General features: G+C 39.1%; 1 long non-coding RNA gene across 1 annotated transcript; it reads right to left on the bottom strand.

Annotated features, from left to right (window-relative positions):
• Window positions 1-25133: 25133 nt before the first annotated feature.
• On the bottom strand, window positions 25134-52086 carry LOC309666995. Its single transcript, XR_014267458.1, has 3 exons — window positions 33969-52086; window positions 30342-33609; window positions 25134-30100 (listed from the first exon to the last, which is right to left on the bottom strand). It is a non-coding gene; the product is annotated as an uncharacterized lncRNA (long non-coding RNA).
• Between the last annotated feature and the right edge of the window lie 20003 nt (window positions 52087-72089).

Genomic DNA, 72089 nt, shown 5'->3' with positions numbered 1-72089 from the left:
GGAGATGATAGAGAAATTGGGAAACTGTGATTTTAGACGAGTTGCACATGTGGATGTTGAATTTACCCTGGACAATCCAAGTCCTTGATGAATATGTGAAAACAGCCAGGACACCAGGGGTCCGACCAGATGAGAGAATCAGTGAAAGAGAATTTTTGCATAAAAATGACGATGTGGAAGGAACAGAGCTCACATTCGAATGCTGGCTCCTGAGTTGGACGGAGTTTCAGAGCAGAAGTACAGTCAGGCCGCATGAGCAGGCATAGTGCTATGGGGTGAGTTTCGTCCCCCCAAATTCATATGCTGAAGCCCTAGTCCTCAGTACCTAAGAATGTGAATCTTTTTGGAGATGTAGTCTCCAAATATAAAGAGGTAATTAAGTTAAAATGGGTTCCTTAGGGTAGGCCCTAATCCACCATGACTTATCCCTTATAAGAAGAGATAAGTAGGACACCAACAGCACAGACAGAAGGACAACCATGTGAGGACACAGCGAGAAGGGAGTCACTGGAAAGCCAAGGAGAGAAGCCTCAGAAGAAAACAAACCTGCCGACACCTTGATCTTGGACTTCCAGCACCCAGAATTGTGAGAAGATACATTTCTCTTATGTAAACCACCAGTCTGTGATATTTTGCTCTGGCAGCCCTAGCAAACTAATACACATGGGTAGAGTTAACCAGGACAGGGAGTTTGACCAAGGCAGGAGGAATCAAGGATGGTGATAATCATCTCCTAGGGCAGTAGGCCCACACACAAAAAAACATTCAGGTAGACTATTGGTCCCATGCGAGTCTTCTGTATGTGCCCGTGTAAAGGGAATATTCTATATGGGAAGAAGAGGCAAGTAGGAAGGAGCTTCCCCTCTTTAGGTGCTGGTGGGGACAACAGAAGCCTGGGTCCTTGAGTGGCACTTCTGAGTAATTAGAGAAATACCTTCATTCCCAGGAGACACAGAATTGCATAATTAGCAAAGCCTCTTAAGCCTCAGAGTAAGACATTGGATCCAAGTGGGGAAGGCTAAACTAGCGAGGATAAAAGCCACATTGAGTCAGGAGACCCACGAGCTCTTGCTGGAGCTCTGTTGGTTCCCATGGTTCCTGCCACTCCTGACATCTTGCTGACACAGCATCATTGCCTGATGTATACTTTGAGCTCTAAACTATGACCTGAAATTCCAGATACCCTGTAGTCAAGAGCACCCATGCCTTCCTGAACCTTAAGGGGCCTAGCCAGGTGCAGCACCCTAATTCTTGCCAACCATATCCCAGTAAGGGTGGATAGCACTTACTCCAGGAAACTTCCATAAGGACCTAACTCAGATGACCTGTGTTGGAACATCACCATCACTTGGTGTCCCTTTCTCAGCACTCCTAGAAAGACACACTATGTAAAACAGAAGCTCCTTGGATTTTCCCTCTTACAATCACTCTGATGTAAGAGGGTGGAACAGAGCTTGATGAACAGAGGAAATATAATTACCAATGATCACAAGGTCTTAGAAGTCTCCATGGTCCTCATGGTATCTGCACCATTATAAACCCATAATCGCAGGGGAGGAAATGGAGGGACATGAGAGATCTCTGATGCCAGGAAGCTGTAGGCCTCTGTGTCATTCTCTGTTGATCTGTGACTTGTTCCAAGCCGGGGTTTTAAGTATTTTTCTTCTCACGATTGCCAACTCACTCGTTCCCATGCACTCTTGGTTCCTGCTTGGAAAACCTTTAATTTTTTTCCCACTGCCCACTTTCCCCATTCTTAATTTGAGTAAATTGTTTTAAACTTTCTCCATCAGTATATAACATCTTAGAGCTTATGTACTGATTCACGTGTTTGCAATCTTTCAAATATTTCTAGTCTATCAACTCAATAAATGATCCAAAAGAGAGTAGATTTTTTTAAAAGTATGTCCTTTTCAATAAGATCAAAGTCAAACCACAATTCAACTTAAAAAATGTTTAGAGTAAAATAGAGCAATTCTTCCTGGTACTTCGCTTCTCTTCTTCATTGTTGCTGATATTCACTTATTTGACAGAGTTCTGCAGAAAGAATTAGGAGAAAATGTGAACCAGAGCCCCTGCTTGTGGTCTCACTGCCTTGTTCATCTCCTCAGCTTGCTGAGACAGAAGGAGAAATCAGGGCAGGGGTGGGATGAAGAAGACAGAGGGCATGAGGAGAGACAAAGAGAGGAGCAGAGATAGAGAAGCAGAGAGAGACAGAGAGAAGGTAAACGGAGAGGGAATAAATATATTAGGTAGGAACATATGGGAACCCAAAGAGGCAGAAACCAGGCATTAAAATTTTATTTTATCTCATATTTACTTGCTAAAATATAAGCATAGAGATAAGATGCTTTTAATGGGGGTGTGTGCATGCCATTTTCAGCCAGGATAGATAAGTCTTCCGAGCACTTAGCAGCAGGCTAAACAAATTGTCTTAACTGCCTTGAATGCACTGAGCAAACTTGCCATTTTTATTCATGGGCCTCTGAGCCATGGCTCCCAATGGATCCATGAAGATTAAATAAATTATGTCTCCAATCATTAGTGAGCCCCACTCTCTTTTTCATGGCGAAAGTGGAGCCTGCCTGCTGTGGACAGAATCTCGGCTTTCTAATGGGCAAGAAAAGAGTTTGTCTTTGCCTTGCGAGGGGCCCAGGCAGAAGATTGAAGATGGTGCCTGGGTCCAACGCAGCCTATCCAGCTGATGGAGCATGGCCAGGGCATGGGAACGGGGATGAGGGCCATCTTGCCCACTGGGGTCCTTTAGCTGAAAGGGTGACTTCAAGCAGTAATGCTCATTCTCCTCTGGCAGCCAAGGCTCTGCTTCAACTGCAAAAGGAGAGAGAAATGGAGGGGACCTCTTCCGTGTGTCTCACGGGACATGTTTTCCTAGAGAGGAGAAGAATAAAAGCTTGCCTAATGTCTCCAGGAAAGATGTCCATCCCCTACAAGAACCCCAAGTGCCTTTCCTTACAGTGATCCGCAGCTTCGTTGTCACTCCAGACCAAGGCCCTCCAGGCATCTGCCCCATCCCTTCGTTCTGGTGATGACCTCAAGCCTGGACCAACCATCGAGGTCAGCAGGGAAATGGGACATCTATCCTGAAAACTGTCACTTTCCTCTGCTCTCTCCCCCCACCTCCGTATTCCTCCCCAAGGTTTGTTCTTCTGTTAGATGTCAAGTTGATGATTCTAAATCCCAGATGTGTCATGCTCAGTTAGTGAATAACAGACTGTCAAATAGAGCAATAAATCTTCTTGCTCGGTGACTGCTGCAGGGCCGCCATGCCCAAGCACTCACTAATTCTGTGTGATGGGTGAGGCTGGCGGCAGCCGCATGTTTCCCAGGGACTGGTATCGAGGTGCAGACGTATTGAGATGGGATGATTCCTGGATCAAGCCTGCTTTTCTGGCCCCTCACTTCATGACGGGAAATCCAAAGGCAACCTGCCCTGTGAGCACTGCTAATTACGTTGGCTTACTGCCTCTTTGGAATCTCTCTCCTTCCTGAGATTCTAACAACGTTTTCAGAGAACAGCATGGTCCTGGCAAACTGGTGGTTTGGATTATCGTGTGAGGGTGTCTTTTAATGTTGGGATCCCTGCATTTTTCTTTATCAGATGGTAAGAGGTGGGGTTTTTCTGTAATCATCCAGAACATTGGGGAATCTCTCTTTTCCCCTTTTAGGTTTGCTCCCTTAGCCATTCCTCTGGACAGAAAGCATTGAGTTGGTCTCATAAGGACCAGGCAACAGAATAGAATGGATTCCTCGGATCCAGCCAACAGTATTGCTAGCCTCATAGCTGTTCTAGATAGTTGTTATTTTTCCTTATTCTAGGTGAGATTGTCTTCAGGGAAGGGACACAAAAGTCACCTATTTCCACTAAGTGAACATGACCCAAAGTGGTGACAGGATGGGAACTTTGTGCGTATCCATGCTGTAAGAAATATGTAGAGCTCTTCTGTCCCTAAGGGTATGATATCTTTGACTCAATGGCTAAAAGCAGACAGTCTAAACAGACTGCTGGGATTTGCATCCTGCCTCTGCTGTATGACCCTGAGCATGTTATTTAAATACTTTGTGCCTCAATTTCCATAGCATAATATTAGTACTCACTACATAAAGCCAGTGGCGAACCAGATGATGTTATGCCTGTAAAGTGCTTAACGCTGTGTCGGGGATGTAGTCAGTGTTCAGAACGTGATAGGAATTATTAGTACAATAACACTGATGACCAGGGTTTCAGTATTTAAGGTTCATTGTTGCTCCTGGCTTATTATTTTACCTTTGACAATCATTTACTACTCCTCTGTGTGTGTTCTGTTTATAAAATCAGCATTTCTATCGGAATTGTGAGATATAAAACTGGGATTTGACTGCGTGTGCTCACTTTTGGAGAAATTCAGCGACTTATCATGTCTAGGCATTGTTTAGCTGAAGGCAAGTATGAAGAAATCCCTTTATGTCCTCTTAGTCTGTTTGTCATTTTGGTTTTTTTCCAACTCCTAGAATAAGAGAATCACATCATGGGAGGGATGTTGAGGTTGAAATATTTAGAAATAGCATTGATATTTATCTCATCCAGTAAGGTAAAAGTTTTGGTGTAGACAGGGAAATTAACACCCAAGTATAGGTTTTTCTAATCATTGACTTCATAATTTACTTGGGTCCCACAGAAGCTACTACACATGAACCAAAATATATTTGTACCTTCTCAGTTTGACTTCCTGGCAAATCCCTGGTGATTTACTTTGTAATTGGGGCCAGAATTTGTCCTATTTAGGTAAAAATCCTCAGTTTTCACATAGGAACTATTAGATTGCCAAATTATCCCCATCTCCAGCTCAAGTATTAAGTGTGTTGCTTCTAAAACCATAGGCTATTTCTTCCATGGAAAATGTTATTTGCCCCCATAAACTCCTTCATAGTTAACAATCCAGAATATACCTTCTGTAGATTCCATGATGAACTGACTACTGAAAGGAATTGGTTAAATGCAAAATCCCAAAGATGTCATCTACTTTGTGTTTTTCTTGAAGTCTAGATTGTCTCCTAGTTTTTGATTTTCTATCATGACAGTCTATGGAAAAGCAATTATTTTAAAAAGATGCATTAGCGCAGGCTAATCTCTATCTGCCAAGTGGAATTCAATGCTGGTGCTTGTACGTGGGTGGTTTGTGATCACAGAATTAAATAATTCTTACATTAAAAGAGCTCTCAGTGTGACTTCTTTTAGAGGAGGCCTGAACAGTGACAGAAAAGAGTTCTGACTCTTTCACTTATAACTGTGTGACCCTGGAAAGTCACTTAACTTCTCTGAATCTCAACTTTTTCCTTTGTGAAATGAGGTGATAAAATGTGGCAATAAGCCAAGCTAATGTGCATAACTTCCAGGCACAAAGTAGTAACTCAAAAAATAATAGCTATTATGAGGCTTATTATTCAGCAAACAAGCAACTTTAGAGACATAGAAGAAGTTATGTCAAGACAATGACCCAGTAATAAACAAAGCAATTTACTGATTCAGTTGTTCAGTGTTCAAGTAACCACACGTGGATTGCTTATTTAATGGGTTTACAAGGTTTATGTTGAATAAGGACCCTGGTTTCAACATATTTGATCAGGGCAAAAAGACATTAAAAAATTTAGCAACATACCTCTTCCAACATTAGGTTCCCCAAATCTTTAGAAGCTACGTTATCAAAGAGAGAGACTTCTCCTTACATGATGCGTAAACTATTCCTCGTGTCGGTCTTTTGGTACTCACAGTAAGATGAGCTCCTTGCTTTTCTCAAAACCCTGATCCTTTTTTTTTTGGTGAGGATGAAGTTTATTTATCTTTCTCCTTGTTACATTCTTCTTATTTTAATACTTCAGGTGTACCATTGCCATATTGTAGTACAGAGCTATTAGAGAGGTTTCATAGGTGGAGCATAGAAATGACAAAGAGAAGAGCTGACATTGGATCAGGCTGACAATCAAAGGCAAGAGAAAAGTCCATTTCAAAGCCATTTAGTGCCAAGAGAACTAGAGCTCTGAGACCAAAGATGAGTCCTTAATATAACATGAAAGTTTTACAGTGAATTATTATATATTATACTCAAAAATGGAATTGTTTTAAAAAAATCAAGAGAAAATTATACCTAGGAATTTCTACACGCTATAAATTTTATTCTAAATTGTGTGTCTTTTAGAAAACATTAATTGGTCATTAATACATCTTTATGCACAGATGCTTAAATAAAAATTTCTGTTGGCTGGAACAAATTGTCCAGCTCTATGTCTGATGATTAATTGATAAATTAATGAATAATTTAGCTGTTCAAGTCCGTAAGGACATAATCAAGGTACAATGCCTGCTCAGTAGAAATGTGCCGCGGTTGTATCTCAGCTTCATCAGCAGTGTTACTCTTATAAATTAAAACCAACAGAGAAATCATCAGAAACCTCCAACAGCTCTTTAGAACTGAGGCTGAGGAGCAAATGCCAACCACTGGGAGTCACTAAACCACCTTGATCGTTACTGCCATCCTGAGCTACCACCTGGTCTAGCCAGTCTTCATTGTCTATCTTGACTAAGAGACTGCTTGCTTCGCTGTGCTACCGCCAGAAGACACAGCTAATGCTCAGTCCATATATATTTTAGAAATCAATTAAGCAACCTATTTTTAGCTTGATATCATCAGTTTTGGGCTCTGGCTTGACCTTTTCTCTTTTCAAGACACATCATCTGTGAAGTCTTAACTGCACTCCCCCATTCTGCACTCACACCCTCACTAGAGTCTCCCCAGCTGGTGCTTGTGATTCTTTACAGCTCTCTTTTTCATTCTACTTTTTAAAAAGTTAATTGTTTATGTGTCAATATCCTTCTCTACCCTGGAATCCAGGACAAGCTGAGAATTCAGGGGGCGATGGAGGAACCCAGACCCCGGTGAGCCTGAGCTATGGTCATCATCTCAATACCTTTATTTAATTTAAAAAGCAACACCTAGTCAAATGGTATCAGTACCTCCACTCTTCATGGAGGTGAAATTCCTTGTTGTTTTTTTTCTTCCTCATCCCACCACAGGACTCAGCCACTTCGTGATGTGGGATGCCAAGCTGTCCCAACACCGGCAAGGTTAATTCCCATGAATTAGTGATATATGTTTGTACAAGGGTCAGTGGGAATTGTTCAAAAAAAAGGATCAGCTTTTCAGTTGGTAGATAGATTTTTAGATTTAGATTTAATTCAGGTTTCAGCAAATTTGTAGAGAATCCTGTCAGTCTGTAATTCCATGTAAAAATCTCATGGGCAGTTTTATAATATTAAATATTTGGGGAGCCTAGAAGTCCACAAAGAACAATGCAGATCTCTGTGATTTAAATTTTTTAAATATGTTAAAATTAGAATAATTTTATCTTCTGCATGCTTGTTTATTAAGAATGTGGAAATAAGGGGTGGAAATCTCTGTATGATCAATGTCGTTCCCTTGGAAACTTAACTTGGAACTATGTAACAACATACAGATCACTCAATTTCTCAATTCTGGCTCCATTTCAGCCTTGATGACTTGCCCAGATTTACACAATTTCTACCTTACAAACTCTTGTCGATGCAACATTGTGGCTTCTTTTTGCCTTTGGAGAAAATCAGAAGTAAAAGGAAGATGTGCTCTCAAGAAGGAGTAATTTTAAATGAAGAAAGCCAAAACAATTATCTTTCCAAATTCTGACTGCAACCAGTGTTTATAACCTTCTCTCCCTCAAAGTCTATTGCTAAATGTAAATATTGTAAAACCCGGCTTGCTTAAGTTTAATATTCTCTTAGTTCCCTTGACCTTATAAGACAATAGGAATAAGAGAATTCATTCAATTATTCATTGTGAACGTAAATAATTGGAGGGGAAAAAAACCTTCCATTAAGAGAAAACTCATCAAATGTCCCTATTATTCAGTGCCGTTAAAAAATAGGACCTAGGTTTCAGCACAGGAGGTGACTGTAATATATTTTCTACCTCTGACCTCATCTTCCACCACACTCTCCATTGCTCTCGGTGCTTAGGTCACACTAGTCTTCTTTCTGTCCCTTAAACATGCTACACTTGTTGCTACCTCAGGGCCTTTGCATCTGCTCTTGCCTCTGTTTGGGATACTCTTCCCTAAGATTGCCTTTTCCTCATCATCCTCATTAGCTTTCTACCCTTTCTTCACAGTATTTCCTCTTCAGAAATTGCTTTAATATGTATGCTCACTTATAAACTGTATTGACTGTTTTCTGCCTTCAAAAAATGTTATCTGGGGTCAGGGCCTTGGTCAACTTTGTCCACCACTGTATCCCCCCAGTGCTTGGAAAAACCATCTGGCAGGGAATAGCTACTTGATTGATACTTGTGGATACATTAATAAAGGAATCAATGAATATGACCTTCGGTCAGTTGCTTTAGCTTCCTTGGTTTCCTCATTAGTAAACAAGGATAAATAGCACCTATACATGATAATGTTATAAAAATTAAATAAGAAAATAGCTATGAAATCTAGTACAGTGCCTAGCACATAGCAGCTGTTTGATAAATGTTAGTTCCCTTCCCATTTCCTCTCCTGATTTCTCAGTTGAGCCCCATAGCTTCGCGTGGAATAGAAGAGTTCCTCCCTCCCTCCATCCTAAAGCTACTCTTGTAGTAAACATAAACCTCATTCCACAAATTTAGGGATGCAAGGATATGAGGTATTTTTAATATTTAATTTAATTCAATTTTAAAATTCAGTTTAATTTTTATTCTGAGCCTACATTTCTGCTGGTGGCATAGATTTATCTCAGTTAATGGAAGTTTTACTTAATTAATTTATTTATTAATAAATCCTCCTTACTGGGGACTTCCCTGGTGGTCCGGTGTCTAAGACTCCATGCTCCCAATGCAGGGGGCCTGGGTTCAATCCCTGGTCAGGGAACTAGATCCCACATGCTGCAACTAAAAATCCCGCACGCAGCAATGAAGATCCCGCGAGCTGCAACTAAGACCCTACGCAGCCAAATAAATATTTAAAAAAAATACTACTAATTAATACTACTACACAGTCCATCTTTTTCCTGTTTATTTGTAGTTCCCTTATATTCACAGGTTACTCTCTGAGCTCTCGTTTTGGTTCTGTTGGCCTATTAGTCTGTTCTTGAGCCAATACCATATATCTTAGAATGAGTTCATTCGATCCCAATTGAAGTTTTAAACTCTCCTTTTTTCCCTGGACTGTGTATAAATTCCAAGGAACTTACAGAGCGCTAAAACTGTTGGCGGGCAATTAATCCCTGGCATTATCACTCTCCATCAACACATCCTCTTGTCCGTCTACTGCAAACTGGAAAGACTCCAGGGGCATTTGCAAAGGGGAACAGACAAGGCTCGCTAATAGATTTATATGAAGGATTATGGAAGGGGAAGAATACAGAATGATGCCTTTATTTAGCTTTAGTAACCGAATATACAATGTTGTCATTTGCTGTAATGGGGAAGAAAGAAGAAAGAAAAATGAGGAACTTAATTCTAGATATATTACATTAGAAACGCTTCTGTGACAGCCAAGTCGAGCTATCCAGTAGGTGATTTTTGCTACATAACTAGAGTCTGGAGCTCATGGAAGAGATGCAGCCCGGATGAGTACCACCAAAAGGAAACGTGCATATGAGAGAATAAACAACAAGTCCATAGTGACAAGTACAATATTGAGATGAATTTTAAAACTAAATATTTATATGGTTTTTCAAATCATCCAAAGCAAGAGACCCTATCAATGACCCACTCTTATTAGTCTTATGGGACGAACTGGTGGCTCCCTGCCCAGCCTCTGACTCAGGACTGTCTTTGCTTCCCCTGATGATAAGTAGGGGCGATCCCTGAGCCCTGCAGCACCCCATCTCCACTCATCCGGTGTGTGCTTCTCAACCCGCACTGAATCCTCACATCGGTGATTTACATAGTCAATGTGTGTTCTCACACCAAAATGAAATAAAAGTACTGAAGGTTAAAACTTCTAAGTGCCGGGTTACGAAACTCTGTCTTGCCAGGTCCACCTCGAAGTGACAAGCCAGGAAACATCCTTCATGCACAGTGTCTGAAGGTCAAGGCAAGAGGGAAATGGAGGAAACTCTAACCCCAGGACTAGGACGACCTCAAGAGTTAAACTCAGAGAAACCCTTCGCAAAGCCCCAAGGGGGAAGGTAGAGAATTTTCTCACCCCTGACTTCTGTAGATCAGATAAATGGGCTCGTTGTGCATAAGCTAAGGAATGTGGCCATATTATGGGTTGCCTAAGATTCTCTGGATTATAACAAACTGAGTGATTGATGTCTTTTGCCCTTTCCCAGGCCATGTGCTCCTCCACCTCTTTCTAGAAGAAGGACTTTCCTGGGCTAACTCGAGACAGAAGAGTGACCATGGTTTGTGCTCTGGAAAGAGTTCTTCTTCCAAATGGAATCCTGGTGCCAAGAGTACACGGGTGGGCATTTGTCTTCTATTTTTCTCCCCCTGGATCAGCCTAGGATGAGAATTATAATAGATGGAAGACAAAATACATTGGTTTACAGTCAATTCAGATGCAATCTGTTAGCATAAATAATGGCAAAATGTGATGGAAAAGCCATCTGTCACTTTAAGGCAAACATACAGTTCCTTTGAAGAAAAGAGACTCAAGAAGAATAAATTTATCCCAAGACTCTAAAGCTTGAAAAGCATTTGAGGAAAAGCAGCTGAGTTTTTCACACCCAGAGGATAAATGACGATGTCATGATTCCAGGTCTTTGTTTTGTTTAGTTTTTCTATCACAGAGGATCATTTGGTTTAGAGCTTGTACCCTTGTGATTCTTCTGGTTTCACCAGGATATTTGAGCAAGTATCATTTTTAGTGAGGCAGCATATGGCCAGGTACTTTGTTTGCCATTGTGTGCCTATGCATATGTGTGTTCGCTGTATGTAATACACACACACACACATACACATCTTTTCAGTTCTGACTCCAAACCTTCTCTGTAAATTAAGGGGGCCTAGAGAGTTGGAAACATAAAAGCAGCAAAAGGCTGGAGCTTGCAGCAACTGTTTCAAGCTGCATATGACATAAAACTGGATTAGAATGTCATTCCCTAACTGACAGATCATTTAGCGTCTTGGAAGAGACTCTTTTCACACCGCGGAAACTCTCACAGGGGAATTCCGTGTGGGCTCCTTATTGTCAGAGCTATTTTTCACCCAATTTGTTTCCAAATGATGTCTAACCTGAGGTCTTCCCACTGAGAGAGGTTTAAGTCATGATTAATGAGGAGTGTTTGGCCAGGCCCACCTGGGAAATGGCCCATCTGCAAACTCAGGTAAGAAGGGGAGGCATACAAGGCATCGGCCTGTGAGCAGCAGGCAGCTTTTCTCAGGCTTGGGGCTGCCTTGCAGCTGGCAAGGTGTTGCGTATTAGCCACAGAATGTTTCAGGAGGCGCTGAAGAGTGTCACCCTTGCTGTTTTTTTCCTGAGATATTCAGGGTGGAAGTGCTCTCAGTCTTGGTATTAGAAGAAACGTTTCCTGTTCCTCAAGTTCTTTTATTCTCCTCCAAGCTTTCACACATACGGCCAACAAACCAAATCGACATGTACACAGAGATAGGGCTTTGTCTCAAAGGATGAGATTATCGAGCAAGCAGGACTTAGATTTGCAGTACCCTGGCCTATTTGGACCCGGTCCATGAATATAGGATCATTTTAAAATTCCATGTACCTAAAATAAACTACTCTTTGTTATCTTCAAATGTACCTGGTATTTATTTTCAAATGAATGTTTTTCCTTGTGAAATAATTACTGGAATGTATTTGTTTTTCACCAGCTCAGTGAGTAGTATCAGTTCTCTAATAACTTGAATAATTTAGAATCTTTGGAAAGGGAGATCCTTTCAGTAAAGGAATAGAATAATAAAAATATGCAGAATAGAAAGCCACGTTGGTTCTGAGACAAAAATCATATAACTGGTTAAGGAATTCCAAAATTTTAACAAATAGCGAGCTGACCAAATGAGTAAGTGGGTAGAACATAGTCCTTCTTTATAACCAAGCTCATTCCTCCTCTCAGTGAACATGCACATTCTAGGCTCTCTCTAGATTGTCGTTAAATAGGACATCCCACAATTCTGTCTGTCACGACTAAAATCTAACCGATCCAACAGTCTCCAAATAAAACAGATTGTTTGCTAGGAACATTTATGACCCATAAAGAGTGAGAGTTTATCCTGGCAAAACATTCCTTCTTGTAAACAACCAACATCCCCTGAATCTCCCCAGCTGACTTTGCATCCATCTCTTTTTCGCTTGGCATTTGCCTTCATCCAAAGCTTCTTTGATGGCATTTTGTAACCAACTGTTGTGCAAAAGACGCTTTGCATTGAGTTGGTTCTACATTCAGACACCAAAACAATCCTCCACTTTCTTGAACTACTTCTGTTGCCAGCAACATGTTTACCATGATTTAGATGTCTATTATACGCATGAATGACTTGTCTACTTAATTTCATCACAAAAATGAACCCTCATAAGTGGCACAGATGCTGGTATGATGGTAATCAAATTAGGTTTTGGACAGGTTTATGGCCACTTGCTGTCAGTTAAGCTCTCTTTGGCTATCTTCACTCCTGATACAGTTTTGATGGTGATTAATGGCTCCATTAATACACAGTTTGTGTTATGATAGACCCAACATTATGGTCTCATTTGCTGACCACAGATGACAATACATTTGCGAAGATTCAGGTCCACAGCATACTAGTTATACATCGAGTGTCCAAGTCTTACTTTCTTGGGCCTAGTGTATATGTATATATATACCCTGTCCAACATGATATATATATATATATAGAGAGAGAGAGAGAGACCCGATCACTTAATTTTATTTTATTTTTTTAAAATTAATTAATTAATTAATTTTTGGCTGTGTTGGGTCTTCGTTTCTGTGCGAGGGCTTTCTCTAGTTGTGGCAAGTGGGGGCCACTCTTCATCGCGGTGCGCGGGCCTCTCACTATCGCGGCCTCTCTTGTTGCGGAGCACAGGCTCCAGACGCGCAGGCTCAGCAGTTGTGGCTCACGGGCCCAGCTGCTCCGTGGCATGTGGGATCTTCCCAGACCAGGGCTCGAACCCGTGTCCCCTGCATTAGCAGGCAGATTCTCAACCACTGCGCCACCAGGGAAGCCCCCCGATCACTTTAGATAGCACCCTATTTATGCCAAAACTCTTTTATTTTAAAGTTAATACTCCTCTCTATGATCTTTCTCTTTCCTTTTCTTTGTTACAGGGATGTTGTCCCCCTAAGTTATTCTCGCTAACCCCATTTCCCATCTGTATCCTTTTCACGCCTACTCTTACTTGCTTCAACTTCTAAATTCTTAAAATTTTGCTGTATATAAACTTTTAAATATTTTTGTTTAATTTTTTAATGTTTTGACTGCTTGAATAATTTTCCAAAAATCTCTAATTATATCTTTTGATAATCATTGTCTTTAACTTTTTTCTTCCAGAGAGCACACATCATTCTATTCATGGCTTTTCCATCCTATTTCTTATATTTTTCTAAGAGTACATTTTAAATTGATGTCTCTTGTGAGCAGCACAAGTTTACTTGCATTGTTCAACTGGGCTGCTGAAAGGATGGGAACAAAATGGGAGCCTTGTAGGCTAAACTATAGTAAACACATTTGGATTGTTTACACAGCTTTTTTATGTTTAAACAAACATGGTTTTTTATAATGAAATTGAGTTTCCTCCTGCCCGTATTTGATTTTTATGTTCATCTGTGCACTTGTCTAAACTCCACCCACTTGCTGCTATGCAAATACAGATTATGCAAATTTTTGTTTTGAATTGGGTGAGCTGAGCAGATGCCCATTTCAGCAAAAACAGTCTTCAGAAAAACGGCTTGAATAGACAAGTGTCATTGTAAAAATATGTAAATGGACATAAAGATTAATGTTTCTTTTCACACAGACAAAAATATTTAAGGGTGTTTCATTCTTAAGAGGAAAATCTAAGGTCATTTGATAATAAGGCTAAATGATGAAATTCAATTCCTCATTTAACAGCAAGACTCCAGACTAGACCCCATCTACTGTGGTGGATCTTTGAACCTATTAATTTATTGTAATCCCCCCTTCACTTAAGTAAATATGATCCCAGCTGTCTAGTAAATTGCCTTTATCACTGGCATCTCTGCTGGCTGGTTTTTGGTTTTTTGGATTTAGTTGTTGTTGTTACTGCATAGATTTACCAATATAAAAATGGTTTCATATGTATTTATTGATCTATTTATTTTTAAAAATTTTAAACCACTTTATTAAGGTCTGATTGACATACAAAAAGCCATATGTGTTTAATGTATACAATTTGATGAATCGGAGATAATTATACATCCGTGAAACTATCACCACAATCAATGCCATACCCTGGCCATCACCTCCAAGAGTTTCCTCCTGCCCTCTTACTTATTATTATTATTTAAGTGATAAGAACACTTACCATAAGTCGATGATTTCCACAACCTGATAGCAATGCAGGGTAATGGACCAGCGAAATGCTTGTCTTACTGGTTCACTGTCTTACTAAGAACCAGGTAACAACGTAAGGGCAGGAATTGTAGCTTATATGTCTTATTTACCCTACAGATCCCTTTACAATGCCTTAATAGGGACTGTTATTTGACCTAAAGTTTCTGGTGCTCCAAGGTTGTAATAACCTATTCTTTCTGGCCATCTAAAAATAATACATTTGATCTGAAGTCTTACTAGTGTTTATGAATTTGTATTCCACCAAGGCAACAAAAGGGTGTTTGGCCATGTTATTAATTATTTGCCATTTGATCAATTGGTGGCTAAATCTCAGCCTATTTACACTTATTATGTTGTTTCTGCCTTTTATTGCCCTCTGGGAGAATGATTTATATGTAGGTAGTTTGGGATTTAGCTTGTATATGACATTGAATTCTTCTCGTTAAAATCTACAGTTCAGTCTGTCAAGATGTAACAAAATGGACTTTACTCTTAGGGAAGCTGAGTGAGGGTCATTACGAAGCAAGAATGAGGAAACATTGCTATCCTATGATAGATACATTCACAGATTCCAGAAACTCTATTCAGATAGCTACACTAGGAAGTGTTGAGGGACCGCCACTCTTGGAGAGCAACCCGATGTCTTGCTTTAGCTAAGACAATGGTAAATAATGTACTAGATTATTAGAGGCACAATGCACAATATTCTTGTGTTTCTGGCTAGCTGTGTCTGTAGGTGCTGTGTGAATGTTATGAAACTGATCTAATAGAGACTTGAAAAATAAACCAACTTAGCAAGACTTCCAGGACTTCCTGGAAGGATAATCAGCAACCATCTAAAGTCGGGTGTCTAGCCTACAGAAAGACAAAATGACAAAGGAGTCCCCTAAAAGAAACAAATAGCATCTAGTTATCCCTCAAGCCCACATGAGAGTCTCTGTGATGACGGAGCATGTGTGACACCATCATGACCTGAGGACACTGATGAGAAAATTTCCCTCAACAAGAAAGAAGACATGGAGAGTGAATGAGAAAATGAAACCTGTAAGAGGGGCAGAAGTTCCCTTTAGCCCTTCATACCTGTGGTGGTTCACCCACACCTGCAGCCGTCCAATAAGGAAATCTAAGTCAAGGTAACTAGAGTTAGTTAAATGTTTAACTCATTACACTCCTTTGGACTTATGTCAGTGTTCCTTCCTTGACTATGGAATAGTTCTGTCATGCTTATTACCCCTCCATTTTAAAGACACAAAGGTATTATCTTTCCTAGAAGAATAATAGAGGACCGGACATCGCCACCTCAAGACGGTCCTATCTCTGTACTGTGGGTGGCAGCTCAACCCAGCTGAGAGTCTGCTCCTAAATCGCAAGACAAGGAACATGGTGCAAGCACAGGATTTATTATCCAGAGACACCCAGGACATTGCAGAGAAATGACACTCATATCTTGACGATTGGGAAGGATATAGAATAAACAGCAGCAAGAACTTTTTAACTGAAAGATTCATTGAGTCTAATTCATGCAGAGCATAGAAACTAGGGTGTTTCTGCCACGTGGTACCCCTCGTAGGCTGGTAGCAGTGGATCTTCTTTAGAGTTGGCAAATGCTATGGCTTACTCCTTAGTCCTTGCCCTTCTGTTTACATCATCTCACCATCTTCCTAACAGTCCTCTTCCATCATTCTTTCTAGCAGAGCCCTCCACATTCCTCTGACAAATCCATCACTCCATTCAAAACCAAGGCAAAGTCTCATCTATTCTGTAAGGCCATCCTTGGACTCTCTCATCTGATCTCTCCTTTTTCAGAACTCCAGGTGCATGTTTTCTTTATCTGTGCCTCATTTGGCATTTATCGTACATTCCTTGACCATATTTATGATTTCTAGAGTTGTATAAGTTTTATACTTACTCTCCCCAATGATATGGTGACTACGTTGAGGTCAAGACTAGATCTTCATTGGTACACTTCCTCCCCTGAGCAATGATTACCTACCACCCAGACCCCCCACAGAACTTCCACCCCTGGCAAAGTCCAAACTACATGTTGATTGGCATAGACTGTGGCCACATGTGTATAGTTCAACTTCCAAAAGCATTTAATAACATTAGTAGGTTGGTCTTTGGCAGCTTTTAAGGAAATGTGGCCACCCAGAGAGATTGACTCAGATCCTAAACCTGTTCCTCCTTGATGTGCCAATTGTGTCAGAATTTCTATTCTATTTAATTCATTCTCTGTCACCAAAAAATTACTTCTGGGCTATGGATTAGGTTCAGTTTTATTAAATCTACTGTATGAAGCCAGGTTCTAGGATGCATCAAGGGATCTACAAGCTAGTACTGAACTCCTTCAGGACACTGAAGTGTCCAATGTGACACTCTATGAATGTTATTCAAGTACCTAAAATAGACTGATTCCTGGACTCTCTAAAGATACAGTCAATATATCATGTTAGAGATTAAAGGTAAGTTTCAGACTCATCACAGTTATGAGCTGGTGAGTAACCTAAGGGAATCAGTCTGCAATCAGAGAAGCCTTAATTCAATAAAAGTTTTCCCCTTGGAATACAAAACTAAAACCTATTATTTCGGCTGTACCCTACCAAACAATTCCAAAGGTAACCGAGAAGTAAGAGACAAAATTCATAGATCGGCCATTCTGTTTGGGCAAGTGTCATAGCAAACTAAACCAAAGACATATAAAATAAAGGTGGTGGCTTCCTTACTTTTGGAGACCAGGTCTGAATTTTGCAATATAAACGTCCTAGACTATAATTAACCTACAAACATTCAAATGATGGCTGCTGCCATTCTCTGCTCACCTGAATGTGTCTAAGAAACATCAGGAAACCCAAAGAAGTATTTTATGGAGCACTTGGGTGAGAAGGGGGCAGATAGGGAGGGCCTCTTCACTGTTTCACCAACCTTACCACAAATGACAAAATTTATAAGATTTTGATAATTACAAAAGATATGAGTTCTCCTTGTGGGCAAGCTGGCTCCAGCTGGGTTTGAGTGTGAAGACACTGCTGACTCTGGGGTTGAACAGCAGAATCAAGGGATGTTGGAGAGACCAAACTGAAAAATGAAGCCAAGGTCAAACACCCAAGAGTCAAGGCAAAGCAGCTTTCTGAAAGAGTCCTATACAGAAAGATTAGGAATGAGGCCATAAAATAGCAACCAGAGATATCAAGGAAAGCAAGCAGGCACTAATGAGTGTGTAGCAGTGGGCTTGGGCAGTTCCCTGAGTCTCTAGAATGTAGACTCAGAGCACTCTTTATGGGAATCCAGTGACTCACTCATGGATGAGAAGGAAATTATTAAAGGTGCCAAGTCAATGAGAACAAAAGTATTGATTTTGCTTTCTGACATATTTCCAATTCTCTGCTCATATCCCTTCTTTTTCTTCTTCAGAAAACTGAAGTTCAGAGACTTATTTGGAGACCAATTCTTTCTATCACCTTCTTAAGGGTAAATATTCCTTTATCTTCTTCTAGATGTTGTCAAGAAAATTCACTCATAATTTAACTTTGGAGAAAAGACATTTTTTCATCAAATGTATCACATTTTATTTATCTTCTTAATAAATAAAAAGCAACCATTCATCCACTCTTTTCAAAGCACTTATTAAGTATCCTCTAGTTCCTGCATTGCAGAGTAGAGCATTTTGGCGAGATCTGAAATGGCCCTTTGACCAATAATAGTGTAGGAGTCTATGTGTGTAGTATTTTGTAGGACATTTTGTTAGTCTTAATCCTGAAATGTCCTCCTCTTGCATCAAAATTATACAATATATCACATGGAAAGTTATCCATTAACTTACTCTATTCTACAGTAGTTTTCTTTACTGTTACTAAAATCTGTATTCTTAATCATACAATTTGAACATGCAGCCCAATTGTTATTGCATACAAATAATTCTTTAAAAACTTAAAAAAAACCAACTCTGGTCCTTTCAGAACATGAATTATATAAGTTTTCATAATCTAATCCATTATTCATTCTAATTTTTTACAATTATATTTTACTTTTAAATTCTTCTTTTCATTCTTTTTTCAACTTAGAAATAATGTTTAATTCTGTGATCTGTCTATAATGATTTGCTTCAAAAGCATTTCTAATAATGTATATATACAGGATTATATTTAAAACAAGTAACATTTTAAAAGTGCTCCTACTGTAAATTTTCTTTTAATTAAAATATTAAACGCTTTGCTGACATTATGTTTACTGAGGTTTAGATTAAGGACTTACCCATTTTTATATATATTCATTAGTTAGAAAAATATTGATTTTATTTTAAACACTACTTGCTTAAAAAAATAATGAAGCTACCTAAGTTGTTTCTTGGGTTACTCGCTTTAATTTGAAGAGACCTAAAGTTTGGCAGTCTTTTCTAAATTTCTTCCAAAGATATCATTAGAACATTGATTGTCCTCAAAGAGCCCATGGAAGTATCTGCTAGCCTTTACATTTTTGTTTTGTTTTGTTTTCATGGAGTATTCTAATCATTATCTGATTTTTTAAAACTTTTTATTTTATATTGGAGTATAGTTGATTAACAATGCTGTGTTAATTTCGGGTGTACAGCAAAGTGATTCAGTTATACATATACCTGTATCTGTTCTTTTTCAAATTCTTTTCCCATTTAGGTTGTTATACATAATATTGAGCAGAGTTCCCTGTGCTATACAATAGGTCCTTGTTGGTTATCCATTTTAAATATAGCACTGTGTACATATCATTATCTGATTAATACTTGGGAATCTGAGTTCTTTCCAGGGCTAAAAAAAAGTCAGTATGCATTATTTTGAAATTCTGTGAGTATATGCTCGTTCCATCAAAGTTAATCTATTAGTAGGATAAATTATCCTTAGATCCTGGTCTTGGTTCAGGAGTGGGAGCTGCTGAAGGTGAATTCCTGAGCCAGGTATGATGGAAAGGGGGGCAGCCTCCGTTGCTCAGACTCTCCCTGCTGAACCAGACATAGACCCCTGAAGCCAGGCTGCCAGGATATGAGAAGCATGGCAAGAGAGGAGAAGTCTTCAAGATTTTTGATGCCTCTTTGTTGGCCTGCTGGGGAGATCTGTAAAGGACATTTTCATTCATCTTTAGCAATGTTTGAGGCGTCCCATAATCTCCATATTTGGATAGCAAGTTTTAAGTTTTGCCTTTTATAAAAGCATTCCTTTCTACCATATTTGTTTACCTTCTCTACATGTCTTAAATGTACTTGCATAATTATGATGCTAAAATTAAAAAAAAAACTTATCTGCATCCTCTACCTATTTTCTTCTTATTTTTTAATATGAAAAGTAAAGAAAGCTATTCAAACAGCTAATAGAGCTCATGTTCGTTACTATCCTTTATTTTTTTCTCGAACCTGTAATTTAACATTATATAAGTCATGAGTAGCAATTGATATTATTCATTCACTAGGAAATGACTGTTGAGAGAAATTTGTATGTTTAGGCTTGGGTCTGTACTGGCTCCTAGAGCTGTCCCTTTGTCCCAAAGACGATGACTGCTGAGGAACCAGATTTTAAAGAGTATTCTGGTAGACCAGGAATATCCAGATCTGTTTATAACCATATGAAACAATTAAAACATTTACTAAAGTCCAGAAAAACCCCTCTCAAGTTGCATTTGACAGCAAAAGCTTTAACTTTTGGCGTCCTAAAGATTAGTTTTTGCCTCTTCCATTGTTGGCCCTAGTGGTTTCATCTGTAATATCTATAGTGATTGTTCGCAGCCTGGCAACAGCTCGAAGGAGTGAGGGGGGCTGGAAAACTATAGCCCCTTGTTAGCTGCAGTCCAAACTTCAAAGGCTTTGAGAACATTGAACAGACAGGTTTCAGCAGCCGATAAAGCAGCCGTGCAAACAAAAGGCAGCTTCTCTCTCACCGAGGTGTCTCCAGATCCAGGGTGATTTTCAACCCACTTTTTTCTTTTATTTGTGGTGAAACTCCTGGCAATGAGAAAGACTCATTCTGCCCACAGTTGTGTGCCCCCTTGATTCGGCATCAGAGGGAGAGATGGGCATTTATGGCACCATAAATCAAGGGATAAACCATACATGAGCAGCTGGCACATGTGCTAATAACTATAATTATTAATCATGTCAATTTCACACCCTTCAAATTTATGCTATGTGCTTTCTGTAGGAAAGCCATCCCTGGCGCCTTGAGCTGTTTATGGTATGAAAATATGATGTGCTGATGGTCTTTGATAATTGTCTTATGACAGTATTGATCTGCCTACAATTGGATTTGTGGGGCATCGAAGCCCTGCGAAGTGGTTGTCCTTGTCTCCTGGTATATATCATTGTCACACATCCCCCATTGTTAGTGAGTGGCGTGAATTACTTTCAGCATTTGGCCAAGTCTCTAGCTGCTAGGTCACCATTATTCTATCCTTATGTCACTGTGAGGACATTTACTTTGATGTTTCCTTTGTATCTCTTCGAAGGCAAAATCCTTTAACTTCAGAATGGTAGCCTGCAGCAGGGTTTCAAAGAGAAAAAAAACACTACAGGTTTGGGGTGGGCAGAGGCCAAAAATTATGGAAAAATGTGCTGCCCTAAAGAAAGGCGATGTTTTACTTTCCCCTCCTTGCCCCTGTCAAGGCCGGTCTGCAGCAGAGGAGGTGTGGCAAACGGGGAACTGGAGACTCCAGTCCATTGCCAAGTCTGGTGCTCATTAAATAGCCCCCTTTCAGGACACCCCAAAGTCGCTGCCACACACCAAATTATGAATCTCTGCTTGTGGCACAGATGGTCAAGTTCAGAAATCAGACTGGTCCTGAGCAAAAAGTTACCTGGGGCCAAAGTGGCCAGTTTATCCTAAGTGATTCATCCTTTATGAAACCATAATGTATCTTAAAAACAAACCCCTCCAAGACCCAGAGCAAAGCAGCACCTTGCTGGTGGATCGGCATATTAATTTGACTTTGTAGCCAATCATCTGTGAGCGGCCGAGTGCATGGGACTCTGCCCACTTGTTTGGAACTTTGCACAACCCTCACCGGGTAGTGTCAAAATCACTCCTGCTGTCTCTACAGCTGCTCTGTTCCAATGACCCCCGGAAGGTTCTGGGGATTGTTAGAAGAGATTTCTATTAATCAACTACAAACCGACTGTTACAATTTCACACTTTTTTTCCCATCATTTCACACATTTAATGAATTTGGGTGTCTTTTAAATTCAAAACATTTACAATCAGGCCAAAAAAAAAAAAAAAACCCAAACCCCCTCCCCCGCCCCCCAAAAAAACTCTCTTTAACACAATAGGCTGCAGCAAGACAGCAAATGCCCCTTTAAGACTAAGTTCCTGAAACCGGCCATTCAACTGAGCTGCCTAGGGTCCACCGAAGGCTGCCTGGAATTGTTACCGGGCAGCTGCGGCCTCCGCAGCACTTTATGAAATCATCAGGGAGAAAACCCAGAGCTGGTCTGAAGTTTCCATTTGTTCGTTGTTACCGGGATTCTTTCAGAGAGTTATTCTCTAGGCCAGACTAGAGCTCAAAATTAAATCTTGCTGTCCTTCAAAACAGGCTCAAAGAAAACACAACATTCACCCCCTTACAAGCAGTCTGAGACCCAGCATTTCATCAGGAGAAGGGCTTCAGTCTCTTGTAGGAGGGTGGAGAGTCAACCAGACTCCTGCCCCTTCTCCTTCAGACTTTGCCAGGTCATGGCTCAACAGGAGGAACCGGACTTGCTGGGGCTCTAAGATCTAAGGTCCACGTACGATTCACCGAAACACAGAAACTTCGAGAACATGGGCCACCATTTACACTTGCTTCTCAATCTCTAAGCCCAGAATGGCTCATCTCTCCACAACAAGTTAGACTTCCTGTGTTGGGTGGGTCCTCGAAGCCCTGACTGCCCACCAGGGCTTCAGTTTTCTCAGGGGGTTTACTCTGCAGCTCCTCCACTTCCTCTGCAGAGACCACGGGGCCGGGATTGTTCTCTAGCGGCCCCTGCTGGTCAACACTGAACACCAGCCACTAACCCAGAGGTGTTCGTTCCTCCCCACCAGGAGGGAAAGAAAGGATTTCAGGGTGTCGGGAGAACTGGGAAGTGGATGATATGACAGGGTAAGAGAACTTCGTGTTGACTTATTCTAAGTTAAGAAAAGAAGAGTCAAATTAGATTAATATTAACATTTGGTGTTGAAAGTGAAAATAATGGTTTCTCAATCTGCAGAAATCTAAACTGCTTTTCCGTAAAAGTCATCAGATTTCACTGTGGATTATAAATTACTAAATACAATATTCCATTTAAAAGTTTACTAGTTTTATCTTCCTTCATTTTTATATTTTGTGTTTAAAGTCTGACTCCTCTTAGGGCCACATGATTACTTTTGTGGTCCTCTGAACACTTTAGCCTTTGCGGGCCCCTCCCACCAGAATAATATCAACAGATGATTATATAACTTTATTTATTTTTATTGTTTAAATATTTATTTGGTTGCGCGGGATCTTGGTCGCGGCATGCATGTGGGATCTAGTTCCCCGACCAGGGATCGAACCCAGGCCCCCTGCATTGGGAGCTCAGAGTCTTAACCACTGTGCCACCAGGGAAGTCCCCTGATTATAAAACTTTAAATATGTCACATTTTTTTCCCATTTTGGGAAACGTAATCGATTTTTGTGGGCCCCTGAAAGTATCGTGGACCCTGTGCCTGCAGTGGAGGAGGCTTCCTTGCTCCTCTTAATGTTCCCCCAAGGGGCCTGGAGCACTTTTCATCGTCAAGCTTCCTTTGTGTCAAAAGGCATTATAATGCTGCTTTACGTGTTAACGTCGTTCTTACTTATATTTTTATAATCATTTCTTCTCACAATATCGTGTATTTTTAAGGGAAACTTTGCTCACTGGTAAGGAAGCCACTGTAGGGGAGGAAAAAGTTTTCCTCAGCTCTCTTAGGTTTCCAGTTGGGTCTGAAAATTCAACGGACAAAGACAGATTAACAGGAGAAAAGCATACAAATTTATGTAAGTTTTGTGTGACAAGGAAGCCATCATCAGGAAATTAAGACCCAGAGAAACAGACTTGTGTATTCTTACCCTAGGTTTGCTGAAGAGTGGGCAATTGTGGAGCAACGTGACAGGTTAAGGAGTATGACGTAAGTGTAGTAAACTTGGGAAACTTAGCAAAGCCTGTTTGTGAGGATTCTTTGTCTTTGGAGATAAAAATGCTCCTTTCCTCTGGATAGAGAGGGCACCTCTCACATGAGGGTTTATGACCTGCTTTAGGGGAGAAGGGTGGGAGGTGGCAGGGTGCAGGCGGGAATCAGAAGGACCTCCTGCTTCTGTGGTTTTCTTAGACTCCTTCAGCTTAAAATATTCAATATGCCAAGGGGACATATTTTGGGGTATTTTGAACCCCATCAGCACCCATGCAGCTATGTTCACAAGCTGTGGATTTCATCTTGCCTCTTGAAGACATAGGCTTAATTTCCTGTAAGCATTTCACTGTACGCAGAGATGTTTGTACGCAGTTGCAAATAAGCATGTACACCCACTTACAACCATTAATTTGTTCTGGAAAAAAAAAAAAACCATCTAGTTTCTCTTGTTTTAGTTTCCCTCAGTTAAATTGCCACACCGAGGACTTAGGCAGTGGACCCAGGAATTTGATTTCTTAGGAGATGTTTCCAAGGGCAAATCAAGACAGTGGCATGTGTAGTTATCTGAGCTGCTGCTGTTGACTGAGACAAGCCCACCAAAGAGAAAGGTTGCCAAGTTAACTGCTTCCCAGGAGTCCGGACTAGGTATCATTCAACAAAAGGCAGGCTAAGAGGATGTGAGGGCAGAGCCATTTTGTCCCTAGAAAGGAGACATCCACATTCAACAGGGATTTTTTTTCTCTCTTTCTTTTTTTTTTTTTCTTCCTTTTGAGGATGCTTGTCCCTGACAAGAAATATCGGAGAAAAGCACAGCTTCTTTCAGCTGTCCCTTTCTGTGGGTTTTCCCATACGAAACTATGCCCGGCCTGCCGTTCTGCACTTTGTTATTATGACAGGAAAAAATGAATTTCCTCTGCCAGCTGCAAGGAGCTTGTGGATCTTCAGTCACCAGGCACCCCGAGGGTAATGAGGCTGAGTTAGGACAGAGGGCCAGTCCAAAGAGCATATCTAGGTAAAAAAAAAAAAAAAAAAATCTATTCTCTTTCCCTCTGAGATCAGCACGGAGATGTTCTTAAGGACAAAGACAAATTTACAAACATTCACTGGATGGAAAGGGATGTGTATTGATTTTCCCTGTTGAGCACCTGACTCTCACACAGGTTATTTCATTGATTCCCACCACGCTTTCAGAGAGTGTTAGTTCCCTGTTTACAGATGAAGAGAATACAGGTCAGAGAAACCAAGCCTCCTGCCCCAGGCTGCACAGTTAGTAAGTGACTGAGCCCCGCCATTTCCCACTTCGACAACACCCTATTTCAATTATGTATCGCACTGGAAATAGCAGAAATGGGATACTGTCTACCCTATCATGTGACAGGAATGGCTCTGTCCATGCTCCTGACAGCATTTGGTGTTTTATTAACACCCACCGAGTGCTGTGTGTGGGTAAGCACTCATTTTTAAAATTGGCTTAGACTCATGGCAATGAGCAGCGACTCATACCCTAGAAGACGGATGCGAAGAGTGGAAAACGTCTTCAAGGTCATGTAGTTCACCTCTTTTACTTTATCTCCAAGGAAACCTTGGCTCAGGCCTTCAACATTGCACATTTGCGTGACTGCAACACCTTCTCAGCTGGTGATTCTCTTACTTCAGTCCTCCTTTCACGCCCAAGGGAAATGTTTTAAACCTGAATCTGATCATCTCATGCGACTCCTTTCTTTACCCAATAATTCCACCAGATTTTTTAGCATCTGAGGCAAATTGCTCTTTGCTTCTCAAATCCATTCTCTCCTTCTTCCTGGGTACATGTGCTGCACCTGAACCCCAGCTGGAGTCCACATTTCCTAGCCTCCCTTGTGACTGTGTGGTCATTTGACTAAATTTTTACCAATGGAATGAGCTGAAGTGATACGTACACTTACTTAAAAGGAAATTGCTACCCTGGCCATTCTCTTTCTCTATCCCAAGAGCTAAAACTTGGATATGGCTTCAATGTCAACCATGCTTGCAAAGTCAATGCCCCAGGGAATGCGAAACACCAAAAAGGAAGGGACCCAATCTGTGAGCTACCACATGGAGCAAAGTCACGATCTTCCTCGGGGCTGTTACTTGAATCGGAACTCATTTCTGTCTTCCTTAAGCCACTACGGTTTGGAGGCTATTTGCTCCAGCAGCTTAGTGTTTACATTGACTAATTCAGCATTACCCTTCTCAGTAGGGGTCCTGCCTTCCTTTTACTCTCATCAGTGGCTACACTTCCAAGGTCTCCCTACTCTCCAATTATAAATTGTAAATCTTCCAATTATAAAATAAGACCACACCTAAAGCACTTTCCAGCCCTTTTACAGAGGATATTGTTAACAGCCTCTCCATCATCCATCCCTCCTTTCCTGGCAATGACATTTTGACATCCCCTTGAGGAACTTAACTCTCCCCCATTCTTAGCCATGTGATTAAGATGCGATTGGCCTACTTCCAGTTTGGAGCATAGTTCCAGATCGGCTGAAGCCTTATCTCCTTTCCATCAATTAAATAATAAATTCAGTGATGAGTATATAACCCAATCAGGTCTAGTGAACAAAAATGAATTTTAAGACTTTTGCCACATTTCTCCTCGACAATGGTGGGTACAGGTATGAGGTCTGGAACTATGGCTGTCATTTGGAGTCCATGAGCAGACCCAGCCTAAAGATGAAGAAATGCAGAGCTGAGAAAGCCATAGAAAAATGGAGGCAGAATCTTGATAACATTGTCTGAGCCCTAGATCAAACTATACCTGAAGACAGCCCTGTCCATCTTTTGATTCATGCCAATTCGAGTTGTGTAGTCTGTGACCTTCAACATAAAGGATTCTAACGTACGTTGGAATGATCTTCCTTTGGTCCAGTTTGTTCTGAACACTCTTCCCCATCTGCAAAACTCCTGTTCATTTTTCAAGGCTTAAGCTATCTCTTACCTTCTCTGTGAAATCTTCCCTGACTCTCCACTAGCCCTACTCCCTCAGCCAGAGTTAGCTGCTTCTCTTAATGCTCTAGGAATGCTTCGCATCAATTTTATCATATGTTGCAATTATTCACTTAAGAGTATATCTCCCCCAGAAGACGTAATCACTGAGCAATTTGAGGTAGAAGATTATGGCAAAAATAGACATACTGAAGCAGGATGCAACTGAGCTTCAACAAGAAGGCAGGTTGCTGACATAGGAAAGGTGAAGGCAAGAACTGGACCTCAACCGGGCATGTTGGGGTTCAAGGTAGAGTGTTCAGATCTACAGGGAGACTGGGCAGGCCACAGTGGGGCCCCACAGAGAAGCCCAGTCATCAGGGTTGGACCAACCCAGGAATTGAAAGTGATGCAACTTGGGGACAGTTGGGCCCTAAGCGTCACCTCTATGAAACTGGATTGCCTAGGTGGTGCTGAAGGAGTCTCAGAGTGAGACAGACCAATTATATTGGGTCTAGTGAGTATAACTTAACTCAGACTCCCATGGATGCTGGGTGAAGGCTACTGTATGTGTTTTAGAATTTTTCAGGACTGACTTAAAAAATAAGATACGCTTGGTTCTTCATGAGGGGTATAACAGTCAAAAATACAGATTTATGGAGCTGAGTTAAGACCAAAGCAGAAAAAATAAAAACAGAGGCCTATGGTACCCATCCTGATGGAGAAATGTACAGCTTTCCTAAATATCAATTAATAGAGATGTTGGCAGTCAACTGAGTACCCCTCATGGTACTATGTTCACCGTTTACCCTGATACTGGCAATGATTTTAAATTTAGCATTAAGTCTCCACCTCAGAACTAAGATGCAATATGCCCTGTCTGAAGTGTTCATATAGTGAATTAAAATAAATACATAGATTTACTGCTTTTGCTTTCCCTTCAGTGTTGGGCTAGCAGTACATTTTGGGCTGACCTCTCTATGGAATAGCAGAGCCATGGTGAATCAGACTCCATTTACATTTTGATAAAACACAATTCAAATATGTCTAGACTCTTTTGCTCTCTTGTAATAATCTCTCATATAAACCCTTATACTCCTTTCTCTCTGACTGGATGGTCATTTCCCCATCAGAATATAAACAAAGGCAGAGGTTTGTTCACCAACATAGAACCTTGTGCCTAGCACATAGCACTTGTTCAAAAAAATATTTGTTGAATGAACTTCAGTGTTAGCAGTTGGGAAGTGGGGGAGCATCTTCTTCATTTCATTCTCTTGTATTTTCTTCTCTCTTTGATCTCTTGTTTGTTAAGGCCCCTACTAAGTATATGAGATTTTAAAGACCTATTCTGACTTCAAAATTACTTAGGAATCTTTCATTAATTAAAAAGAAAAATGAAGCACCTACTACAGGCAAGATATTAAGCCAGGAACTGAGAAACACAAGTATGAGAAAGACTAAGACCCTGTCTTTAATTGTTTACTATCTAAGGAGGCTTCCCAGACCCGGTTCCATCCTGTGTGTGTGGAGGCTTCCCCACACCTACAAGCAATTCCTGGAAGCCAGCAAGGTGTCTGAGAATTCAACTCATTTCTGACACTATCTACCTGGAGATAGAATTGGATTCCACATGTAAAGGACTCAGTCCATCAAGACCACCCCACTGACACTTCAGATGCCAGTCTTAAGCTCTGGGTGTTACCTGTGTTTTTGACCCACACGCTACAAATCAGAGGTTCCCACAATCCCCTCCTCAAACTTAATTAATTTGCTAGAGTGGCTCATAGAACTCAGGAAAACCCATTTACTCAATAGATTACCCATTCATTGTAAAAGGATATTACAAAATATAGCCAGATGAAGAGATAAATAGGGCAAGATCCCCAACAAAGGAGCTTCTGTCTTCGTGGAGCTTGGGGACCTGACATGGTGGCATGCAGAAGCCTTCTGTTTCCCTGATATGGAAACTCTCCAAAAAAAGGGCAAAAAGTTGTCCTTTGGGGTTTTTATGGAAGCTTCATTGCATAGTCATAATTGACTAAATCATTGGCCATTGGCAACTGATTCAGCCTCCAGCCCCTCTCCCCTTCCGAGAAATCAGGGAGTGGGACTGAAAGTTCCAACATGGTTGGTTCTTCTGGCAACCAGCTCCCACCCAAAAGTCACTTTCTCCGAAGTGTTTTCAGGAACTGAGAACATGAGGTCGCATATTTTGCTCTTATTGCTCAGGAAATTCCAAGGGTTTTGGGAGCTATGAGCCAAAAACTGTGGATGAAGTCCAAATATATATGAGCAACATATTTGGTCATGGAAATGACCAAATATACGTTTTTCCTATAAATCACAATATCACACTGTCCAAGAAAGGAGATAAAATTTTCGTAAGTTACTATAGCATGGAATACTATGAGATATGTGATTGGAAAGAAGCATATAATCCATACTGTGATCTGTGTTAGAGCCACTTGCACGTATGCAAAAAGCCATGGCACTATATACTGAAGATTGTAAACTTTATTTTATATTGATGTATAATTGATATCCCTCATTTTGAAAAGGGCGGCATGAATTTTTCAGTGTTCAGAGAGAGTTTATGCCAATGAGACAGGCTTAACTCATTAATACTTCAGCTAATTAAATAGCTAGCTGCCATGATTTAGCCTAGATTTGCTTGGTATCAAAGTGTCATGAACATGCATAAAAACACCAATGTATGTTTTTGCCATGCATAAAAGTCCCTGCTATGTTTGCCTGAACTGTCCAATATTTGATTTTAAAAGATGATCTACCATAATTTTAGGTAAATAGAGAACAAATCTCCACCTTCGATTGGCCTGACGCTGACCAGTTGCCATGTAGGTGAGCAAAATCACCAATACCTTTAATACATTTCTAAAGGTGGAAAGCTTCCTAGAACTTACTGGTCTTAGCAAAAGAGAGACAGTAGCTAATACCTTGGGAGCCCAGAGCATAGCCCCCACCAGGGACTGATGGCCAGCTGTCAGGCCTGAGTGACTGACTGACCATTGGCTGGGTCCCCGCAGGTGGTGGTGACATTGATGAAGAATGATGGATGACTCTGACACAGCCCCACCCCACCCACTTACCCATATGCATGACAGAAGGGCTCCCAGCCTAGATGCCCTGGCTGACAATGCCTCCAAGTAGGCATTCAGATGTGTAAAAGCAATGCATTCAGATCCAGCCACAAATATGGAGGCACTTAATGAGTTGCTAATGTGAAAATAATTTTCTTTTCTGACTTTTGAATTGTAGGAATAAAGACACAGGGAAGCCATGCAACTGATAATGACTCTGCTGAAAAAAAAGCAAGTAGCTTTCAAGAAACACAACAAAAAGGTGGACCCAGCCCTGTCAGAGGTTGATAGAAGATTATTGATACATCCCTCCTTTATTTTTCTTCTACTTGCTCTCTCTTCTCACCCCAACCCACCCAGCTTTGTGCAGGTGTATTCACTACCCCTTCTTCTTCCCTCCATCTGAGCTGGATTCTTTTTTTTTTTTTTAGACATCTTTATTGAAGTATAATTGCCTTACAATGGTGTGTTAGCTTCTGCTTTATAACAAAGTGAATCAGTTATACATATACAATATGTTCCCATATCTCTTCCCTCTTGCATCTCCCTCCCTCCCACCCTCCCCATCCCACCCCTCTAGGTGGTCACAAAGCACCGAGCTGATCTCCCTGTGCTATGCAGCTGCTTCCCACTAGCTATCTATTTGAGCTGGATTCTTTCCACCCCTTTGATGCATTTTTCCTCCCTCCCTCCCTCCAACCTTAATCCTTCCTTTCCTTCTCCACTACCCTCCACTCTTCTGTTCCCTCCTTTTCCCTTAATCCCTCTGGCCATGTCCCTCTCTCAAATGAGATTGTTTTCCTTCCTTGATTTCTTTTTCGTATTTCATCATCATTTTGGCAAGGATTTCAGAGCAAGTATGTCTTTAGAAATAAAAGTCAGGAAATTTGTAGACTAAAAAGAGCAAGGAAAACGAAAAAAGGATTTTTCAAACTTAAAAGCCACCTTAGGAGTTGAGAGGGGGGAGAATGAGGTACCCAGATTCTGTTGTCTACCTAAGAGGCCTGATGGGGGAAGCCTCTGGGGATGGATCAGCTAATTGGAGGACGTGAAAGATGGGTGCGACTTGTACTGACCCGCCCCAATATGTCCAGATGGGAAACCTGCATATGGAACAGCAAGCCTCACCACCAAGACCTCTTTTTCTGCAAAGTGCTGGCTAAACTAAGGAAGAGTCTGCATTATCAAGCCTATCTAAAGAAATGAACCTCTATTAACTTTCAAGTATACACAGTAAAAGATATAGAATCTTCTCTGGTGGTGGCTTCTAGACTAGTTTTATTGACTAGAGGATAATGAGTTAGCAACAGACAAAAGCTGATGGTGCCACATCAATTGTACATAAATGAGCATTTCTGCTGAGATTGCTTGAGAATGGTTTACTTTCATAATCAACTGGAAAATGCTCCCTTGAGTTTTGCTTTGATGATTCATGCATGTGGTAAACTTTCCTTTTAGGGAAAATATCAGGTTAAACTTTATCTCAGGCACTCTTTCAAATAATCAGAAACTCTGATTTCGTGATGTCCATATTCATGTCTTTATTATCTTCAAATAACCTTGGCTGCAAACAACATTTACAGACCAGAAATATTTACTGAAAATATCTGTAACTTCTTTCTAGCTTTAAGTTACTGAGAAGTAAATGGAGCTGCATGTTACAAATATTATGTGAGAACAAGCAGCTCCATATCTTTGAACCTGGTGGTTATGATCTACTTGATAGCCATATTTGAATGGTTGCTCTGCACAGCATAGGACTTGGGCAATATTTTCAGGATAACTGACAAAACTCTACCAACCGGCTGTGTCTTCATGGACACTCAAGGACCTGTTATTTTGTCTAAGTATTAGCATCCACTCTTGCACTGGATCATAGAGATTTATCTCCCTAGCCCTCACCTCCAGTTCACTCTAACAAGTCACTGGGAAGCTCTGAAAGAAACACAGAATACCCATGGCAGAAAGTCATTGCCTAAATAGGCCATCAAATAGGGAAGAGGTTGACAACAGAAGAGAGACATTTGGGGCCCTTGTGGGCTAGTTCTGAAGCCCTTTCCTATTGGTAGAAGATGAGGCGAGAGGACACAGAAAGAATGTGGTATGAATGAGGAGGAACTCAGGGTTCTTCTAGTTTTATAACCCGCCCCCCAAAAAACACCTCTAGAACGAACCCACAGAAGTCATTCTTCAGATGACCAAAACGTACATGAAAAGATCTTCAACATCACTAATTATAACAGAAAGGCAAATCAAAACTACAACGTGGTATCCCCTCACACGGGTCAGAATGGTCATCATCCAAAAGTCTACAAATAGTAAATGCTGGAGAGGGTGTGGAGAAAAAGGGAACCCTCCTACACTGTTGGTGGGAATGTAAATGGGTGCAGCCACTATGGAGAACAGTATGGAGGTTCCTTAAAAAACTAAAAATAGAGCTATCATATGACCCTGCAATCCCACTCCTGGGCATATATCCAGAGAAAACCATAATTTGAAAAGATGTGCACCCCAATGTTCATTGCAGCTCTATTTACAATAGCCAAGACATGGAAGCAACCTAAATGTCCATCAACAGATGAATGGATAAAGAAGATGCGGTATATATATATATATATATATATATATATATATATGAATGAATATTACTCAGCCATAAAAAAAGAGTAAAATAATGCCATTTGCAGCAACATGGCTGGACCTAGAGATTATCACACTAGGTGAAGTAAATCAGACAGAGAAAGGATATTTATCCTATGATACTGCTTATATGTGGAATCTAAAAAAATGATACAAATGAACTTATATACAAAACAGAAATAGACCCACAGATACAGAAAACAAACCAATGGTTACCAAAGGGGAAAGGGGGAGATAAATTAGGAGTTTGGGATTAACATACACACATTACTATATATAAAATAGATAACCAACAAGGACCTACCATATAACATAGGGAACTGTACTCAATATTTTGTAATTACCTATAAGGGAAAAGAGTCTGAAAAAGAATATATATATATAACTGAATCACCTTGCTGTACACCAAAAACTAACATGACATTGTAAATCAACTATAGTTCAATAAAAAAAGAAGTCTTCCTTTATTTCACTGACTACTGGCTGTTAAGGGTCTCCCTGCCTTGGTCCACATGGATCTGCAGCATTTAGAGGTTATTGGTGCAATCTAAGCTATTGGAAGATTGCCGATCGGAGCATCAGCATAAAAGCATACATTCAGAAAACAAGTGGCAAGCCATGGTTCAAATCTGATCTCTACCACTTACTTGCTATGTGACCTTGGACAAGTTACTTAACTTCTCTGTGCCTTTGTTTCCTCAGTTTTAAAATGGAGCTAAAATAGATAAAATGATATGATACTGAAACTGATTCAGAAATTGGGGAAGGGAGTATGGTAGCAGTAAGTAGGTAAACCAAAATTGGCCATGAGTGCGCAATTATTGAGTTGGGTTGTAGCTCTATGAAAACTTATAATACCATTCTTACTACTTTGTTTAAATTTATTCATAATAAAAAGCTTGCAATGTTGCGTAACAAGATTTTTTTTTAAGGGTAGCAATAATAATTGTACGTACGTCCGAAATGTGTTATAAGGATTAAATGTGTCAATATATGTGAAGCCCTTCAAGCAGTGTTTGGCCAATAGTAAACACTATATAGGTGTCAGGTATTAGTATAATATTGTTGTTATTATCATCTGACATAGGAGGTACACTTAACACCCAGAGAGCATAGGGGTAACTTGAATAATATTAGATGTATCAGCTCATCTCCACAATCCTATCCTTTTTCTATTTTGACTACCCAATGCTTTAGTTCAGGGCCTGTTTTTCTTTCTCTCAAAGATTTCCAATAGCTTCCAAATTGTTTCCTTGCCTTCTGTCTTGCCCTCTGGCCCTTTTATTTATTTTTTTTATTTTTTATTTTTTTTTTTAAATTTTATTTATTTATTTATTTATTTATTTATTTATTTATTTATTTATTTATGGCTGTGTTGGGTCTTCGTTTCTGTGCGAGGGCTTCCTCCAGTTGCGGCAAGTGGGGGCCACTCTTCATCGCGGAGCGCAGGCCTCTCACTATCGTGGCCTCTCCCGTTGCGGAGCGCAGGCTCCAGACGCGCAGGCTCAGCAATTGTGGCTCACGGGCCCAGTCGCTCCGCGGCATGTGGGATCCTCCCAGACCAGGGCCCGAACCCGCGTCCCCTGCATTGGCAGGCAGACCCTCAACCACCGCGCCACCAGGGAAGCCCTCTGGCCCTTTTAATACAGCCAAATGCAGGACAGAGCTTGGAAGGGTACCAATAGGTAGACTCTTCAAGGGATAGGCATGGCTGGAGCTGAGGATGCACGTAGTGATGCAGAGCTACTGAGACATCCAGGGGTCACATTACGGGCTGGATGGGGACTGCAAACAAAGCCACTCTGGAGGTCGGATTAATACTCCACAAATGAGATGATGTGAAACTGGGCCAGGACAGTGAGAGTGGGAAGAAAAGGAAACAAACAGGAGAAATAGAGATAGAGAGAGTGCTAAAATCAAGACACTATCTTTTGGAGACAGTCTGAATGTGAGAGCTGAGAAAGAGAAGTACATAATGACTTCAAAGTGTTACATCAAGATAAATAGAATGGTGATGGCCTTCAATTAAGTTGGACCATAAGTGTGTAATATGCAGAACTGGGGATGGCTTAGGGGAAAAGAATGGGTTTGGTTCTCTAGGGGAGCAAAAAGTTTTCCTTGACCCTTTTGGGGTCCCTGGTTGGGTCTGAAAATTCAACTGACAAAGACAGATTAACAGGAGAAAAGCATCCATATTTATTTAGTCTAAGTTTTACGTGACATAGGAGCCTTCATAAGAAAAGAAGGCCCAAAGAAATGGTTAAACCTGTGTGCTTTTTATGCTAGGTTTGATGAAGGGTGGACAGTTGTGAAGAAATATATTAGGTTGGGGAGTGTGAGATAAATGTAGCAAACTGGAGGAAGCTAAGCAAGACCTGTTTGTTTGGACTTTTCTCAGGGTTCCACCATGTTTGTAGTAAAGATGCTCCTTTCCTCCAGGTATACGGAGGGCACCTCTCACATGAGGGTCTTATGACCTGCTTCAGGGGTGAGGTTAGGCGGGCGGGGAAGGTCAGAGAGACCTCCTGCTTCTGCTGTTTCTCAAACTCTTTCAGCTTAAAATATTCGATATGTCAAGGTGCCATATCTTGCAGTAGTATATCCTGAATTCCGTCAGTTCTAATGAGCTAGATTTATGAAACCTTGGAATATCCATGCAGAATTGTCAGGAAAGCCAATAGAAATGAGAATTTGGTTCATCATTGGGGCCCCTTTTTTCCATTTTTAACACGTGTTAAAAACATATAATCTTCTTAAAGTTGAGTGTAATTAGAATAAATAAAATGGAGAAAAATAAAAGATCTAATTAAGAACGTTCTTCCTGCTATATCAATGCTGAATAGAATTGAGTTAAGAAAGAAATTTAATTCTGAGAAGTATGCTTATAGATAATAAATTGAATTGTGTGTGTGCACGTGTGTAATAGACATTTCCAGATTGTCTCCCCCCACCCCATCTCTGTCTCTCTTACACACACACACACACACAAACTGTTTTTCCTATTCATCAATGTAGCAGAAAGAAACCATGGTGCTGGGGAAGGAGAAGATGATCACACCCAGCCTCCCGGTTTGATTAATAAGCAAGAGAACAGTGTTCCTGTTTTCAGGGAGCTTTCCTATCAGGGCTGTAGTCTCTGGAGAGCTCAAGCCTACAAAGCGATAACATCTGGTGTCCATTATTTCTCCAGATCTGTTGTGATTAGTCCATATGATAAGCCTGGCCAATTGCTATGGGCGAGGGATTGCTACATTCCCCCATCAGGGTACTGGAGCTGTCACTTCTGGTTTGTGGGCCCTGCTAATTTGCCACCACAGTTTCCAATATCTGTTAGAATTCCACAAGGACAACTCAGTGCCTCGCAGGGGCAATAGGCTGTGGGGCTGTAGACAGAAGGCTAGCACTGATAATAAAAAGGAGAGGTTTATCAATTAACTCAAGCACCACTGTGTAGACAGCGGCTGGCGGTCCACCCTCACTTCCGTTGCTCCAGGCTGATTAGACGGTCCTGGAGAATTTCAGATTCGCTGATGACAGAAACAGTGAAGTCTCCAAAAGCTACAAGAAAATAAATGATCAGAATATATAAATAAGTTTATCTTATTTATCCTGCTTGTTCTTTAATAAGGTGAGTTTTCTGGCTTTCCAAATGCTTTCTGTTCTTCTTCCTTCACCTTCCCTCACGAACAATGATACGAAAGAATAATGGTTGGAGGCCATCCAGGTGGCAGAATGGCTTGTCATTTCAGAGGGTGGAAGAAGACTCAAGGCCTAAGAAGGCAGTTGTGCTATTTGATAAAGCTCAGTAGTATCAGAGCTGGCTACTGAATTACGTGTCCCATTAAAACCTTTTATGCAAGTTTTGCAACTTTATTAGGAGCAAAAAGTAGAAAACAAAATTCAATCAAATAATTGTAATTTTTACAGAATAGTAGTAATATCTTTTCTCTGAAATCAATGTTAACTTTGTCATTAAATGTATTCTGAAGATGAAATTTGGAACAACATATCACCAAACAGAGATGAAAGGACAGATTAAGTTAGCTCTTTCTCTGTGTTTTCCTGTGATCTTGGTAGTCATTTAAACATTATCTGGTTCAAAAACGTTTTTAGAAGCATATGCTTGTTTTGATACCTTTGAAAGTCATATCAGCTAATAATTCAAAATTTGAAATTAAACAGTAAAATGACAACTTGCTATCACTTAATCAATGGAACCTATAGTTCCAAATCACATGCCAAGTGTTGTGACTGCATGTTGTTACAAATAGCTTAAGTTCATGTGTCACTTAAATTTGCATAAAGAAAGTAAAACTGTCAATTAATCATGTGAGAAAAAGACAGTAAGACCAGTGCCTGAATTTCTGCTCTGCCACCTAGGTGTCTTGCCACTGACATGCATGGACTTCAGATCTAGAGTGGAAAAAGGTTACCTTGGGAACTAACATCAAAGAGGTTAGGAGCAAGAAATTGCCAGATGCTTAACATGATAAACAAAGGTCAGGTTTATACAACCAGAATCCCTCCCGGTGAATGTAAAATAAATAAAATAGTGTTAGAAAGATAGAAGGAAAAGTTTGGCCTGACTTATCAAGTAATTATGTCTATTTTTTCTTACCACTAGCGGCAGTGCTCAGAAAGAAATGTTGATTTAAGGCAAAAATACAAACAGTCCTTCAATCTTACTTCGCCTGATTTCAGATGGCCTTTTTCTTTTCTCTGTTTTTGTTAATCCAATCCTAGTCTTGCTTGTGCTGCCCCAAACACTTTAAACTCTGGATTGTTGGTCTGACCTTGGCCATCATTCATTCCCCTGGTCCCACTACTAGCTACTCTCCCTTTCTCCCCTCTCGACCTCAGGCCTTTATTCAGGGCTCAGAGAGCCCCTCCCCGGCAGTGACCAGGTATGTCTGTTAAGGTCAAGCAACCTTAGTGGCAAAGCTGTTATTCTCTGAATTGTGGAACCTAATCATTTAGGCCCCAACTGGATTTGGAGATGCCTGAATGTTATCGATCAGTTGCGTGCAAAAAACATTCACTCAGTAATGAACTCTTTTCCACTTTGAATGCTGGTGATTTAATCAAGAGGTGCCTTGTAGGCTGGTCACTAAAGGGAATGGGATGAAAAATTTATTAATAATTTGCCTCCTGAGGTAGATCCATGAAGACAGATCCTGGCTGGTCCAGATCAAAGCTGAAGTCCAATATGTACAAAATGCTGGGCCATTAATTTGGATAATTTAGTTTCCTTCCTTCAATCATGAACTTCTTGCCAATTTTTTTTAATCACATACTAATGTATCACTTCCATCAAAGAGGAACTATCTGAAAAGAAAGTTTTTACTGTTATCATGGGTAAATCAAAGTGTAAAACTGATCTACAGAACTACATAAATGATATAAAAAATTATAATCAAAATGTGACATTTTATTTCCTTTGTGCTTCTTTAAAGTGGAAAACTACTGTCAATATTTCAGTTTTTCTCTGAAGAAATAGTTACATTTATGTCTTCTTATAATAGTGTCCATCCAGCCTACAATAGTGATGATCTCTGCACGAGGTTAAAATTTTTAGGAATGAGAGTATTTTGCAAGCTTTCATATACATAAAACAGACTCTGGTCATAGTCAAGCTGCCAAAAGTAGAAGACAATGATAATTTCTTGGGCATAGATGGATTTTTTACCAGATATTATTATTATTATTATTTTTGCTTTGCAGAATCCCTTCACTTTTCTTTAATAAATACATTTTATTGCCCATTTTTCTTCTTTTAAAAAGAAATAATTAACTTAGTAATTTAAACATGGTGAAAAATTTTTTAAAATCCGGAAGTTGTTTTCATAGTGACTCCAAATTACGTTACTCATTTTTCCAGCAAATGTGTTTTGCTGAATCTTCAATTGCTTCTACTGATCCATTGCTCAAGAAAGCAAAAGCCAAACTTCAGAGCAAAAAGTGAAGCGTAAACTTGAATCATGTTAGCATCAATACAGTTCTGAGCGTGTGACTGGTGTCAGTTTGGTGTGATGAAAACATAGTCATTCTGCTGGTTTAAAATATTTTGACTTAATACATAGACTCTTTGCCATAATTTGTTTAAAAATCACGTGTATTCGAGAATGTTTAAGTGCTTCTCCAACTTTCTAAAATTATACCTTGCCAATTGAAAGTGGAATTACTGTACTCTCATTTTAGCATTTAATGCATAATAACGTAGAGTAAAATCTCCTGGGGTAGAGATGTCGTCTTCCAGCCCAAGCACAACCCCAGTTGTTCCACTTGACTAGGCTTCCAGAGGAGCTGAAGGAGGTCAGACCCTCTCCATTGACACTAATGGACCATTTTATGCAAAACTGTTCATTTTCCGGAAGGGACCATGTCTGACTGGTGGAGTGATTCACAAAACTCACTTCATTAAACGACCACTCTTCATGCGTGGCCATATTCCCTTTAGTGGGCTAGACGCTGTGAGCCTCGCATGGGTACCCAGGGTGGGGAAGCTTATTCCGCGCACCGTGAACTCAACCCCCGGTTCCACGTCCTGCGCTCAGACAGTGACTTCCTGGGGCTGGCACACAGGCTAAGGCAGGCCTGGCGACTCCGTTCGTCCGGGCATGACCATCCCGCGGGACAGCCTACGAGAACCAGCCCCACCCCAGCCCGTCCCGTCTCCACACCAACCGTAGTTGTATTCTTTGCCCCAATTCTCCTTGGAGCAGCGAAAGATGCTGTTCACAACGGTTGTGGCCAGCGGGGCCTCGCCCTGGACTCCTTCTGGACAGACACCTGATATCTGATTCCCTGCCGACCCGGGAACCAGCTCGCTCCTCCCAAAAGAACATTTGTTCCAAGAGTTTCTCCCACAATCTCCAAGACCATGGCAAGTCCAAAGACTGACAAATAGGAGAGGAGGAAGGTGCTTAATTTGGAAAAGGAGACAGACCAGGGCCTACTGAGGTTTGGAAGGCAGAGTGAGAAGTTGAGACACTGGAATGAGCCTGGTGAAAATGCTGGGAGATTCCCGGACCCTGTATCTAAACCTGTTGGAGCTTCTGAAGATCAAAGTGTCTTTACCCCTGGGTCACTCTTATCTCCTGAAGTCATCTGGCTTAGTCAAAGCCACTGTTTCTGGAGGCACAGTGCCACAGCTTCTCATTTGTCTGATGGTGATTCTGCTTCTCTAAACAGGAAGTTTCTCTCACAGTACTTTTCAACTTGCGTTGGACTGGGTAATAGCAGATTTCATTGAATGTTCACAGTCTAAACCCTTTGACCTTTCAAAATACTAAACGTTAGCTCTTTGCCTTTAAGAGTGCCTTGGCCAGCAGTCTGTGGAAGGTCTGTTTTGCTGTGATCTGCACAGCCCAGGACTGCTCCGAGCTCAGCTGCACCAGGCTAATTTCCATAAGCATCATGTGGTGTTACAGAAACCACATTTTGCCAAGCTGTCAACTATACAGCCTTCTCTTTGCTAAACAGACTCCCATTAAAGCTGTCTGCACAATTTGTCAGTTAAATGAGGTACAAGAGGGACGCTCTATTTGCCCCTAATTAGCTGTGCAGACTACCTTTGTCTGTTTGATTAAGCATTCACATTATCAATTTTGTTTAATCTGATTCATTTCACACACCTCCCCTGGGACAAAGCCCATACGGTTAACTAATCTCTGATATCATCTCTCATATCTGGCAGTTCTCATCTCCCCCAGAATACATTCTACCCACAGGCTCCATGATCATCAAGCTCCACAGAGGGGAGTTGATCTGGTGAGGGGCAGAAATTTAGTTCAGCAACTGGAGCTAAACCCCGACATGCTTAATTTAAAGCATCAAGGAGATTCTTCCCCGGTGCCATGTGTCTGCATCATTCATCCATTTATTTATTTGTATTCACTAATTCATCCATTCCAGCGGTAAACATATTGTCTGCCTACTATGCACCAGGGGCTGTGCTGGGAGCTGGGAGGGATACAAAGATGTATAAGATAAGGTTCCTGCTCTCAGACTGCTTATTTTCTCAGCCCCCAGGATTACTGTAAAAACCGTCAACTAGCGTGGAAAGAACACTTGCTCCCTGAGGCCAGTTCTACTAATATCTATAACCCATGGCCTATTCAGCTCAGCTACCAAACAACTCTCCAAAGAAAGATTTCGGATAAAGGCATAAAAGCAAGTGGTCATGGTTTCTTGAAATAATCTCCCCTCCCACTCCCGTTTGGAAAAATAGTTGGCAATGGAGACAGAGGAGTTTAAGGAAGTAGAATTAACAAATCACTTGATCATAAATAGTTCTGAAATGTCATTGCATCTGATAACATGATAGAAGTTTTTGCTTAGTGAAACCAAACCACTAGTTATTCAGCTGATATCTTCTGCAGGTTGACAGAACAAATGCTAAGTACTAGTAGAACAAACTGAAAATTTTGAGAGAAAAGCAATTGGCTTAATTTACTGGGGAGTATAAAACTATTCTGAAGAATATATATGTTTATATATATATGTATAACTGAATCACTTTGCTATACATCTGAAACCCACATGACATAAATCAACTGTATTTCAATAAAAATTAAAAAAAAAACTATTCTGAAGATGAGCGCAGTTGAAAAATATACTGGAATTTATGGCTCATGAACACTTGTATTCCTGAAAAATTATATCAAAACCTTAGGCTGATTAAGATGGCAATCTCAGAAACATATTCCACCCTGAAGGTTTTTGGGTCCTGGCAGGTGATAAGCACTTGAAAATGAATATTTGAATCTCAGAATCAGAATTGGAAGGATTTGGAGTTATTCAGTGCAACCCTCTACTTGTCCGGGAGTCTCCTGGATGACATTCCTAGATAAGGGAATTGTTGGATTCTGCGTAAGTGCCTCCACAAATGGGTTCTACCGCCCTGCAAAGCTGCCCTCCCATTTTCGGTCAGTTCTGACTAGCAGAAATGTAGTGGTCATGCTGCGCTGAAATCTGCCCCATGAAACTCCCCCCTCACTGGCTGCAGGGAGCTGGTCTGTGCAGGTAGGACTAATGCCTTAATAATTTTGAGGACAGCTTGAGGCTTCCTACCCAGACTTCCTTCTCTGAGTACAGCATCGTCAGTGTTTTCAGTGGTTCCGCCCCGGGTGGTTTCTCATCCTTCTACTCTCTCCCCTCCTTCTCTTCCAAATATTCTTTGGTTAGTTAAACTTCCTCTCAAAGTCTGATCCCCAGAACTGAGAACTGTCTCCAAGAGTATCTGACACACACACACAGAGGGGGACACTCCCTGACTCTGGACCACGCCTGGTCCAGTTCTATGGATGTGATCTAAGATCATGTTGACTCTTTCAACAATGTCATTGCTCTGTGGATTCATATTGACCTAAAATCCTTCGGGTCTTTTATATGTGGCTTTTATTCAGCTCTCATCACTCTGGATTTGCCCTGTTACTCAATTTTATGTTCATCCCTGTCACATATGATCTGGTTAACATCAGCTTATTTTTGTTTGTGTGTTGCCCCCTTGACTTCTGTAGTCTCTTAGTTTGCAAGGATGGCATCACTGTTTCATCCAAGTTATTGATTAAAATGATAAAAAGGCCATGAATCAAGTGAGTAACAGAAAGTCACCGTGGTTTCTAGAATAATAATAACAACTACACTACCATGTATTGCACAATTATACATGCCAGACACTACACTAAGTACTTTATGTATCTTCTCCCATGTAGTATTTCAGAAAACTCTATTTAGTATCATTGCACCAGATTATAGATGAGAAAACTGAGACTAGGAGCCTAAGAAAATAACTTACCCTAAAGAATGCAGTTAATAATTATGTGGAGGGAGAACTTCAACCAAGGACTGACTCATGCCTGAGCCCAACTTATTAAGCACTTTACTGTATTCACTACTTCATATCTGTAAGGACGTTTTACTTACTTATTCTTTAAACTCATTTTCCACTTGCATTCACCTCCCCCCACAGGAAACCTTGCTAAGGAGTTGGATCTGTAACCTTGAATTTGTATATATCTTTGTAAAATATGTAGGGTTATTGTTTTGGCTGGATTTATTTACATAAAATACATTGGGCTGTAGACCTAATGCTGTTTCTTATTTTTATTCCTGCATGCTATATGTTACAAATCTACCTCTGTTGCTGGGCATACATCTAGTTCATTGCCTCTAATGGTTGCGTAGTATTCCATGATGGGTATGGACCACATCTTATTTGTCCATTCCTCTAGTGGTAGACACGTAGGTTGCCTCCAACTCTCTGCTATCACAAACAAGGCCAAGGAACATCTTGGTATGTGAACTTTATCATCTTGAGTGAGAATTTCTCTGGATTCTAGACCAGGAGTGGAGGCTCTAGGGCATAGATAGATAAGTGCTCAGTGGTCCCACTAGCAGGACATAGGATTTCTGTTTCCCTGCATGCCCCATTTGGTATTTTTAAATGTTTAACCTTTGCCAATCTGATGGGTATGAAGTCACATCCCATTACTATTTTAGCATGTGTTAATCTGATTATTCATGGATTTGAATATCTGTTTATATACTTGTTAGCCATTTAGATTTCGTCTTCTGTAATTGCCTTTTTACATCTTGGTCCATTTTTTTATTTGTTTTCTTATTTCCAGATAAGTGGAGAAATTCTTTGCATAAAAACATACTTGATGTATTTTCTTGTCTGTTTCTTAATTCATATCTGTTTCCATATAGTGAATAATGAAAAAACTCTTCAAAAAATTCTGACCATCATCTCTAGCTAATAACCTTTAAATCTATGATCATCCTTTAGCTCTCTATCTAAACTTTTAGGCCCCAGAAACTCAGTGTGTCATATACTCATTATTCCTACCCTATCGTCCATCCTCCTACAGTCTGGTATGAGGCTTAACAACATTGCTATCTACCCAGTTGTCCAAACAACTGGCCACTGCTTTTCCTTATTCATCACAATCAGTCACTGCATCATGTCAAGTCTATCTGAGAAATAGATCTCTTAGCTTTCTCCTTATCTCACCTTCTCTTACCCTATACCAATGCTCATTACCCATTGTCACAGCTCTCAAACAAGCCTCCAAACTGATCTGTCTCCAGAAGTCCCCTACTTTATTTATATTTTAGTTGGGAGGAGCAACACATCAAGTGCTCTTCTCAAGGCCAAATTAGTCTACAGATTGCAGAAATGGGTGTTTGATTGGAAGATTAAAGGATATCTATGGTATAGGGCAGCTTATGAGGAAGGAACAGACCCAAGTAAGAGGCCATGATGAAGAATCTTGAAAAATGAACACAGTAAGTCCACTTTGAGTGCCTGTTGGAAGGATACATAAAGGAAGGAAAGGGAACTGAGGGGAAAGAGAAGGAAAGGATAACTCGTTGACTCTTCTGCATAGACTAACACTACACATTTATCTATAAAATCATTATAAAACTATCTTATTGATTCTTGTGCCTGGGATAGACTCAACTCATTATATTGGAAATTATTCCTTTGATGCCTGAATATCTGGAGACCTGATGACATGATTTTTGTACATCATCACATTTCAATTGCTCATCTTCATGTGGAAAAACAGACATTTATAATATAAAATTAAAATTTTGGTTGGTTCTAATGTATTGGGAATTAATATTTTATACCAAATAATAAAGTAACATGGTGAGATCTTAAGTAAGGATGAGTTGGAAAGTTTTCTGCATTGTATTTTGCCTTCTTTTTCCGGGGATACTTCTTGCTGGCAAAAGACTGCAAAAGCTATCTTCCAGTTAAACTCACTTCTTTCAGCTCACATTCTCATAAGCACTTGCATTTTATTTTTTTGAGTTAATATATCACCTTCTCATGGACTGTAGGCTATAAGCAAAGCATGTATTTGTGTCAATAGAATTTTAAATTAAGATTTAACATAGGGCGTCCCCTGGTGGCGCAGTGGTTGAGAATCTGCCTGCCAATGCAGGGGACACGGGTTCGAGCCCTGGTCTGGGAAGATCCCACATGCCGCAGAGCAACTGGGTCCGTGAGCCACAACTACTGAGCCTGCGCGTCTGGAGCCTGTGCTCTGCAACAAGAGAGGCCACGATAGTGAGAGGCCCACGCACCGCGATGAAGAGTGGCCCCCGCTTGCCGCAACTGGAGAAAGCCCTCGCACAGAAACGAAGACCCAACACAGCCAAAAATAAATAAATAAATAAATAAATAAATAAATAAATAAATAAAGGAGTTCCTTTAAAAAAAAAAAAAGATTTAACATAGGTACACCAAATTAGGTCAATCAAGTTGAAGATAATCAAGAGTTGACAGTAATTTTCTCATCGGCTATATGTACTTTATTTCAAGGTAAATAAGAAATAATAGTATGACAAAGATAGCAGTTCATACTTGTAGGGGTACATACTCAGTAATCAGATTAAAAGCAAAGGTGTTATGACTGTAATATCTGTCACTTCACTGGTCAGTGGTGTTTGTTTCAGCTTATCTGCCTAGATATATTTGCGTCCTGAAGCTTTGTGCTTAGTTTAAGAAGTTAATCTCCCTAAATGGGGTAATTGGATAGAGGCATTTTTAAGTCTAGAATATACAGTATTCATTTTTCTTCACCCCCAAAAATCTCTCTTTAGTATTTCTTGAAGTTCAAATCTACTGATGACCAATTTCTTCATCTTTTTTTTTTCTAAAAATGTTTATTTTTCTTTCGTGTGTGTGTGGGGGGTGCTGCTTAAAATGACAAACATCTCAGTTTCTGTGGATCAGAAATTTGAGAGCTAGGTGGTCTGGCTCAGGGTCTTTCATAAGTTGCAGTCAAGCTGTCAGGAGACTGAAGTCATCAGAAGGCTTGACTGGAGCTAAAGGATCTTCTTCCAAACTCACTTTACAAGACTATTGGAACATCAGTTTCTTGCCGGCTGTTGGCCAACCACTTTCATTCTTTTCTACGTGACCCTCTTCATAGAAAGATTAGAGTATGACCTAGGAGTTAGCTTCCCCCTGAGCAAGTGATCCAAAGGAGCAATTTTCTTCTTTCTTGAAAGATATTCTTGTTTGTATAGAATTCTAGAACGGCAGGTTTTGTTTTTTTTTTTTAGCGCTTTAAAGAAGTCTTTCCATTGTCTCCAGACTTCCAGAATTCCTGATGAAGAGTCTGCTTTCACTCTTAGCTTGCAAACTGAAGGCAATACACATTTTTATTCTCTGGTTATTTTAAAGATTTTCTCTTTGACTATGACGTGTCTGTGTGTGGTTTTCTTTGAATTCATTCTTCTTGGTGCTTGTTAAGCATTTTTTTATCTGCCTGTTCAATTCTTGCAACAATTTTGGAAACTTCTCAGCCATTTTTCTTCAACTATTTCTTTGGTCCCATTCTCTCTCTTCATTTTTATTGGAACTTCAGTTACACATGTTAGATATTTTTAGCATCTCTCATGTTCCCTACACTATTTCACTTTGTTTTGTTAATTTTTTTTCTTTCTATGTTTCAGTTGCATAATTTCTGTTGACTATCTTCTAGTTTTTTCTGCCCTCAGCTTTCTTCAGTCTACTGTTAAACTCAAACAATGAAATCTTAATTATAGATACTGTATTTTAAATTCTGGATTGTTCATTTGATTTTTAATATATTTAAATTTTCTGTTGAAATTCTCCAACTTTTATTTATTTTGTCCATATCTTACTCTCGTTTCTTTAACATATTAATAGTTGACATTTTGCAGTTCTTGTCTGCTACTCCAATATCTTGATCATGTCTGTTTGCCCCTATTGATTATTTTATGTCTTCATAATGGCAAAAGTTTTTTTTTCTTTACATTTTTGTATTTTTTAAATTGTATGCTAGGCAAATTGGATGATACATTGTAGAGACCCTAGATTATTTTATCTTTCTCTAAGGAGTATTAGATTTCTTTTCTGATAGATAGCTAAGTTGTTGTTTATTACCTTGACCTGCCAGATCTGGTTGTTAGGCTTTACTAGGATGAGTCTATTTTAGTTTTTCTCTCTTTCCTAGGGTGTAGCCCTTACTCTTAGAGTGTTTACCTAGGTCTCTTTCTTCTGACTGAGTTCAAATTCCAACATCTCCCTGCAGCTCTGAAGGTTCTAAAATTTTTGCAAAGCACTCTGGCCTCCCATAGCTATACTCTGCTAGGTTTCCTAGAATCTTATTTGGGGTATGTGCAACTTATGAGTCAGCCAAGGAAGATTTTTAGTACATATTCTGGGACTCCTTATCTGCAGCTCCCTCCTCTAAGGTACCCTGGCCCTAAATCCAAGCAGTCTCGGCAACCCTGAATTCTGCCCTCTGTTTCCTCCACTCAGTGAGACGGTCACTACTTTGACTCTTTTCCCTCCACCACAGTTTGGAAAATACTCTTAGGGAGAAAGCCAGAGTGAATGCTAGACTCACCTCAATTGTTTCCTTTCTCAAAGACTGAAGCCCTGAGTTCATTGCTGCCAGTGCTTGCAAATAATCTATATGAAAGAATTTTGAAACAATCTGTGTTAACTTTAAGAAAACCTAACTTTATAATAATAATTGACTCTGATCATGTAGCAAATATTACCAAAATGCAAATGCATTTAACATTAGAACACCAATTCACAATAAAAGATTGAAGAAGAAAAACAATATGATTATTTCCATAGATGCAGAGAAAACCATCTGATAAAATTCAACATCTTTATGTAATTTTAAAAAACAGCAAATATTTTTCTAGATGTGAAATATCTGAAGCATTTAAAATGAGCATTAGGAAAATGATGTCTGATATCACAATTTCCATTCAACATTGAACCTAAGGTCATAGATGGCATACGAAAAAAATCAAAAATGTATAAAGATTTGTAAGGAAAAGTTTAACTTGTCTTAATTCACTGAGTTCTATATGAATAAAATAATGTAATCCATAGACAAATTATAAGAATTAACATGTTAGTTTAACATGATGACTATAAGATCAATATGTAAAAACCAACTGCATTTTTATAATCAGCAAAAAATAATTACAAAATAAATTTTATAAACAGTAATAAAGAAAGTCATGAAATAAACGATTCTGTTGTTATATACATTGCATGCATAGAGGTTTGGAAAAATCTCTATCAAAATATTAATTATGATTTTCTTTGGAATCTTGCCTGATAGTTTGCTTTCTTTTAAAAAGATTTCTGTATGGCTTAATTTTTTTAATAGATTAACTTCATCTTCAGAGCTTTAAAAATACACACTGCTATATTTAAAATAGATAACCCACAAGGACCTACTGTATAGCACAGGGAACTCTACTTAATACTCTGTAATAACCTAAATGGGACAAGAATTTGAAAAAGAATATATACATGTATATGTATAACTGAATGACTTTGCTGTACACCTGAAACTAACACAACATTGTTAATCAACTATACTACAATATACAATAAAAATTTTTTTAAATAGATTTAAAATACTATATATAGTCAATTTGAAAAATCACACTTTACTTCAACTATTTAGAGCTGAAGAATAAAATGTGAACATGTACCTAGAGGTTAATGTTAGTATCTATTACTGCCAAAGCCTCTAGCTGGTAGGAAAAAAATTATCAGAATAACTACTTAATGTCATAAACTCAAACTATTTGTTCATTGATTTAACATTTAATTTTAAACAGCTTTTTGAAACTCTTAGAACACTAGAGAATCATCTAGTTATCCAATAAATGCTTGTTGACAATCTCAATATCTTAAACAAAAATAGACTTTTCATTCCTTGGTTGAAATGATTAAAAGAAAAGATAGGTTTAGTTAAAGGATTTAAGCTAGTAAGTGTTTAGAAAGTATGTTTTGAGATCACTTAAAGACACCAAGTGGAGTTTTATCCCCATATTTGTTTTCTTATCAGTGTTTCTCTAACATCTACTTATGTGTCTACTTGCATGTTTTAATTTTTAATGTAAATATTCTAAGATCTTTTATTTCCCAGTAAACAAACTGACTGATTTACATTTAAGACTATTACTAACTCAATACTCCGACCTTCAGAATCACTTGATTGTTCTTCCTGGTATTAAACATAACTTGAAGTGCTTAGCAGCAGCCAAGAACATCTGGCTTATATTTCTAATAAAATAAACCTGAAGTTATAAATTTTTTTCATGGAGGCCCAGAAAAACTCACTTCATATGGGTCCATTTTTCTCCCCTCTTGTACAAATGAAATAATTACTGGTAGGAAATTAAACTATTTTAAAAATTAAATACAAAAATATTCTATTTATTACAAAAACTATGAGAAGTTAGATTAATGTAAATAGATCATTTTAACCTTCATAGCTATGGCTTAAAGTAATCAACCCCTCATTTACATGAATAAGTTTTTAATAGCTCTATATGCTGTGCTTTGAGAATCATTCTGACTCATTAGTTTCCTTCATCCGATGCTATTAAGTATCAATACTTATGCTCCTTGGCATTGCCATCAGTTTTATATCAATCTTATTAGTATCCCTATATGTAGTTATGTTAATTAAAAAGGAGATCAAATCTCAAAGATGGAAGTTTTATTCTGCTTCATAGCATTTGGCCAAAGAGTTTAAAATAATTATGGATAAGTGCCAAGAATCTAAATTACTTCTGCTAAGAGAAGCAAATATTGGGAGGCAACTAGTTTTCCTTCTACTTTGGGAAGAAAGTAACCTTATGGAAGAGTCTGTATCATGCTCTGTGCTTGAGACACACAGAATGAGGAAAATTGTGGGTATTTTTTTGATTTTTCTGAACAATGGATTAATCAAACCATGTAGTCCTGGCCCTAAAGTAGAGGTATGCACTTTAACCTCAAATAATCTATGGTACATATTTTAAAATTAAGTCAACTAAATGATTTCTGAATCTCCCCGTTTGTTTTTTGTTGTGCATTCATTGTTTTGTTAACTCTTTCATTGATGGATTATGGATTGATTGATTGATTCATTTGATGAATAAATATATAATGAATATTTACTAGGGAGATGATATTTTGAAATGATTAAGAACATGTTCGTTTAAGCCAGACACTCTGGGTTTACTTTCTACCTCTACAACTTAATAGTTTTCTGCCTGGATTTTCTCATCTGTAAAATGAGGATAATAATCAGGAAAATAATAGTACCATTAATATATATTAAGTGCTTAGCCTGCCATAGCCTATCATTGTCAGCCTGTCATATTATGTTAACTGTTATTACATATGCTAAATAATGTAGGCTCAGACAGTACTTAGTACTCAGTACAATAACAATTCAAACTTTAAAAGCTATTTTTAAGCTGCCTTGTATATCATAAACTCTATAAATATTTTACTGTCATTATGAATCATTCTCATGTTGTATTTCCCACATAAATTTATCTCTGTATGCACCAATATGCATGGATTTGTTTTACATGGTAGTTTTGATCATCGTTATTTTCTACTAGATTATGAATGTCATGAAATAGGAAGTTTTTAAATTCTTGAGATAATGAAGTAGGTGTCTCAATCCTCTCTCTGATTTAAATGAGTAAATCAAAATGATTTGTCAACCCATAAGCCTAGGCTGCTGAAAGTTTGGATCTCCTGATCAAGATGAGCTTCTTTATCACAATACAGGTCTGTGGAGGCTGAAAGGACATCCCCAGCCTCAAGGGTAAGGAAGCCACAACAAGCTTGTATTGCAATATTGTATGTAACTTATTAAATTCCAGGCAGTAATTATCCCGGCTATGATGAGATATATAAATGGTATGCAGAAGTGTTAATTGGGAGACTGCATAGACAGTTCTTTCAATGGGAGAGCAATCCAACCATAATCCAATAAACTATTCAAAAACATCACTTGAGAACAGCATATCCCTGGCTTTGTTCTCTGTTAATTCCTATTTTCTTTTACCATAATTGTCAAATAACAAATCACATTTTAGTATATTTGGCATCAAACAGATTCCACTTTGATAAACATTTCCTAATTAGAGGATAAAATTAAGAGAATTTATGTCACTTAATTGGAGACCAGAGACATGCTGTGAGTCACAGAGCAAACCAAAAACAATTATCTGGGGACATTCTGAACAGCCAAATAAAACTACACTGATACCATAATAGCTTGTTCCATTCATGTCATGTTTCTAAAATGTAGTCATATTTGCCAAGAGTCTTATTTTAGAGGGAGTAGATGTGAAACTCTCCAATCTTCTTATTAAAATACTGGTAGAGAAAGTATGAGTAACAATGAATATCATTTTGAGATATTCATTACTATTTTTATGGAGTTACTTCATGATTCTGTCACAAACATTCAGTAACCCAATTAAAAATAGCATTAATTTTGGCAGACTAAAGAGTTATACTTTTTGAAGACTAGTTTAAGAATAGTAGATACAATAGTACCTAGATATTAGCAAATAGCTAAATTTTCCATTAAAGAGTCATTTAGTGGGTTAAATGGTGGGATTCACTGAAGCTAGCCAGCAGAAGAAAACTAGAGAGTTAGACCTACTGAGTTGATACGTCAATGAGATGTACTTGAATATGTGGAACAATTCACCAGTAAAAGCATTCTGATTGGACTATTTTTGTGAGTATATTTAAACTATTGATTAAAACTGTTTAATGATGACAAGGCTAGTTACTTACACTTTTTGAGTAAATTTTGGTAAGTTTAATTTTCTGTAAAATTATCCATTTTATCCAAGTTTTCAAGTTTATTGACATAATTTTCCCACCATATTCTTGTATTACTTTTTAATCTCATCCTCTGTTGAATTCTCCTTTTACCAATTCTCCATATTAAGTATTTGTGCATTCCCTCTCTTTATTTTTCCCTGACAAGTCTTCACAAGGAATTACCTATTTAATTAATACTTTCAGAAAACCTGGGTTTTTGTTGTTGTTGTTGTTGCTCTTGATTTTCTATTGCTTATATGTTTTATAATTCATTACGTTTTGCTTTTATTTTCTTCCTTCTTTCAGTTCATTCTTCTTTTCCTCCCAACTTCTTGATATATTGGGCTCTCTTTTTCTCCAATTCAAGCATTAAAGTGTATTAATTTTGACACAAATAGTGATTTAGCAGCATTTTTAGATGTATATTATTTTATTACATTTTATTTATTTTATTATTTTCATTTTAATTTAGTGGGATTTTTTTTTCAAATTTCCGTTCCGATTGGTCTAATGTTGTTAATTAGGTTTTTCAGTAATTTGTTTTCTGCTTGCTTTATCAATTACTGAAAGAGTGTTTAAAGTCTCCCACTATGATTTTGAATTATCTTTTTATTCCAGCAGTTTTTACATATAATACACAGAATCTTACATATAAGATTCACAGAGTCTTACATATAATACGAATGACCTGAGTATACTTGCCAGAGATGACAGATTCAGTATGCTAACTAAATAGCTGGAAGTGGTTCTCAGTGTGTGTTCAGTTCTCATATTATTTTAGTGTATACTAAAGGAATTTGAGATGCCAGAAATTTGTTGGTATAATTTAGACCACTGGCTCTCCATCAGAGGGACTGAGAAAAATGTGGGGGCAATTTTGTTTTATAAAAGGAATGGTGGGGATGTGGTCTTCTGGGAGTGATGGATGGAGTAACTGGAAGCAGAGCAGCACTCCAACCTAGAACAACTAGAAAAGCCAGATCAAATATGAAAAACAACTTTCTTAAGGCAGCTAAGATCTGAAGCCACAAGAGGTAAAAGGGCTGAGATTCCAGCAAGAGATGACCTTAAACAAGTGAGCTGAGCCTCTGCAGCTGCTTTTTGCTCTGGGGCATTTGGTGATTCTGGGCACAAGCACAGGAGGATGAGAATCAGGAACAAAGCCTGGTGGGTGTCCACTGAGGAGAACAAAGGAATGAATTGGGATTGTAGAGAGTGAGGATCTATGTTAGTTTGGTAGAGCTGTTCTAACAAAGTACAAAGACCAGATGGCTTAAAAAACAGAAATTTATTGCCTCATAGTTCTGGAAGCTAGAAGTTCAAGATCAAGGTAAAAGCAGTGTTGGTTCCTTCTCAGGGATCTGATGGAGAATGTATTTCATGCCTCTCTCCTAGCTGCTGGTGGTTTGCTGGCAATCTTCACCATTCCTTGACTTGTACAATCATCACCCTAATCTCTACCTTTGTATTCATATGGCATTCTTCCTGTGTGCATGTTTGTCTCCAAATTTCCCCTTTTTATAAGGACACCAGTCACACTGGATTAGGGATCCACTTTACTCCAGTACGGCTGCATCTTAACTTAACTGATTGCATCTGTAATGTCCCTATTTCCAAATAAGTTCAATTCTGAGGTACTGGGAGTTAAAAATCCAACATACGAATTTGGGGGAACACAATTCAACCCATAACACAGCCTCAAGCCCATGGCTAGCATTTTTTCCCACACATTTCCTGAATAATGAGGCTACATTAAGAAGGATGCTAAAAAATCTAGACAAAACCTCTTAAAATGAGAGCAAATTTTGTCCATATCTTGTGAAACAAAGATTAGGATTGATAAGTACGTTTTAAAAGGTAAGTAGGAAAATAGACAAAAAGAGATCAAGAATCTCATCAGAGAATTAGAATCTATAAAAACTGACAAAATGGAAATTCCAGAACTGAAAAAAATAGGTAAGAAATTATGAAATCGGTTAAACAGCAGATTAAATACATCAGACAACACTAGTAAACTAGCAGCCAGATCAACAGAAAATATTTATACTGAATGCAGAGAGAAGAAAGAAGAAAAATACAAAGGGTGCATTAGACACAAATAAGACTCAAAAAAATTTTCAACCTGTATAGTTGGATTTCCAGAAAGAGAGGAGAGAGAATGGGGCAGAAGCAATATTTGAACCAATAATGCTCTAGAACTTTTCTAAACTGACAAAAGATATCAATCCACAAGTCCAAGAGCTCTCCAAACATCAAATAGCAAAAAACAAACCAAAAACAACTAAGATTCATGTGAATAAGACTGCTGAAAAATCAAACACAAAGAAAAAATAGTAACAGTAACTGAAGAAAGACACTCAAAATGGCAACAAAATTAATAGTTAAGATATCACAGAAAGGGTGGAAGCCAGAAGGTAATGGAATAATATCTTTAAAAAGCTGGAGGAAAAATAATGGCCTACCACGATTTCTATAACCAGCAAAGATAAATGACAATGAGATAAAGGTAATTTTAGACAAGAAAAAAGTGAGAGAATTAGTTGCCAGAAAACCTGCACTTAAAAAAAAATAGTAGGGCTTCCCTGGTGGCGCAGTGGTTGAGAATCTGCCTGCCAATGCAGGGAACACAGGTTCGAGCCCTGGTCTGGGAGGATCCCGCATGCCGCGGAGCAACTAAGCCCGTGAGCCACAACTACTGAGCCTGCGCGTCTGGAGCCTGTGCTCCGCAACAAGAGAGGCCGCGATAGTGAGAGGCCCGCGCACCGCGATGAAGAGTGGCCCCCGCTCGCCGCAACTAGAGAAAGCCCTCGCACAGAAACGAAGACCCAGCACAGCCAAAGATGAAAATAAATAAATAAATTAATTTAAAAAAAAAAATAGTAAAGACTATTCTTCACTCTGAAGGAAAATGAATACAGAAAGAAACCCAGTATTGTGGAAAGAAATAAAGAGTAGTGAAAAAAATAAAATATGTGGGTAACTGAAAAGAATACTGACTGATTACTGAATGTACAAAATTTTTCTTCTATGATGCAAATGTATATTTAAAATGTGTGACGACAACAACAATGCAATAGGCAGGAAGAAATTAAAATGGTTGAATTTTCCTAAGATTGTAGTATAAGCTAGGAAGTACACAAATGAATAATCTGTAGTACATGCATACATAATACTAATCAAAAGAAAGCTAGAGTGGTTACATTAATATTAGAATATTGCCAGGGTCAAAAAGGCTCATTTCATAATGTCAAGGGGGCCAATTAATCAAGAAGACATAATCAAGAAGACAAGTTTATACTTCAAAATATAAGAAACAAATTTTATAGTACTACAGGAAGAAAAAGAAAAATTATAGTTGGAGATTTCAACATTCCCCTTTCAATTGTCAAACAAATAGAAAATAGTAAGGATATATAATATTTGAACAACACTATCAAACAACCTGACCTAACTTTCCACTCAACAACAAACAAAATCAGTGTGTACTCAGAACATTCACCTTAGATCATATTCTTGACCATAAAACAGATGTATTGCCTCATGAAGCTGTTCTCTATAGACCGATTGACTAAAGAAGAAACGTTTTCAGACCTGATTACAGAATAGTCTGCACCATTTACTGACCTCCACTGGAAGTGGACAGCTGGAACACCACAATTTTTATTAGAATTGTTTTTTAAGGACTGTGGGAAAGGAAAATCCTCTTAGTGGGAAGAATCTAAACTGTTTTATCTAAATGCCACTGAAAAATGAGCAGCAATACTCTTCTTAACCACTGGCTTATGATTTGGCCAATCACTTGGAACTTGGAAGTGATCACTTGGAATCTGAGGAAGGGGTTCAGGGATGGACGTCTCAGAATCAGACCAGTGTGCAAGTATGCTCACTCAAACCACTCCCCTGTTAAATAAAGTTCACAATAATAAAAGATGACTTGTTCTATGGCTGTCAGTCAGTCTCTTCTCCAGCCACTCCAGAATATGCTAAATGGGATCATGAACAAAATTTTCATGGAAGCAGAGATGGAGACCACCAAAGCTCATCTGGATAAGAACATGCCCCATACCCAACTGACTACCAGAAGCCAACACTCACCTGAATACACAACACCATGCTCCAGATATATTAGTCTTGATCTGAGGACAAACTGCATACACTGGACCCTTTGCATCATGGAAAGGTCAATGACTTTCCTTCCTGGAATAGACAGTGTGGATATCCACCTTCCCTCCATTCCCTCAAGGATTCTGCCAACAACACTTCCTGTAGGACTTATTAAATTTAAATTGCCTTTTTTTTTTTTAACCATAACCAACTCACTCAATATCACTTCTGAACAAGAAAATGATCTTACAGAAAAAGATGTGGGGAAATGGGACTAACAATGACACATACTCCATTACCTAGAAGCAGTTGGCTCTATACAACAATGGAATGTCCTATTGAAGATTCAGGATTAGTACCATCTGTGATGGAGCACTTAACAAAGTTGAGGTACTCACAGGATGTAGTACCTGCTCTGAATGAATAAATAATATACTGTGCTGTTTTTCACATAACCAGACTCCATCAAATCATGGGGTGAAAATTTCACCAAAGGGAAATATGGGAGTGGCTTTCACACTATTATACCCAAAGACTCATATTTTTAAAACACATCCCCCTATCTTGGGTGTTAAGGATATTCACACTATTGGATAAATAGTAAAAAAAAAAAAAAAAAAAAAAGGAGTTTCTGAGTTGGCTTCAATAATTAATTTAGGCTCTCAAGAGTAAAGAGAATTGCTGTTCAATAGTGTATCCAAAAGTAGAATATATGGAACTCAGAGGTGCTCCCAATGATAAAAATTAATGGAAAACTATAGCACCATGCAGGCAAAACCATTCTGAGTTCAGATGCCTCATGAATGAAGGCTTGCATTACCATACTGGGTAAAGAATCTTGCCTGGGTAAAATATTTACTGTGTACTAAAATCATGGAAGGAGGAGACCATGCCAGTGAGTAGAAGCAAGTATACAAAATAACAAGATTCACCCACAAGGAGCCAAAGGAGTTAAAACAGAGTAGCACTCTTCAAAGTGTGTTCTCCAGCCCCATGAAGATCCATGAATGGATTTTCTAGTCTGCAAGAAAAGTCTGGAAATTGAGAGTTACAGCTTGGCCACTTTCATAGTAACTTAACAGAGTAACTTTACTGTTGAATTTAGAAATTTTTTTAATGGAAAAAAAAATCATGGATTGAGTGGTTGCCAAAGAAAGTTACAGACACCAACCATGACCTTTGATATTTTGCAGAAATGAGGACTGTGGTATCCAACATTTTTTTCATGCTGTGTCATATATATATATATATTCATATTCATATACATTAATATGTACACAAATTCATTAATTTTCCTTTTCCTTCACTTTTTAACTCTGTTTTGCTTCTTCATATGTTAACATTGATGAAATGTGTGTATGTACATTTTTGCACAGTTGACGTCTCAGAAACTGGATGGCATCTAACAACTAATGGCATATTATGGTTTAATGACAGTGTTCCTTTTTTTCTCTTAGGTGGAACAGCATTGATAATGATGCATTTTACAAATGATAAATGTCTTAGATTTTTTCAAATTTAATAAACAGGGTGTGTTGGCAGTAGTTAATCTAGTATTTAAAACTACAGAAAGTCAAGATGGGATTGTGACTGTAATAGAGGAGGAATAAACCTCACCCAGAAATACTGGAAAGAGTCAGTAAATAATGAGATTGAATCCGGCCCTTTCAGAAAGAATGTGATGGCGTCCTCACTTTTGAGAGATAGTTGTGCTGTGTTAGATGGAGTGTATAGTTGCTGCTATTATTGTTTGGAAGACTGAATGTAGAAGGAGAATATATGTTGTTGGACAAACAACAGGTGGACCATCCTGGATATCAGTTATATGTACCTGCATAAAATCATTTGCCTTTATAATCACTGTGAATTCTGCCTTCTTTAGGTGAAATACCAAAACTACATTTTCCAGACACTTGAGAGTAGACAAGTGTCTACCAAGCAGATGAAGACACTTGTGGACACAGAGGTTGGAGAACACAAAAGAAAATTTAAACAACTAACATGATGAGGTAGAAATATTGTAAACTACAAGCAGTAAGACCTGTGTAATTGTCAAAGCCATGCTAAATCTTTTTCCATCCCCTCACTTTCAGTCAGTATGTGTCCCTATGTCTAAAGTGGGGTCTCTTGTAGACAGCATATATATGGGTCTTGTTTTTGTATCTATTCAGCCAGTCTACATCTTTTGGTTGGGGCATTTAATCCATTTATATTTAAGGTAATTATCGATATGTATGTTCCTATTACCATTAATTGTTTTGGGTTTGTTATTGTAGGTCTTTTCCTTCTTTTGTGTTTCCTGCCTAGAGAAGTTCCTTTAGCATTTGTTGTAAAGCTGGTTTGCTGGTGCTGGATTCTCTTAGCTTTTGCTTGTCTGTAAAGGATTTAATTTCTCCTTCGAATCTGAATGAGATCCTTGCAGGGTAGAGTGATCTTGGTTGTAGGTTTTTCCCTTTCATCACTTTAAATATGTCCTGCCACTCCCTTCTGGCTTGCAGAGTTTCTGCTGAAAGATCAGCTGTTAACCTTATGGGGATTCACTTGTAGGTTATTTGTTGCTTTTCCCTTGCTGCTTTTAATATTTTTTCTTTGTATTTAAGGATCATACACCATGATCAAGTGGGGTTTATCCCAGGAATACAAGGATTCTTCAATATATGCAAATCAATCAATGTGATAAACCATATTAACAGATTGAAGGATAAAAACCATATGATCATCTCAATAGATGCAGAAAAAGCTTTTGACAAAATTCAACACCCATTTATGATAAAAACCCTCCAGAAGTAGCCATAGAGGGAACTTACCTCAACATAATAAAGGACGTATATGACAAACCCACAGCCAACATCGCTCTCAATGATGAAAAACTGAAACCATTTCCACTACGATCAGGAATAAGACAAGGTTGCCCACTCTCACCACTATTATTCAACATAGTTTTAAAAGTTTTAGCCACAGCAATCAGGAAGGAAAAAGAAATAAAAAGAATACAAATCGGAAAAGAAGAAGTAAAATTGTCACTGTTCGCAGATAACATGATACTATACATAGAGAATCCTAAAGATGCTACCAGAAAACTACTAGAGCTAATCAATGAATTTGGGAAAGTAGCAGGATACAAAATTAATGCAGAGAAAACTCTTGCATTCCTATACATTAATGAAAAATCTGAAAGAGAAATTAAGGAAACACTCCCATTTACCATTGCAACAAAAAGAATAAAATACCTAGGAATAAACCTACCTAAGGAGACAAAAGACCTGTAGGCAGAAAACTATGAGACACTGATGAAAGAAATTAAAGATGATACAAACAGATGGAGAGATATACCATGTTCCTGGATTGGAAGAAACAACATTGTGAAAATGACTATACTACCCAAAGCAATCTACAGATTCAATGCAATCCCTATCAAACTATCAATGGCATTTTTCACAGAACTAGAACAAAACATTTCACAATTTGTATGGAAACAAAAAAGACCCCGAATAGCCAAAGCAACCTTGAGAAAGAAAAACGGAGCTGGAGGAATCAGGTCCTGGACTTCAGATTATACTACAAAGCTACAGTAATCAAGACAGTATGGTACTGGCACAAAATCAGAAATATAGATCAATGGAACAGGATAGAAAGCCCAGAGATAAACCCCTGCACATATGGTCACCTTATCTTTGATAAAGGAGGCAAGAATATACAATGGAGAAAAGACAGCCTCTTCACTAAGTGGTGCTGGGAAAACTGGACAGCTACACATAAAAGAATGAAATTAGAACACTCACTAACACCATACACAAAAATAAACTCAAAATGGATTAAAGACCTAAATGTAAGGCCAGATACTATAAAACTCTTAGAGGAAAACTTAGGGAGAACACTCTATGACATCAATCACAGCAAGATCCTTTTTGACCCACTTCTTAGAGAAATGGAAATAAAAACAAAAATAAACAAATGGGACCTAATGAAACATAAAAGCTTTTGCACCACAAAGGAAAACATAAACAAGACGAAAAGACAACCCTCAGAATGGGAGAAAATATTTGCAAATGAATCAACGGACAAAGGATTAATCTCCAAAATATACAAGCAGCTCATGCAGCTCAATATCAAAAAAACAAACAACCCAATCCAAAAATGGGCAGAAGACCTAAATAGACATTTCTCCAACGAAGATATATAGACTGCCAACAAACACATGAAAGAATGCTCAACATCACTAATTATTAGAGAAATGCAAATCAAAACTACAATGAGGTATCACCTCACACTGGTCAGAATGGCCATCATCAAAAAATCTACAAACAATAAATGCTGGAGAGGGTGTGGAGAAAAGGGAACCCTCTTGCACTGTTGCTGGGAGTGTAAATTGATAACAGCCACTATGGAGACCTAATGGAGGTTCTTTAAAAACTAAAAATAGAACTACCATACGACCCAGCAATCCCACTCCTGGGCATATACCCTGAGAAAACCATAATTCAAAAAGAGTCATGTACCACAGTGTTCATTGCAGCTCTATTTACAATAGCCAGGACATAGAAGCAACCTAAGTGTCCATCGACAGATGAATGGATAAAGAAGATGTGGCACATATATACAATGGAATATTACTCAGCCATAAAAAGAAATTAAATTGAGTTATTTGTAGTGAGGTGGATGGACCTAGAGTCTGCCATACAGAGTGGTGTAAGTCAGAAAGAGATAAAACAAATACCATGTGCTAGTACATATATATGGAATCTAAAAAAAAAAAAGGTTCTGAAGAGCCTAGGGGCAGGACAGGAATAAAGACGCAGATGTAGAGAATGGACTTGAGGATACGGGGAGGGGGAAGGGTAAGCTGGGACAAAGTGAGAGAGTGGCATGGACATATATACACTACCAAATATAAAATAGATAGCTAGTGGGAAGCAGCCACGTAGCACAGGGAGATCAGCTCGGTGCCTTGTGACCACCTAGAGGGGTGGGATAGGGAGGGTGGGAGGGAGGGAGACGCAAGAGGGAAGAGATATGGGGACATATGTATATGTATAGCTGATTCACTTTGTTATACAGCAGAAACTAACACACCACTGTAAAGCAGTTATACTCCAATAAAGATGTTTAAAAAAAATAGTGATCTATGCAAATAAAAACTCTTAATACTCAGAAAAAAAAAAAAGCCATGCTAAAGAATGTAAATTCCACGTCTTCAATGTAGGATCATCTCAATGATTCCTTTTTTGGAACTCACATTATGGAGTTTTATGATGGGGATTACTCCAAGCTGGAGATTAATGAGATGGGAATGGCAGAAAGTCAGTAAGACAATAAGTCTAGGGCTCCAGGAAAGAAGTTTAAAGTATTTATTTGCAGGGTCTAAGATAAATCAATGGACTAGAAAGTTGGGAAGAAATGGAATGGAGAGGTGATAGGAAAGCTCAGGATAATAAAGACACACTGTAAGAGGAAGAAAGGATGCATGAAACAAAAGCTACATACATTGAAACACAAATACTATACTAACAGCTTGATTTATGACATCCCAATATTGGGAATTACCCTTCCATCTTTGCTACTATTGCCAGTGGGTCCTGAAAGCCATATTCTCAGGGACAAGTCAGTTCTGGGAATGAAGAGAAATCCAATGGCAAAATTTCCCCCTTCCTCTCTCACTTTGGAATGATCTCTCTTTTCCTGGGGGAAAATTTTTGCCCATTAGTTTCTTGTCTTTTTACACATCAACATTTAAGTTGAACAAAGTCTAGAGAATATACTCCTTGCAGTAGTTGGGTTCAGCTAACAGATTCCTAGAAAAGCCCTTGAGAATCCATGCTCCCAGCTTCTGTGGTATTTACACTGAAATTGGCATTGCACAACAGTTGAAGTACAAAGTCCTTTAAGTTAACAGAATGCCTTCCTAGAATAAGGTCAAAACAAAGTACAAAGATCCATCTTAGTTAATTTCTGCCTCAAACTGCTTTTATTCAACTGGAGTGTGGCTAATTAAAAACAAAAAAAGACACAAAGTCTTTGACACTCCTCCCATTGAGAGTTGAGGTCCTGGTCTTATTCCCTGGTATCTAAGTGGGTCATCACTGCTTTGACCAACAAAATACATTGGAAGTGGCAGTTCTGGGCCCAGGTCTTAAGAGATGGACAATTTTCATTTTTGTCTCTTGGAACACTTGCTCTTGGCTCCTCTTGGCCATCTGAGCCTCCAGGTAAGAAGTTCTAGTACTCTACTGGAGAAACTACATGACACGGGGCCCAACTGAGGCCAGTCTCCCATTCTTTTTGTCCAAGTATGAGAGTAAACCTGTCTTTAACCCTCCAGACCAGCCCAAGCCAACAAATAAGTGCCACCAAAAGTCCCTCAGTCAATGCCATGTGGAACAGAAGTGCCCAACCATTTTCTGCCCAAATGCCTGATATACAAAATCATGGGATATAATTAAGCGGTTATTATTTTAAGCCACCAGATTTGGGATGGGTTGCTACCCAGTCACAGATAGTCCGAAAAAATAAAGCATGCAACATGTAAAAGCTGCACGTAAAGACTATTTTTATAAGTCTCCCCAAAATTTCTCCTTAATTTACTTCATAATTTAGAGCTGCCTTCTGTTCTGTTTGGTGAGTACTTTAAGAATTGCTGTCCCTTAAGCCCTTCTCTTAAGGAACTAATGACCTGCAAACATAAACTTAAGCTCATTTGGGAGCTCCAGACTTAAAGAAGTGGTAAAATTGAGTAAGTTTTTAATAAAAAATAAAGCATAAATCTTCCTCTTCTCTCTTGTTCTCACTCGTATTGTAATTATTAAGTAAAATACGTAAGTAAAGCATTTACATGCCTATGTTTTATAGTTACTCATATACATAGAGATATTTACATATATATACACACACATATATATATTTTTTTTTTTTTACACATTTTTTAAAATAGGAGGGTAACATTCCCCACAGTGGCTGTGTTCCAAGCTTACTCCACCTAATGCCTACAGGCAGAGTGGCTGAAGCTATTTGCAGATCTGTAAAGCAATTGGGATCCTCCTGGGTAAAATGCGGTGTTGAAATTATAAGACCATTATCATTAACAATTGGCAAGAGGTTCCTCTCATTTCTCCTGGACAGATTACAGGATTGAAGGATGTTTCCCTTCATCACCATGCTGACCTCACCTGGCGGAGGCTATTTGAAAGGGAGCCCAATCCCCTTCTCCCTGAGGTCCAAGCATCCCCTCGCTCAGAGCCGCAGGGGTACAGTCTACGGTAAAGAAATTCCTTTGCCAGACAAAACGGTTATGGCAGTTGGTGCTTATTACCCAGAATAGTGCTTCGGAGGGAATTAAATGTGAGAAATGTCATAGAAGGAAAAAGAGCTACATTTAGGGCAGCTTCATCAACCTATGTATACACCCCAGATATTCTGGTACAATATCTATTACCCACATTTGAGCTGATACGTATAGCTACACAATATAAACCAGTGTTTAATTATTTAGTAAAATAATAATAACTACGATTATAGAATGCCTGTTATGTGCTAGGCACTCTATATACCTTTCTCATTTAGTCATAATTGTGGTTCTATAAATTGGTAAGTATTTTTCATTATATAGATGGGTATGCTTAGTAACTTGCCCAAGATTACACAACTAAAAAAGGCATAAGTAGGATTCAGCTGCTTTCTGATACAAAAGTTGCTGCTTTTTCCACATCTATACACAAAATTGACAATACAGCCTTAGAATTTAGATTCATCTGCTTAAAAAGCAAACAAGAATATAGCAATAGTTAGAAATGTAAGAGCATTGAAAGAAAAATATCCTACAGTGAGGATTCTAAAAGGGTTGTTTACCAATAAGGAGATAGTGATCAAACACTAAAATAAATACTGAAAAACACAGAAGCAGTAAAGAATAAAAACAAACACTAGTCGAGTGCTTCCTACTGTCTAAATACTGTTCAAAGTTCTTATATATTAGTATATTTCATCCTCTACAATGACTCGATGAGATAGGTATTATTAATAGCTCCATCTTACTAATGGGGAAACTACGGCATTGAGAGGCTAAGTTGCCCAAGTATACACAGCCTGTAGGTAACAAAGCCAGGTTTTAAATCAGGAACCTAGCCCTCGAGTCCAATCTCTTAATCTCGAATGCAATGCCCAGGGTTGGAATGTTGGTTCTGTCACTTTCTAGTTTTGTGGCTGCAGAGAAATTACTTCTTTCCTCATCTCTAAAATAGGGATGCTGGTACCCAACTTATGAAATTGCTGGGAGGATTGCACATGTGATGCATCAACAACACCAGTCTATGCCTGGCCCATAATAGATGTTCAACAAGTATTAGTACCTTCCCAATTTGGGGCTAATTCCCTTCTTGTTTCTCCCTTCCTTTCTCCCTCCTTCTTGCTTTCTCCTCCTCCCTCGTTCTCTTCTGCTTTGGTTCATTAGTGGCTGCCTCTTGTACTTCAGGGCTGTTTGCATCCACAAAGGCATTAGGGTGGGCACCCTGCCTTCCAGCTGGGGGTGGTGCCCAGAGGAGGACGGACAGCTGCTCAGACCCTTTACCATTCTCTGTTCTTCCTCCCCCTTCATCTGAGGTCAGGCCCCTCAAGGTCACTGCAGTATGAAGTCTGACTGATGCCCTGGGGTAAGAAAGTATTTGTTGCTCTAAAGATCAGAACTAGCCCTGTGGAGAGTTCCAGCAAGTCACTGCAGGAAATGCTGGTACCAGGACTGGGGTTGCTCCAACACCGTGTATTTGGTGACAACACCATTGTCCTACAGTCTGCTTTTGGATTTGTCTGCAATGGGCCCATAAAACGAGAGCAGAGGAAACATCAGCTGGCCTGGCACAGTCCTTTTTCTTTCATGTCCCCCTTGTCTACAGTTTGAAAGTGAGATGGCTAATTTTGTGCCTGACAAGAAAGGCCGGATCATTTTCTCAGATGCTGTTATCAGCAGAGTCAGAGCTGGTACACTCTCCCGGGGAGTCCCTTAACCACAGGTTACTGGCAGGCAGACAAACGCTCGCTGACAGCCATTTGTGACCAGCTCTGAAACACCATCTGCTCTGATTGGGGGAGGAAGGGCTCCAGCAAGTGAGAGTCACCATAGACCCCTCCCTGTGTTAACGTGGGAGAGCCTTTAGGGAGCTCTAAAGGAAAACCAGTTGCGTACTCCTGGATAGTATGTCTCATCGAGATTGGTACATACATAAATTATAGAACACTGATGTTTTCCTAAAGGTGAAAAAATTTGAATTTATCTTTCTATGAAAATGCAAACAGTAAACCACTGAATCCAGCAAAACAATATTGTGAAATAAATATAGCCCAGAACTGAATAAAGTTCTTTTGGAGATTTGAACCAGCTTCTGCATAGACATCATTGAAAGGACAGCGATGACTGGATTGATACGTCTTTGATGTTTTACTTTCAGATTTTGAAAAAACTTAGTATTCCTGCATTTTTTGAGAGGAGAGGGTGCTGACAATTTCAGGAAGGTGTTCTACCTTGCAATTCAAGATGTATGTCCAAAAAAGTATAGTTATTTATAATGAGTAATGGAAACATTCAGAAGAAAATGATACTTTACTAAGAGGAAAGATTTCAGTTCTTTAAGATACTTAGGAAAAGAGAGTCTTTCTTGCTCATTAACTTTAATAAGGCACACAGCCAAAGGCATATGCCAACCCTCTCTCTCTCTGGTTGGAAGCCTGGATTTTCATTTTTAGGAGTCTTAATAGTCCTATGTCTCATGATTAAGTAATGAGAGCTGGCATCAAAGTATCTGAAGTTTAGCTGATCTTGCATTTATCCTTATAGGCCAGGGAAGATCGTAAAACAAAATATTTTAGAGACAAATATACAAGCATAGATAGATAGACAGATAGACACACACAGTAGAAAAATGCCAGTTCTTATTGACTCTGCTTGAACTCAGAGGCCCTGGCAGGGGTTATAAGGTTTGCTGGTGGGAAATATTTTTATAGATTGAAATATCTGAGTTCTGTATCCTAGCTCCCAACTGAAAAGCCAATCCATAAGTTAATCATTCTGGTTAAAACCTATTGGAATGTTCATGGTTATGTCCCTTCAAAGTTCTTAAGATGGAAGAGATTTCGGATGTGTGTCCTTGCGTTTTAATCTCCTAGAACTGAAGCTCCTCTTCAGTTCCGAAACTAAAATCCAATAACCTCAAGTGAAGAATCCAAATCATCTCTGAAATCTGTGCCTTGGAAGGAGAGGAGGGATGGGGGTGGCAGCCCAGGCCTTTATGAATCCCATTACACCAAAGCGTGGGTATGACCTGCTCATGGGAACATAACCAGTGGTGATGGAGGATAAGGAAAAAAGATTTAAATGTGCTTTCACTTATGGCCCTGCAATATGAAAAACAAATCTAAACATTTGTCTGTAGAATCAGGTGATGATTGGCTGTCTGCTGTCTCAAGGGGGACAGGAAAATGGTCCATGCACCTGCCACCTAATTCAGTTTAAAACCTGACACATTTACCAGGAGCGGGCTGGCATAATGAAGTTCATTCAGGCCGTCAGTGGAGTCAATAACTTATCCTCAACTGCTTTTGTTTCAGCAGCCGCGGTGCCTCTGATCGGCTGAGGTACTTATTCAAGCAAAATTTATTTTCAATTGCCGGCCATAATGCCGTGGGCACAAGCCTGGTTTGACAGAACCTTTTGCTCAAGGCTATACTATTGTTAAAGTTTGTGTCCATTGTCTGGGGTCTTTGATCTGTCAAAGCTGCTTAACAAGCTGGTTAAAAACTGTTTCAGATAACAGGTGTGTCCTTTGAGGGCACAGGGACATTTTTCAGCTCCTTTAAAAGGCTGGTTTGAGGATTGACTAAAATTTACAAGCTGGTTGGTGGTGATGTATGTAAAGCACTTTTAAAACAAGAAACTGAGATTTAATGTCTTTACTTCCTTGGATTTCTGCAGCCAGCAATGTTTTTAAAGGAGAGACTTAAGAGACGTGTAGTTGTTGTCGTTGTTTTAACCAAGTCAGGTGTTAAATTGTTTGTATGTAGATTTGCATGGAATTAGGGCCAAAGTTCAACGTGCACTAGAGGAGGGAGAGGCGGCTGCAACGCCCAAGCAAAGGCCCCTGTAGTTGCCTGTGGTCCACTGGTGGTCAACCAATTACTTCCTGAAAGTCCAAAAGTCTTCTAACTTCCAGAAAGGGCAAACTGACAGCAAAGGGTGATATGCACGCCATAAAGAGGGTTGAAAACTTACTCCTTTTCCTAGCTTTGGTGCCAGAAAAACCAAAATTAGATGTTACAGAGGTTCTTTTTGGGGGGCCAAGTTATTTCTTCCTATTAGTTTCGGAAACATCCTCATATTTTTCTGAGGGGAAATACACCCGCAGCTGCCTCTTTTCAAGTCTGTCATGAACTTCTTATTCCCTTCCCTTCTATGGCAGTAATTTTGTTTTGGCTGAAGATTAAGGGACCTAAAAAGAGGTGGGGACTTGAACCAGGGGGCACAATTGGGTTATTTACGCTATTCATCTGCATAAAGCTGACTCAAGTTCACCAAACCCTCTTTGAGAAGGAGTAGAAATTAACTCTGCTTAGAAACCTTGGCAAAATACCTTCCACTACACAAGCAATTTTCTAGGTATTTCTAAATTGAGTCAGAAATAGGAAAATTAGGGGTTTCCCTGGTGGCACAGTGGTTGAGAATCCGCCTGCCAATGCAGGGGACATGGGTTCGAGCCCTGGTCCAGGAAGATCCCACATGCCGCGGAGCAACTAAGCCTGTGAGCCACAACTACTGAGCCTGCGCTCTAGAACCCACGAGCCACAACTACTGAGCCCGTGTGCTACAATTACTGAAGCCCGCGTGCCTAGGGCCCGTGTTCTGCAACAAGAGAAGCCACCGCAGTGAGAAGCCCGTGCACCAAAACAAAGAGTAGCCCCCGCTTGCCGCAACTAGAGAAAGTCCGTGCACAGCAATGAAGACCCAACGCAGCCAAAAATAAAATAAATTAATTAAAAAAAAAAAAAAAAGAAATAGGAAAATTGAAATTCAAGATCTCAACAGTATCTTTTTGGTCCAAAATCATCCCTGAAAAACAAAACCAACAAAATTTACCTAAAATAATTATGTTCATTAGTTTTCTTTCTAAAGTAGTTAAGTCTGAAGGCAGCTACTTATTTATTTATTTGCTTATTTATTATTTATTGGCAGCACTGCACGGCTTGTGGGATCTTAGTTCCCCAACAAAGGACTGAACCTGCGCCCTAGGCACTGAAACCACAGAGTCCTAACCACTGGACCGCCAGGGAATTTCCAGAAGGCAGCATTATACCTTGAAGTTTCATGAAAGATCTCTAAAAGAGGTTAAAAAGGAAATGAGTAGGAAATTTTTATTTTAAAAAATAATTTAAAACTTCTTTCCCCAAATCAAAGCAAAATAAAGCAGAAGGAATATAGATAATACGCTTACTGAAAATGAAAAACCCTCACTATATGCAAAAAGTCCTCATAACATATAAATGTTTAGAGACATCCTCAATAATGGGAAAGGGAAGGGAGAACCAATAAATCACTTGCGGAAGTGTGGTTAGTTATGACAGGAAAAAATCAATTTTGGTTCTCACCCTGCACCATACTCCAAAATAATTCCCAGGTGGAGACACTATAGTTCACATTTGAGTGGAGGCTGTTTAAATTGGGGCAAGATATTTGCTTTTCTAATCTTGATCCATAAATTACTTCTCATTCATAAAATGGGGACAATTATTGTAGCTACCTAAAGAAAGTGTTTTAGGATTAAACATGATAATTATTAAAAAGTAAGTTTGGCCCTTGGTTAATACTAGTTATTGTTATTGAGTCACATTATATAACTACTAATATAAAAGATCAATGCTTATCACTTTCTGGGTGCAGAGGCCTTGCTAAAGCATGAAAGCAATCAGAAATAAATGAATTCGTGGTTATAACTATATGTAGCTGTAAATTCTCTATGCCTTAAAAAAAATAACCAAAAGAAATTAACTACAAGAAAAAAATTTTTAGAGGACAGAAATGAAAAAAAGAAAACAAAAACAACAAAAAGTAATCAAAATTAAAAGGCAAATGACAAAGTAGAAAAGACATTTTTAGGAAAAGATTTACCACCTTCTACATATAGCTCTCACAAAAATTAATTAGTAGAACACTGTTTCCAATACATAATTTGGTAAAAAGCATAAACCAACACTTCCCATTAAAGGAAATACTATTTTTTGGTAGTCATAACACCAATATTATAAACACTGGAAGACCCAGGAACTTTATCAACATTGCTTACGCAGTACCTCCAGAATCTTGGAAAGAACTTACAGCATAGCAAACACACCTTCCCCCCAAATCTTTATTATTTCATGAAAAAATGTTCCTCTTTATTATCAAAGAAATATAATTTTAAGCAAGTAGATAAGAAAACAACCCTAGGTACAAAGAGAGTAGTATACACCCAATTATTTATTCAAGCTGATTTATAATAATGAGACATTGGAGAAAGCCTTAGTATACAAATATAGAGAAAAGGGAAGTTTTCATCTTATGAAAGAAAAAAAATAATCCTAATTTTTCTCCTTCTAACATTCATTTTAAGGAGAAACAAAAAATGGTTCTGACTTAAGCATTGAAAATTCATTGGCCCAGATGCTCTCTGTCCACAGCCAGCAGGCCCCCAGCTGACTGTGAAGCATCTGAAGCTGGGGGTAAGGTTTGGGGACCCTAGCAGTGTCTCACCTGTTGCATGAGCAGCGACCATCTTCTAGGACTGTATTTCTGAAGTTTGCTGCTCCCATACGTAGATCAGTAGTCATCCACTTATAACTGTCTGCTCTCAAAGAATCACAGATAATTAGTAAAGGAAAGAACATTATGAACATTTAATCCAATGCCCTCATTTCACAGAGAATGAAATAGGCTCAGAAGAGTTAAGTGTGTGAACTCAGGTCACACAGCTCTGCTGGGGCAGAACTGGCACCAGAATCTTGTTCTCCTGACTCCAAATATTATTCCCTCAGCCAGTAACTGCCCAGTGTCTCTACGGTTCAGAGCGCTGATCATAGTACTTAAGGAAATATAGAGAAGAATAAAGAGACAGTCTCTGCTCTTGGAATTAAATTCTTCATTATGTAATCCCTCTATAAGGAAGTTCTGTGAGGGCAGGGCTTGAGTCTTTACTGATCATCAGCTATCAGTCAGGGTTCTCCAGAAAAACTATATACATATAGATATATAAACGCGATCACTGCAACAACCGTATGAGTTAAAGAAATATTATTATTATTTATTATATGTGTGTCTATATATATATATAGACACACACACACAGACAGAGAGAGAGAAGAGAGAGATTTATTTTAAGAATTGGCTCATGTGATTGCTGGGGCTGCTATGTCTGAAATCCATAGGTCAGGCTGGAAACTCAGACAGGATTTTTATATTACAGTCTCATTGCAGAATTCCTTCTTCTCTGAGAAACCTCAGGTTTCGCTCTTACATCCTTCAACTGCTTAAATAAGGCCCACCCACTGTGGAGAGTCAACTCCTTTACTTAAAGTCAACTGACCTTAAATGTTAATCACATCTGCAAAATACCTTCACGGCAAACAAGTGGACACAGTAGCCTTGCCAAGTTGACACATAACATTAACCCTCCCACATCTCCACCATCCAACCCATTTATGCTGGTTCCCACTAAATGGATTTCTCTGGCCTCAGTTGGTGCTTGAGGTCACAGCTCATGTACCACCCCTCGTTGGAGCCCTCCCTGACTTCCCTAGCTAAGTTTAATTACCCAAGACAAATTCAAGCTATCCTGCTGTTTGGATTTCTTCATACTTCTCATCTCTATCTTGCTAATTTATTTGTTGTTTGCCTGCTTATTTTCTGTCTCCTCCCTAAATTGAGAACAGAGAGCCTAACCTGCCAGGTGCATCGCTTTATCCCCAGAAGCAGTTAAAAGCATAGACACTGGAGATGGGCTGCCTGAGTTTGAGTCCAGCCTTGTCACTTAATGGCTGTGTGACTTTGGAAAAGTTACCCACTCTCTCTGGGCCTTGGATTTCTCATCCTTATAACTAGAATAATAATAATATTTATTTAACTCATAGGTTTGTTGCAGTGATTAAATGAGTTAGTAGATATAAAGCACATAGAACAGTGCACGGTACTTGGTAAGTGCTATGCGTATAATCTATTGATTATTTTGGTAGGAACTTAGTCAATATGCATTGAAAACAGTGAGTGAATGGATTGCAGTGTCTCTTGGCAACTGGCTCCTTCTCATCTCTGCAGTATCAGATCTTGCTTTGCTCCGCTCTAACTCCACTCACATAAAGGAATCCTACTCTCCAGCTGCCCTAAAACGTCTTTCACATCCCCTCTGCTCTTTGGCTTCTGGAAATGTCGATGTCTTTTGCCCCACCTCCTCACCTGACTAACAGTTCAACTTGACATACCCCTAGATAGGGTTAAATGTCCGCGGGCAGGGACTGCTGTCGCACCCTCTAGCATAGTATTGGGACATTGTTTTGCCATTTGCTTGATTAGTCTCCCCACTGAGCTATAAGATTTCTGAGTGCTGATAGCACATCTTTCTTATTCCCTATGGCACCCTCAGAACCTAGTACAGTTCCCAGAGCCAGGCAAGTTTCATTGAATGAGTGAATGACTAGAGAAAAAAATTTCCAGGACCCCTGATGACCCCAAATAAGACCTTGTTATGGAGGTGAAAACTGTTAGGGAGGGTTGGACAGGAGCCGTCCTATGTAGGTTACCTTCAATAGGGCATGGCCACCGAGAAGGAAAGGGAGAAGTTAAAGAAACAGACCAAAAGAATATTCATAAAGATGTAGGATTGCTCTTAGGAGCACCAACTTTGGAGTAAGACAGCACAGGGTTCAACACACAGCTGTACCACTTATTGACTGGGCACCCTTTCTGAGTTACTTAACCCAATCCTTACTCTCCTCACCTGCAGAAGGGCACTATGACACTCTTCCCAGATTACTGAGAGACTTCAATGAAATAGCAATCATGTTATTCATTAAATGGCATCTAGTATTAATACAACACACAGAAATGGAACAGTCAGGATAATAAAGCAGCTCTACTCTCTTAGTTTTTATCTGATTAAATTATAAAGGATTCACTTTACTGTATATTAAGATATAATACTAAGTCATAGTAATAACAATATACTGGAAGTGGCATAGAAGCAGACTAATATACCAATGATACAGAGTGGAAAGTTCAAAAAAAGACCCATGAATATATAAGAACTTAATATAGGATAAAGATGCTGTCACAAATCGACAGGGAAAGAACAGACTGTATAGCAGACAATGTTGGGAAAATTGGGTACCCTGTATAGAAAAAAGAACATAAAACACAAAATTAAAGTATTAGAAGAAGACAGTTGTTATATCTAAAATTTCAATATCTGAACTGTACAAGGATCTCTTGAAAAACAGACAGATAACCTGCTAGAAAAATGAGCAAAGAACACTGGTTATATATCTTGGAGATTATATATATATTTATAGAAAAGAAATTCTTGGACAGATGCAAGAGGAGACATATATGTAAAGATTTTCATTGCAATGTTATCATAGTAGGGTGCTACAGGGAAGCTAAGTTTCATCACGAGGGAAATGAGAAATGAAATGTGGTGGACACACAGTATGGAATACTCAGCAGAGTTAAAACTGGGGAACACTACATATGTGCAACCAGTAGATAAATAAATCCTGGAGACCTAATACACAGTACAGTGATTACAGACAGCAAAACAGTATCATGAACCTTAAACTTGGTAAATGACTAGATCTTAATTGTTCCCAACATTAGAAAAAAAGATAATTAACAAGATAGTTAACAAGATAGAGGTGTTAACTATTGCTACGGCGGCAATCATATTGCAATATAAATGCATCAGATGAATGCACTGTACACCTTGAACTT

Source organism: Balaenoptera physalus (assembly GCF_965194825.1).
Source record: "Balaenoptera physalus genome assembly, chromosome: 9".
In the NCBI taxonomy this organism is placed as follows: Eukaryota; Metazoa; Chordata; class Mammalia; order Artiodactyla; family Balaenopteridae; genus Balaenoptera; species Balaenoptera physalus.
Note: the sequence above shows the minus strand (reverse complement) of the source record. Positions and strands in the feature narration are given on the sequence as shown.